This window comes from Nelumbo nucifera, chromosome 8, assembly GCF_055504915.1.
Source record: "Nelumbo nucifera cultivar China Antique chromosome 8, China Antique-T2T, whole genome shotgun sequence".
Lineage (NCBI taxonomy): Eukaryota > Viridiplantae > Streptophyta > Magnoliopsida > Proteales > Nelumbonaceae > Nelumbo > Nelumbo nucifera.
Window position 1 is genome coordinate 26,350,489 of NC_142656.1, and position 72,089 is coordinate 26,422,577.

At 38.6% G+C, this 72,089-nt stretch overlaps 1 protein-coding gene, 1 long non-coding RNA gene and 3 other non-coding genes across 5 annotated transcripts; 2 read left to right on the top strand and 3 right to left on the bottom strand.

Annotated features, from left to right (window-relative positions):
* The first annotated feature begins 6,511 nt into the window (after nt 1-6,511).
* Nucleotides 6,512-9,482, top strand: LOC148789785 (GPI-anchored protein LLG1-like). The gene is made up of 3 exons (XM_088893690.1): nt 6,512-6,719; nt 6,799-6,855; nt 8,938-9,482. Exons 1-3 carry the CDS (start codon nt 6,641-6,643, stop codon nt 9,276-9,278), a joined length of 477 nt encoding a protein of 158 aa, XP_088749816.1. The 5' UTR covers nt 6,512-6,640; the 3' UTR covers nt 9,279-9,482.
* A 2,943-nt stretch (nt 9,483-12,425) lies between these two features.
* Nucleotides 12,426-21,754, top strand: LOC148789786 (uncharacterized). Its single transcript, XR_016079745.1, has 3 exons — nt 12,426-12,894; nt 20,154-20,548; nt 20,630-21,754. It is a non-coding gene; the product is annotated as an uncharacterized LOC148789786 (long non-coding RNA).
* A 2,723-nt stretch (nt 21,755-24,477) lies between these two features.
* Nucleotides 24,478-24,549, bottom strand: TRNAD-GUC (transfer RNA aspartic acid (anticodon GUC)). The gene has a single exon. It is a non-coding gene; the product is annotated as a tRNA-Asp (tRNA).
* An 8,957-nt stretch (nt 24,550-33,506) lies between these two features.
* TRNAD-GUC (transfer RNA aspartic acid (anticodon GUC)) lies at nt 33,507-33,578 on the bottom strand. Its single transcript has one exon. It is a non-coding gene; the product is annotated as a tRNA-Asp (tRNA).
* Nucleotides 33,579-65,095: 31,517 nt separating this feature from the next.
* Nucleotides 65,096-65,167, bottom strand: TRNAD-GUC (transfer RNA aspartic acid (anticodon GUC)). The gene has a single exon. It is a non-coding gene; the product is annotated as a tRNA-Asp (tRNA).
* Nucleotides 65,168-72,089: the final 6,922 nt, after the last annotated feature.

Here is a 72,089-nt window from a genome sequence, read left to right on the forward strand (position 1 = left end):
TGTTATGGTTAGGCAGAAGTTCACATCCCATTCGTTCAATTCCATTGTTCTGATGACCATAGTAGCCGTAGTCCCTTCATACAAGTACTGATGATCCATCTATTGAATCCATTCTTGTTTTTTTGTTTTTAAATTTTGGACATCCCTCTCACTCACCAGAGTGGCAGAACTCACTTCGTTATCACTTTTTGGATAAACAATTAAGGTGATAATTAATCAGAAAACTGGTATCCAGAAAAAACATGTAACCAATCAAATGGTATCATAAAAATAGTAACCAATCAAGTGAGTTTTTATCAAATTGACGGGGGGTTTTTATTGGTCAAAGCCCATCCGATATTATGCCTTTCTAGCAGAAAAAGAATTTTCCTAGTTGAAGAGTACTTTATAGAATTTCATTCTCTTGCTACACTGAAAGTATATTTTTTCATTTTCTTTTAACTTAGTTATGAACTGGTATGGGCTGGTGTAGAAAAATTGCCTGTGTTACATCCAGTTTCTTAACTGAATTAAATAGCCCCATATTTATTTTTTGGTTTTAAAAATTCAAAAAAAAAAAAAAACACAAAATTCTGAAGGGATTGGAAAGCAATTTGAAGAGTCTGATGTCTCAACCATTGCATTTTAGAATCCAGTACTATTCAGGACTCCTGCAAAGCATGAGCTTTTTTAAGAAAAACTAAGGCAAAAGGAGTCTTATGACATTAGGGGTGCCAACTTGGGCATGTGCAATTGGAGTCCAACCCGAGCTTTTGGACTAAGGTTTTGGGTTGTGGGGAAGGGCTTGGATTGAAGTATCGACTAGCCCGAGCCTGACCAAAATGGCGAGCCATCTTTGCTTTCCTTTCATACAGAGTGCCAGAGTGAATTATTTTTTCAAGGTGGGTGATTGTCATAAGATAAAGACAAGGAGACATGTAAGAGAGAAATATTGATGGTTAGTTGTTGTAGGAGAGAGAGAGAATTGTTCTATTCTATGGTTATTAAATTCTAGGTTCTTTTTCTTTCTTTCTTTCTTTTTTTTCTTTTATTCTTTTTTTGAAGGAAGGGTATTGGCAATTTACCAATAGACCCAATTCAATGAATAAAACGGGATACTTACCGAGGGAAGAATGTGTTTGGTTACCAAGAAAGACTCCATAAGAGGTCCTTAAAAAATGGAGCGGTTCCTGAGCAACCCTAAACGTTTCTATCTTAATGTTAATTTTTAAAATTAAAAGAAAAAATAAAAATATACAAATTATCCTAAAAAGACCAGTTGCAACCTTTTAAGAGGAAGAAATTGCAAAAAAAAATTACAAATTTAGAAAAATAACTTATAAGAAAGGAGGGAAATGCTGGCATGACAAGTGCATTTTATTTTGAAGTAAAATGGTTACAAGGCAGTGTGCTTCATAACCGAATACATTAGTTCAACTGCTCAGGATTACAATCATGTAAGATAGTAGAATGTGAAAGAGACGCAAACAGACTAAGTATGCATGTGGTTAATAGTGAGGGCATGTTTGGCTAAAATATTAGTGGCCATATTACTGGTTGATGGAGTTGTTCTGCCTAGAGGAAAATGATCGATCCCTCTCTACTAGATGGATTATTGAAGTAGTTATAACTTGTTGGAAAATCTGGACAGCCTGCAACAATCTCATCTTCAAGGGGATCCAGCCTTGCCCAAGACAAACAGCCCTAAAAGCTTTTCAGTTCTCAACAGAGATTCTTCAGACAGTTCTGACCCTGGCTTCTTCAACAACTTTAGTCCAGTCTGAGTCTTCGTGCTGGAACCCTCCACCAATAGGTTGGGTGAAAATTAATTGTGACGCAGGTTTTAATACGACTTCAGGTAAGGCATCTCCGTCCTGTTTTGCCCAATCTCACTCAGGAGAAATCATCTGGAGTTGTGGAAGCCTATGCCACTAGTCCTCTATCCTATGTGTAGAAACATTGGCTATTCCTTTAGCTTGTGCAGAAATTGCCTTGGCAAACTTCCCTCAGGTTATCATAAAATCTGATTCTAGCCAGGCAATTTCTGCTCTAAACAATGCTGCCTCTATCCCTTTCTCTCCTTTAGGGGCATTGTGGTCTGATATCCAATCTCTAATTTCTTGCACTGCTGTTCGTTTTGTTTATGTTAAGAGATATTGTAATGTTTTAGCCCATAAGCTGGCCGCGATCCTGACCCGGGGTGCGGGTGTTGTCTAATCCCCTATTTTGGGAGTTTTTTAATGAGACCCTCTTACCCACCAAAAAGAAGAGTGGCCATATTACTAGTACGTGCTGTCCAATTTACTGAGCAATGAGAGAATTTTCTTATAATTGAGAAGTTAGCAATATGCAATCAACATCTGAATCCGCCAAGGAGGGTGAGAACCAAACTCCAAGGCAAAGGTTAAAGCGGCATGAGCAGCTTTAGCTTCTATTTCTTCTGGGAAGCTTTAGGAACATTGATAGCTAAATCTGCCATAAATAAAAGCCCCCGAGTGATCACGGATCACCACACCTAATCTCCCATGAGACAAGATAAAAGCACCATCAAAGATAATTTTCAACAGAGGGTAGGTTATGCCAAAATCGAGACGATTCATTCCACCCCGAAATAGTATTACAGGTATTTGGTAGAGAACACCGAATCTGCTAATTGGGGTAGGTATCCAAACCAATTTGTCATCCATCTCTTCACATTAACTGGTAGAGGTAGTATCTTTATAATTTGCATAGTAGAGGGATCAAAAAATTGTAAAAGTTGCTCATATAATCAAGAACCTGTGTGAGGGTCAATAAAATATACAACTTGAAGTACATGCATCCCACTAGGAAGTAAAATATTAATCGGAGTCAAGAGGACTCCTATGCTTTGGCAACCAAAGATCAGCCAAGGCATCTATAGTCCATATATTGCCAATATACCATTGACAACCACATTCTAAATAAGGCCTGCATTTAAGAATACTCCACCAAATGTATGTCCTTTGAGGTTTGGGAAGAAACGGTCCAAAATTTTTTTTGTTGGAAATTGAACACCAAAACCTGTACCCATAGATGTGAGTACTCAATCAAAAATCCCCAATATAATTTAGAGATGAGGGAAATATTGAGACGATGAAAATCTTTAAAACCCAAAACCTCTTAACAATTTGGGTTTAAAAGCATCCCACTTGTGCAAATATAAATGTTTTTTTCTTTTTTTTATCATCAGAAAAACCCCACAAAAAATCAGTGCTCATAGATGTAAGTTGCTGACAATGGGATGATGTGAGAAGTTTAATGCTCATGATGCATGTAGGGAGAGTAGACACTGTACTATTAAGCAAAATTGTCTTACCCACATGAGGAAAACAATGATCTTTCCATCTTTCCAACCTAGATTTTACCTTTTCAATCACCCTTAAACCATCTTCTTTACAACCATCGTTTTCAAAACTGGACCAGACCGGAAAAACCGATAACCATTCACGCCTCCGGTCCCGATTATACTGTAAACCGCTAATTCACCAAAACCCGTTGAAAAAGTCAAAGAACTGCTGACCTGGGTGGTCGAACCACTAAATTGTTCGACTCGGGCAATGGTTCACATGTTTATAATTTTGAATTTTGCTGATTTAAAAAAAACAATAAAAACAAAAAAAAAGACTTCTGTGTCCCCAACCCCAATTCATTTGTGAGATAGGGTTGGAACGAAACTCATTTTTGTTCTAACTCTAACCCTTCTCAGCTCTCAGCCCTCATACCCTGACGACCTGCAGCAGCCACGATTGACAACAATTGATGGCGATCGGCGACAATGATGAGGCTTCATCTACGACGGTTTTGCAGTGCCTGTAGGTGACTAAGCGGTTTCTGCTTTCTACATTGCAGCGGCTACCGAAATTTGTAGTGGCAATCACTGACAACCAAAGGAAAATCCATCGGCAACGATTTTTGTGAGCCCAACACCGTTTTCATCATACCATTTGATTGTTTTCATGTTTTTGTTTCTGGAATCTGGTTTATGTTTTTTTTTTATGATTTATGTTTTTTCCTTGTGAATTCCTATTGATATTTTTGTGAGCCCAACATGTTTTTTCTTTTGAATTCGTATGCATTCATCCAAAAATTTTGGGATTCAATACTATTTTATAGAGATTCTTTATTCCAGTACTCTTTGCTTAATTAATTTTTTTTGCTTAATTCTTTGTTTAATTAGTTACAAAGAGTCACATATTCACATTTGCTTAATTAATCTTGCTTCATTTTTTTTTTCAATTCCTTGATTATTTGCTATGTCAAAGAATGATCATAATGATGATGTTTATAAATGATAAAATCCCTTTTTTATTTCAATTAATTAATCAAATGATGCTTATTTTCTTAAATTAATTGTTTCTTGATTCTTGATTTTTATTTATTAATTTATTAATAATTTGGTTTTTATTAATAAAGTTCAAAAATCAAAATTAATTTAAACTAATATACTTTAAATAGTAAAATTATTTTTATTTATTGTTACTAATTTTTGTTAACTTTATTATTTATTAATTAATTATATTATTTTAATAATTTTTAAATATGATTTAAATAGATTAATTATTTATAGTTATTAGAAGAGCCAAGGTTCAAAATATCATTACGTATCGGTCCATACCGGGGCCTTCCTAATACGCCCCTATAGGGGGTGTATCAAGTCAAGCCATGGTTCAGAGGGTAGCTGGAACTTAAATCGACCCCTCTGAACCGGTTTTGAAAAAAAAATAAAACACAAAAAAAACACTGATACAGGTTGATACGTCCATCGGCCTGTATTTATATTTAGAACCTTTTGAATATTATAAAATTATTTATAATTATAATGAGATTTCATAATAAATTAGTAGCTATTATTACTTTACTTGTATTGTTTATCTTTTTTTTATCTATTGATTTTCTCTAATTATTATTTTATATTTTTTACTAATGTTATTTTAATATTTAATTTTTAACTTAAACATTAATATTTTAATACACTTGATGGAAAGCTAGATGCATGTATTTAAAAGATGGAGAGAGTTAAAAATATATAGTGTTTAAAAGATATGGTACCAAAAGAGCTTTGATCAATCAAAATCCCTTGGTGAATTTTCATAAATGCCACCTGATTGTTTAGCACTTCTATGATACCGAGCTCCAGCTGGTAGCATAGTTGCACCCTTAATTAGAAGTAACATAAGATGGTTTTATTAGGGATGTAAGATAGTTTAGATGATGTTTTAGGAGGAAGTTTTAGGTAGAGGTGCTCATGGTTTGATAACCGAACCATGGGGTGATTTTCTAGACTAAACCGACTTGTTCAATTTTTATATTTAACTGAACCAAAACCAAACCGATGCAACCAGTTAACCGATTGACCAGTTGACCGGTGGACTGGCTAACCACGGTTCATTTTTTTGGTTTTTTTTATGCCCTCAAAATTAAAAAAAAAAAAGGAGCCTTGAGGGAAAGGAAAAAAGACAACACTAACCTCGAGCAAATGTAGCAGAGCCTCTAGGTTGTGGAAGCAGGAGGGATCGCCAATGTCACCGAAGTTGGCCATCCCCAGACAGTCGAAGAATTTGCGACGCATGAACCGGCAGCTGCCATAGTACTTGTGAGAGTGAGGTGAGCCAGTATCTGCTATGCGTCTCTTGGGTCGCATCGTTGTTGTAACCTCCTCTTCCTCCACTTCTTCTTCTTCTTCTTCTTCTTGCAACTTCTCTTGGGCCGCGTTGCTATTGGGTTCCTTCTCTCCATTCCCTTTAGCATTTCCTATCACGAGCAGAAAACAGAGAGTGAGGTGAGACAGTTGGTCGGAGTGTCAGAAGTCGGTGACTCGATCGTCAGAGGTTGTCGGTGATTCGATCGGAGGGCAGAGCGCCGAAGGCCGTCAGTCCATTGGGGAAGAAGAGAACTGGGAGTCTGAGAGAGTAAGAGTCCGAGAGAGAGAGAGAGAAAGGGGAAAGGGAAAGGTGCGACAGGTGTCAGACACTCAGACTTCCTAGTCTGGTAGTGTTTGCCTGTTCACCAGTCTAGCTACCAGTTTGCCAGTCTTTCGAAGAGAAAGGCTGAAACCTGAAAGTCTCAGTTCGGTAATCTGACACTCTCCGAACTTTTTTTTAATATAATATAATATTATATTATATTATATATATATATGTTGATCAATTCGGTTAACCAATTTTTTTACTCAGTTTTGGTCGATTTTTTCGATCGGTTCAATCTTTCATTTTTTTTCTCACCCCTAGTTTTAGGTGGAAAACTTTTTAGGAGAGAGAATTGGTTTTGTGAAGTAAGATAGATAGAAATTATATTTAAAAAATCCAAAAAGAAAGAAAATTTAGATGGGATGAGGAGATCTCCAACATTGCTTTAGTATATAGATATAAATAACACTATGATTGAAAAAAAAAAAAAAACAGTTCTCCTAACTTAATACACAGAATTTTGGAATTGGACTCGGTCGTTGGGGTCTCCTGATTTCACGTCTTTTCTTCTGTTGAAAAAATATTCTCAAAAGTTCACCTCCAAAACTCCTCTACATTTCCCCTCGTTGTCTTGTACCTTCTATTTCCCCTGCCCAAAACGGAGGCATCTTTTCGAGAGCCCTGTCAAAAGGGAGATCAAAAGATCTCTTGAAACAAAAAGAGAACAATTAAAAATGACGCCGAATCGCTGCTTGTCTGCGGTTCTATTCTTCCTTTTGACGGGCTTGGTTTCTTCTTCGAGCTTCATTTCAGGTGACTTCAGATACATATCGATTTTGATCTCCCGTTTCTATCTGTTTTCTGATATTCGATTTCAATACATTCTTTGCAGACGATGTGTTTGAATGCCACGGAGCTACCGGTCGGAACCTCCTTCAGGCGAAAAAAAGTCTGTTTCTTTTCTCTTTTATTGTCAAATTCATTTGTTTTTTTTTTTTTCTCATGAAACTCCAATAAATGCATGCATTATAGATTGTAGGATTTGTTATTTTGAACAACAATTTTCTCTTATGTCATAGACTGCTGGTGCAAAGTATTATGGAATTATTCTTTTTTTTTGTGGCTTTGTTGGACTATTTAATTATAAGGATTATGTTTCTTTTCTAAAGTAGAGTGTAATGATCTTTGGTGGATAATGGTTTTCAAAATCAGACCGGACCTGATAGTTGGACCAGAAAAACCAGGAATTGGTCAGGTGATCGGTTCTGTTTTCTTCCAAAACTGGATTTTCTCCAAAAACCATTGGTTTTGGTTAGTAAACCGCTGAACCAGGCGATTATCGTTTTTTATTTATTTTTTATTTTTTATCAGAACGAACTAATCATTCGATTTGAACAATCGGACCATTCAACCCAATAACCGGACCCCTGACCGATTCAGTCTCTGAGTCGATTTTAAATGCAAGCGTTTTCTTCCAGATTTTGGCATTTTTGTAGTATCATGGTTTTTGCTTAATATATAAATAAGATAACTGTACAGAAACATAAGACCTTTTGATTTGAGTGCTATGGATTATTTAGTAGTCTCCTCACTCTGTTTATTTGATTGCCAACAATCCTGTGTTTTGGTAAATTATTTTTTTATGCATTAAATAACTTTCATACTTGGGGAAGTTGTCAAATATGAATGATATAAAATTATTCTTTCTAATAATTTGAAATTTTATGGATAAAAATATCAATTATTTAATTTATCTGAAAAATATGATAAATGAATTAACAAAAGAGAATATGATTAAGCTTATTGTAACTTATGAGGGAAAATCGATAGCTGTAAGAAAATTTGTGGTGTTCCATGTCATGTCAGCTTGATTAATGGGAGATGAAAATACAGAAATTTTATTAAATAATGTATTGGAACTGTTCCAATACTGTCGAAATTTGTTCTATTGTATGACAATTAATTCTGTTATTTAAGCATAAAACATTGAAAAATTTTGCATGTTTAAGGCTATGTTTGGTTTGAAAGAAAAGGTAGGGAAAGGAAGAAAAAAATAGAAAATTTCATACAAAGTTTATAAAAATTTTTCTTTCTTTTTCTTTCTCTACATTTTACTTCAAACCAAACACAGCTTAAGACTAGCATTAGTTCCAGGTGGAAGTGGAGGAAAAATGATAAAAAGATAAATGTTATTAGAAACTATGCCAAGTTTTATTTATTTTTTCAGTATTAACCAAGAAATTTACGACTTGTGTCTAGGTTTCGTGTTCAAGCCCATTCCGGGCCCAGGCCTACATCAGGCCCTCAATTTTCTGGGTCAACTCTGGGCTCAATACTTTAGGCCTAGCCCGCATACACATACATCTTTATGTTATATATAAATATTATAACATGATGCATGTAATACATATGGTTTATATAACATTTTATATATTTTATACATATATTATATGAGATTATATAAAATATATTATATATTTAATATTTTATACAGAAAAGTTCTATATCAGAATGAGGCCCTGGCCCAAGATATAGCCCTTATCGTAGTTGCAAAGCTCAGTTTGATTTATTTTTCAAGTCTAAAAATGTGCAGCTCTAAACTGGCCCTGGCTATAACCCTTGTCACAATTGCAAAGCTTGGCCTGGCCCATCATCACCTTTACTTGGTAACGGTACACTGTAGTTTTGCAACAATGGCATCATTATTTGGCTATTAAAATCAATGTTTTAAAAACTGATCAGGAATTGTAACCATTTTGGTCATTGGCTTTTGGGTCAGTGGTTCAACCATTTAGGATGGCCCATTCTAATTTAAAAAACAAAAAGGTCAAAAATTGTTATCTGAGTCAAATAGGTCGACAATTCAATTATCCGGATTAACAGATTATTGTTCAAATCAACGATTTTTTACCAAAAATAGGTTAAGGATAAAACAGAACCGATTGTCTGACGATCCGATCATCTTCGAAAACACTGATTAAAATGAATGGCAGTGTAAGTAATAATGGTGCTTCCCCCGGTGGTTTTGCAGGTTGCCCCGTGAACTTCGAGTCCCTGAACTACTCGATAATCACAACCCAGTGCAAAGGGCCCCAGTACCCCCCGAAACTCTGTTGTGGAGCTCTAAAGGAATTCGCATGCCCCTTTGCAGATGATTTGAACGACATGACCAACGACTGTGCATCCACCATGTTCAGCTACATCAACCTCTACGGCAAATATCCTCCTGGCCTCTTCGCCAGTGAGTGTCGCGAAGGCAAGGAAGGACTATCATGCGACGGTGTAAATTCCGGAGCTCGGATTGGGCTCACTGTGTTTCCACTCTTGCTTCTTGTAAGCTCCACCCTCGTGTTTCTGTTCCAAATGTTGTGAAGCCCAGATGTCAATCTCAATCTCAATCTCAATCTCATTCAGATAGTGATTGTTTGTTTCTCCTGTTGGTTGCAATTCAGAGCTTTTGGAGAGAAGTATGGTTTTCCTGAGCTGGGTCATGTTGTACTACTTTCTCTGTATCAATCAGCGTTAAATTCTATGTATAATCTTTAATTTAAATTAGCCCCAAATTATTATTTCTAATATTAACTCTTTTGTTTTCATAGAGCATTACCAATTCTATACATGTAGGATGCATGCAAATTGAAGTCCTTAGAAACCCATGCATGGGCATGGTACATCATTGAGAATGTTGAATCAAATCATATCACAAATATCAAAATGTTAGCTCTATTATTTTAGAAATTCTGTCGAAGTAAAACATAAAAATGAAAACCTAAATGTATATAAGAAGGAATTGTAATATTTAGACACATCTATCATATATATACTTGGGGTCCATTTGGTACGCAAGCAGCCAGATCCAGAATCAGGATCCTCCATAATTAGAATCGGAATGATCTATTCCCATATATAGTTCAAACAGGAATTAGAATCAATTGGAATGGAATCTTATTTCCAAGATAGGGGGAGGGAATGACCATTCCCTCAAATGGGGGAATGAGATTCCATTCCACCAAGGATGAAAATGGGATTCTGATTTCATCCAATCAGATATTTGAAATCAGAATGGGTCATTCTAACTCCAATTCTAGACCCCTATTCCCATAAACCAAATGGGCCTTGATAAAATGGAATTTACTACTTGTGAACTAGAAGTAAAAAACAACATAATCATGGTTTATTTGGAAGTCAATTAACCCACAAATAATGAGTCTCTGACCTACATATAATGAAAAGAAAAAAACTATAAAAAGAAACTTCTAATAAATTTCTATTAAGCAAATCCTGATAATCTAAATAAATCTTATTGCAACAATGATGCAAAATAAAGGGTTCAGCTATGATTCTGGATAGACTTTATACTAGAAAAACTTATAATCAATCAATTGGCATCATAAAAGTGATAACCAATCAGATAATATTTATCAAAATTCGTGAGAGGGTTTTATTGGTCAAAATACCTTCTGCTATCATGTCTTTCTAGCAGCATAAATTCTTTCTAAAATAAAAAGCCTTTTAGAAAACTTAAAAGAATCAAATTATTAACAAGGCAGGGAGTTAGGTTTCCATTGAATTGCCTTAAATCACATGAATCATATAAGCTAAATAAACTGTATAAATAATAAAATTTTTAAACCCATGCCCATTGGTTCCGCATCTTGTTTTTCCCTCTCCAAAGCTCTAATGGTCATTTTTCACTTCTTAAACCATCTCAAATATATCCATAATATGTAGGGAGCTCCCCATAATTCTAGCCCTCCATCTTGGTAACCCGTTATTTTTCTCTAAAGTCGGGCAATTGCACTCTAGCTGATGTGTCTCAACCACCTCAATTAGTCAATTACCATTATACAAGCGTGGATTTATGCGATGTATAGATTTTGTGAAAAGGAAAATTAAATAATAGAAATATATAAGAGTATATAATTATTTTATATTTAAATTTTTAAATAATTAATAATTATTTATATGTTATATATTATTTAATTTTTTTTTGTAATCGATAAAATCAACTAAATCGACCAACCCGATTCAATTAGATTTGAGTTAGTCAACTTTCTAGTATTTCCAATCGGCTTCAGTTCAGCAATTTTCTAACCCAACCAGGTTGGGTTAGTTTTGGTTTCTTAATTTGTAAACCGGCTAAAATTGAACCAACGCACAGATATATTTTAAAATATAATTTTTTAATACAGGAAGGTAGGAAAATTTTCATATTGCTTAGTCTAAAATATTTTGTATTGTAAATTTAAACTTTTCTATTTACTTTTTAATAATATCGTTGTAATTTTTTTAATTTTTAAGTTTATATCTTTTGAGCTAACTGACCAAATTGAAAACTAACCCAAACTGATACCAGTGTTTTTAACCTGACACTGACCGGACCAGTTGAATGGTTCGAATCATCACTTGGCCTTGATTCTGGGTCCGGTCTTGTTGAAACATGTCCTTTGGTCAAAAAACACTAACTTGGACAAAAATCACCTGATCCTGAATGATTCAACTATTGACTTGTTTGACTCGGTCACTAGGTTGCAGTTGCACACATAATATATATGGAAACTTTCGAAGACCATAACTTTGCACTCAGATGTTTGATTGAGATAATTTTTTATTTTGGGTAAATGTTTGAAATTTATGCGTTCCAAGGTGTCATGGGTGCCTTACCACACTATTTTCATGAAAAAAAAACTTATTTGGCCTTCAATCACAATTTTTCATATTTTTATAGATAAAAAAATTTAAAAACATAAATTAAATATATATATATATATATATATGTGTGTGTGTGTGTGTGTGTGTGTGTGTGTGTGCGTGTGTGAAATATATAGAGTGTTGACATGGAACATTCTAACCTATTTGACCTAGATGGTCAAACCGGTGACCCATGACCTAGGGATGGCAACGGGGTGGGTTGGGGAGGATTTTGTAAATTTTAGACCCTACCTGCCTCCGTAAACCTCATAATCCATACTTGCCCCAAAATCTGTAGCGGGTTGGATTTTAAGAATCCAAACCTTCCCCGGACATGAAAATGCAAAACCCTCCCCGACCTTGCCCTCTTTGCATTCAAAGGTAGGGGTGGATTGGATTTAGAACCTATATCTAATTTTCTTTTATTTATTATCAATATAAACAATAAAAAAGTAAAATAACACAAATAAACAACAAAATGTTCTCACCTGGCTAGCCCAGTCCGCTCCACCAATCAACCCAGAATATCCAAAAATGCTACCCTACCAAATTTCAGCCAAAAATACCCCAATTTACCCCTTTATCCGAAAATATTCCATTGTGGTCAATCTCGTGGGTCCACACAAACGAACCCACTCTGTGGTCAAACCGATATCAACCCTCCATATTTTGATCCATAACCACCCACTATTAGATTAGAAACCCGGTTTGAGCCTTCTTAGGACCGGTTTTGACCCAAATTTACAAAATTACAAAATTGCCCCTAAACTTCCCAAAAATTTAAAGTAAACTTTTCAATTCACCATAATACACCGTTCACATACCCTTCCTGTCGACAGCGGCGGTGAACCAATGGCATCCCTCCGGCCATTCTCTCTCTCTCTCTTATTCATTTAGAATCCTCTTAGCGGTACTGTTCATCTTCTTCGAGTTCTCCACACCTGATGTCTTCTTGTTCTTTCCTGTTTTCTCTCCATCAATCTTTTCCACCTCTCCTCTATCTATGCATTCCATTTTCTCCTCTTCCCCTCATTTTCCCTCAATTAAACTCCCTTCCTCTTGGTAATGTTCTCTCACCTCAATTAAACTCCCTCCCGGTTCCTCTGTTACCACAGGCTAAATCCGATCCCGCGTTCTCTACTCCTGATCAATCCTTCTTCGGCGTTTTTGGTCAATCTCTGGTGGAAACGAATGAATCGAGCTCTCACCTGCAGCAACGAATGAATCTAGGCCTAAATCTCTTCAGGGAGCCGACGGAACACCAGCCGGCTTCTATAAATTCCCACCGTCAATCCAGGTTTGTAAACGTTTCTTTGTTGGTTATTTAGAAATTGAACAAGCCTTTCCAGGTTTTAACGATTGTCGTCTTCTCTTTCGTAAAGTGTTACTGTTCAATTTGTTTATTCTTTTTTATTGAAGTTTAAAATCGGTTTGAATAGGAAGGTTAGAAAGTTTCGGTTTCCCTGCATATCATTCTCCTTCTAGCTGGGTTGAAATTTTGTATGTTCATATGTTGTATTAACTGGTACTGGCATCGGAGTTGCTCTAGTGTTAATCCAGTATCATGTAGGCTTTAGTTTTGTGAATTGAGTCAAGTAGCTAATGGGCACGAAAGGAACCGACTACCGAGTTTGGACGAGAGGACAAAGTCATCCAAATAAAAAATAATAATAATAATAAAAGGAGAATAGATAAAATAATAAATAAATTGGATAGAAGGGTGAAATGGAGGGAACTAACTCAGTAGGCACAGACTTGTTTGGCGGAAAGAACAAGCTCTAAATGGGAAGTAATAATAAAAAAAATGATGAAGAGAAATACATATAAACAAAGATATAAAAAGAAAAAAGAAAAAAATTAAAAATATATGTATATAAGATGTAATAATCAAAAAATAAAAAGAGTTTCATGAGAAAAATGATAATAATTAATAAAATAAAAAAGGAAAACAAAAGAAAATATAAAAATGTAAAAGACAAAACAAGAAAATGAAAATAATAAAAAAATAATAATTCCATCAAACAAATAAAGTCAAATTGGGTTTCATAAGAAAAAAAATGTAAAAATATACAAATATATAAATATGAAAGAAATAATAAAATAAAAATATAGTTAGGGAAAGAACCTCCTGTGTTGTTTTATTCTTTACTTGTTTTGCTTTATTATGTTCTTAGTTAATTGAATAATCATGTATTTATGACCATGCTTATTTGAGATGTCATGTGGGCCCCACCTATTGGACTTGGGAGAGGGGTGTCTAACCCCTTCCCTCTCCCATCTGAGTCTTATTTGGACTGGTGTAGTTGGTACCTCCAGCTTTTTGGAGTCACTGTTGAAACAAAATGTGTTTTGATGCAATTCCTAGAGGGTCCCATCACCTTTACTTCCTAATCTAATGGGTGGTGACTCCATTTCTAGCCCAAATGAGTCGTTTTCCGATTCTCACAGACTGGCGACTCCACCGAAGAGTTCTTGGACCATAGGTGGGGCTCACATGGGGCCCGTTTAGCTTGATTGACATTTTTTGTATATATGCATGATTTTGCATTATTTTCACTATAATAATAACTGATCATTTTCCTAATGATTAGACAATTGTTTTATTTTTATTATTGCTTATCTACTTATTCGCACTTTACAAACATCATCTTGCATTAGATTTAGCATCCTATTGTCCTATAAGAGTGTGTCGTACGCTTAAGCCTCAGGACCAAAGTACGTGTACACTATGCTGAAATCCCTCAACCACCCACCAACCTGAGAAGCTCATTTGTCCAATGGGTGGAGGTTTGAAGGTTGGAGATCTTGTTGGAACTTTGAGTCTAGGTGCCTAACTGTTTCCCTTTCCCATTCGAGTCTTATCCAGACTGGTGTACGTAGTACCTTGGGCTTTTTGGAGTCACTATTGAAACAAAATGAGTTTTGGTGCAATTCCCAGAGGTCCCATCACCTCCACTTCCTAATCTGATAGGTGGTGACTCCATTTCTAGTCTAAGTAAGTTATATTCCGATTCTCACAACCATTGAATGGGTTGAACCGGTCAACGGTTCGATAGCCTAGGTCAATAGGTTGTTGACTGATTCAACGATTTTTGGCCAAAGATTGGGTTTGGGGTAAAACAGAACTGGTTGTCTGGATGGTTTTTTGGCCAAATGGTCCAACCATCCAGATCAACGACAATTCAAAAACCATGCTTATTACCCTTCATTGATCTATGCTATAAATTATTTTATATGCACAAGAGATTAGGGGTGCAACTTGGACGAACAAGGCAACTCAAGGATGGCTAAGATGCTTAGTTGGTATGTTAGTTGGTTCCTTTCAGTAGATATGGGGATTCTGAATTTCAAATCCTGTAGATAGGGGCACAAATGGTCCAACCATCCAGATCAACGATAGTTCAAAAACCATGCTTAATACCCTTCATTGATCTATGCAATAAATTATTTTATATGCACAAGAGATTAGGGTTGCAACTTGGGCGGACAAGGCAATTCAAGGATGGCTAAGATGCTTAGTTGGTATGTTAGCTAGTTCCTTTTATTAGATACAGGGATTCCGAATTCAAATCCTGTAGATATTGGGAATGAGTTTACATTTGTGCCCCACTAAGGGCACCCCACAATGCCCCACAATACCCCACAACACATCCTGACCTTGTATCGGGAACATCTCTCAATGATAAGTATGGAGATTATGAGACATCATCGAAAGATATTCTCAATACAAGGTTGGATTGTGCTATGGGGCATTGTGGGGCGCAAATGTGAACTCATTGAGAATGGGGGAGAAGTTACAAGTGTAGTGATGCGCTACTTAAAAAATTGGCCCCTATGGGGGATTCGGATGTATCGGCAAATATCTAAAAAAAACATGGGTGGCCCAATCCTAGCCTGGACTGACCCAACCCATATTTTATACAGGTTGGGTTTAGATTTTTGGTCATCATACTGGTCCTGCACCCAATAGTTTGGGTTTTTCATGTTTTGGGTTAGGCTTAGGTTTAGCCATCTAGCCTTAGCCCTAACCCTGCGGTAGCCCATACCTAGCCAACATAAATTAGCCCTTAATCATTAGATCTCCTAGGGATAAATTTAGATTTTGAGAAATAAATTGTGATTCAGAGAGTTCATATTCTAGTAATGTAGAATTGTAGAAATCATGTGGATAGATGCCACATCATTCTTCCATGTAAGCGAGTCGAGACTACTCGGGTCATAGTAATCGAGTTTGAGGTTCACAATAATATTTATAAATAAATACATGTATAATTGATTTTCAAATTATATTTTTATTTATAATATTTATAATATTAATTTATTTATAATTTATAATATTATTTTATTTATAATCAGCTCGAGTAGCTCTCAAGTATCAACTTGAGTCGAGTTTGAGCCAAATATATGAAACTCGACATAGGTCGAGTTGAGTTTGGAGTTTTGTGTTTTTTGTATCATGCTCAACCTTGAATAGCATCATACTTGGCTTGAATTGACTCGATAACACCTCTAGTTCACCCAAACAAAATGAAAAATGTATCTTCATCTTCACATACACCATTAAAAGAAGGTCTATGCGGATTTGGGTTGAACCCAACCCATTTACTTTTTTTCTTAGAGGTAGGAGAGAATTGCAAGGATATTCAAAAACAAAAGTAGCTTAATAAATACGGTGTTTTAGAAAATATTGGTAAGAAAGTTCTCGGTTGGCTATAAACGAATTATTTAAAGACAAAGATTATAACTCCTTTTTTGGTATATAATAATATTTTTGTAAAGTAGGAATTTGGGGTATAGGGTTGCTTGAGCAATGATTGTTTAATTCCTGTGTACAACAACTTCTTGTACATTCTTTTTGGCTGTATTGTTAATATTATAACTTTACCTTTCTCAAAAAAAAAAGCACTTATTCATATTTTTCCTTACAATATATAGAGTTTCACTTCAGCTGTGGATAACCAAGTTGGATTGTTCTGTTATTTTGCTTTTAACCCCAGCCAATTATGCCACTTTGTGCTGGATGCTTGTAGCTTTGTTAACATTTTTTTTTGTTGATTTCCACAATATCCAACTATCATGTGAGACATAGAAGATAGAAGTCTCCACTCTTTTTAGCTTTAGCTCATACCTAAAATCATGGTTTTTAAAAACCAAACCGGATCGGGCAGTCAGACTGGAAAAACTAGGAATTTGTCACCTAATTGGTTTCATTTTACCCAAAACTGTTTTTTGGTCAAAACCATAGATTTGGTTAGTGAACATTGACCCGGACAACAGTTTTTGGCCATTTTTGCTTTTTTAATTTTTTAATTTTTTTTCTATCAGAGCGAGTTGTCCATTCAAACCAAACAGCCAAACCATTCGACCCGGGAACCAAACCTAGAACGATTCCTTGTCTAGCCAAGTTTTAAAAACCTTACCTAAAATAACTTATATGAGACTATACTTATGTTTAATCAATAAACACCATCCCAACCAATTTTACTAGATAAAATGTAAAATTTATGTAGATAGAACAATAAGTATACATATTTTATATTGTCCGATAGAATACTAGGTGTTCAAGACCAAATAACCCTTAACTTAGATTTGAATTCAAATTTATGTAGCTGTCATTCTTTTTGAAGACATAGCATCCCTATAAAACAATGAGCAAAGCCACTTATATAATCATTATACAAATCTATTACCACAATATTAGGGAGTCAAAGAGGCAAGTTAATTGGTTTTAAGATCTATCAAGCTCCCTGACATGTATATCCACTACCCACAAATAGAGGTGTAAATCGGGTTGTGTCGCCCGCGGTTCGACATGAACTTAGACCGGACCAGCCCGACCTGACACGACGGCCCATGGGCCATGCCAGTCCCGGCATGACCATGCGGGACGTGTTGGGCCTGGGGTTTTAGGTCAACGGTCTGGCATGACACGACACGATCGAGTGGGCTAGCACAACCCAGCCCGTAGCCTAGCCCATATATATTATTTATATATTTTGTATATATTATATATATTTATATAATTTTATTTAAATTATAATTATATAATAATATATAGTATATAATATATTAATATAATAAATAATTTTTTTAATTGTATTATACTAATTTATTTAATTATTGTATAAATAAGCAATTGTATACACAAAATTCATATAAAATTAAATTTTTTTTTGTTAATTTTTTTAAATAAATAGCTTTGGCCCGATCCGGGGACTGACCTGCCCCAAGGCTTGGCCCACAGACCAATCGGCTTGTGGCATGGCACGGCACAACACAGGCCTAGGCTATGGGCTATGTCAGGCCAACCCCTAAAATTTTCACTAGGGAGGATGGCACGGCCCACCGGCCAGCACGACATGGCTCACACTTTGCACATGGCACTGGCTTGGCACGGTCCACTTTACATCTCTACACACAAAATGGTAGATGAAAGACAAAGTATGGATAAGAACAACACATATACACAATTCAGTGGTCTTTTTCCTTTTTTTTTTTTTGATAAATCAGACTTTATAGAGAATTAAACATGAATAAGTCCTAGCCTCGTTTTATTCCTACATATGTATAGAACCTACTTAGAACTCTGATGTAGCGCAGTTTGACTACTCCCAGCTGGAGGGTGATCTGGCTTCCAATCAAGCAACGAGCTGGATCAATCTAAAAGATGATAGATTAGAGAACCCGGGGTGGCTAACCCGGCGAGGTCGCTCCGATGCTTAAGTTAGTATCTGCGAGCTGAATGCTTTTGAGAATTTGGGAGAGCTAAAGAGCTAGAGAGTATAGTGATCACGCGTACCTGGGCCCTAGAGAGGTTGTTGCTCTTATATATCTGAGCTGCCGTGGGTTTCGCGGAACGGTTCCGGGATCTTCGGCCTGAGTGGATGAGATTCGTTTCCGCTTTAGTCCGGGAGTAACGTATCAGTCAATGAAATCTACCGTTTCCGCCCGATCCGGTCGGGGAGAGGATATGGTTTGCCGTTACGCGGCGTGATCCCGTGAGGTCCGGAGTCTGTTAGCTCATCGTGATACCGAGGGGTTCAGGGTCTGGTAGAGAAACTTTTGGAGTCGTTATGTGGCGGTTCGAGTTGTTAGCCCCGAGCTGATACTTTAGTTCTTTAGTTTCGAACTGAATTGGATGCCGAGGTGAGCTTTGGGCCGAAGTGCCCCGACGTCGAGGTGGGTTTTGGGCCGAGGTGGTTGAATACCTGAGCTCAAACGTTGCGAACTAGGCTTGCCAGGCTAAGCTGTCATCCCTTAGTCAAGTCATGTCCACGTGTCCCCTTTTCGCTAGGTTGCGCCAAATCACCCTTCATCAATTGCCCCCCACTCCCCGAACCGAGGGTCTCAACTTAGTGTTGGGAGTTCATGACGAGTCCAGGTGGATTTGGCATGAGGTCTAGGCGGCTTGACGGGCGAATCATTGGTCGGACCTGTTCGGCCACCCGGCTCAACCAGGAATAACCCAGGTCGCATCTAATTTACGCGCGGACGTCACGCCGTTTATAAACTCTATGGATGTCAAAATATGCGCTAAATCAATTTCAACCTCGGGGGTCATGCAACCGGATTTCCTAGGAGTCGTTGGATCGTGGTGATCTCAATCGGATTCCCTTAGCTCTCTCTTTTTCGATTTCGTGTCTTTCCATCATGTCTAGCTTTAGTTTTGATAGCCTCTTAGACGGGAGCAGTGAATCCGCTGGAGCCGAGGTGGGTACCTCGGCTCAGGCTGTAGATCCTCGTTCTACCGAGGAGGTTACTTCGGGTCAGGATGCAGTCCACGGTCCTCCCAAGGGGGACTCACCTCGGGGGGAGCGAGAGGCCTCCATTAACCTGGCTTCCACCTCACATCGAGGTCGGTTGCCAGATAACTTTGGCCCGTCCACAATGACGGCGGACAGACTCCTATCCCTAGTAGCCCGGTACAGACTTCCTAACGACCTCATGTACAATTTCCCTTGGGAGCATGGTCACAACGAGATCGTGATCTTCAAGGAACAGCTCATAGCTGGTCTTCGTCTTCCACTTCACCCCTTCATAGTCAAAATCATAAAGTTGTTCAACATCATCATAAACCAGTTGCACTCAAACTCCATCCGCAACGTCGTAGATACCATTTCTCTTTTCCACGACTATAGTCTTCCTCTTGACCTCGACATTTTTTCTTCTATTCTTTCCATCAAGAAGAACTCATCTTGTGTTCTGCCCGAGTATAGGCGAACTTATTACCTATCACCTCGTCCTGGCTTTAAACTTTTGCACGAGCTCCCGAACGAGGTCCCGACTTGGAAGAGGCACTATTTCATGGCCCGCAACACTAAGGGGTGGCCTTTCCCGACTCATTGGAGTGCAGCCATCCAAGACCCCGGTGTTAGGCTGGACCTGAAGACAAGAGAGGCGCTCCGATTTTGGGCAGAGCTCGGCATGAAATTCAAAGACTTCATGACCGAGAAGAAGCTCGTGTAGGCCAGTTTAAGTCTTGGTAGGTCGCTGTTTGTTATATTTTCTCTTTGCTTTACTTCGGTATGGTATTTGACAACTCATTTTTTGTTGCAGCTATCATAGACATCCCCGCCAACGAACTCTTCAGGAGTATGAAGAAGGGGAAAAAGAAGAGAGCCTCAAAAAGGGCGCGCGCATTGAGTCCCCACCAGCCGTCGTTCCAGAGCCCAAGCAGCCATCAACCACCGAACAGCCTCTAGTGGTAGACCTGATCGAGGAGGACTCGGGCAAGCTCTCCCCGCCCTGTGTGCCCGAGGAGGCTACGCCTTCGGGGCCCGCCTCGGCATCTGCCGCTTCTTCAAGCATCGACGACAAAGCTCGGAGCATTTTGACTCTGAAATTCGGCCTCCTCAAGAGCAAGGGAGCGAGTATTTGCGGAGGAGGTTGTTGGCTGGGCCAAACTGCCGGTTGCCCAGCTCGGAGCCTGAGCGTCTACTCACTGCATGGTGGTAAGTTTTTGGACTTGTCTTCTTCAATTTGTCTTGTACTTGGCTTTTTACATGCTGACGCTTGTTTTCTTTTCTTGGTAGGTGAATTCCACCATTCACGCCTTGGCTTATCAGTCCGAGGTGAAATTGAAGCGGGCCCTCGCAGCCGAGGAGTCTTCCCGTAAAACCCATGCCGAGCTGAACTTAGCCCGCAATGAAAATAACCAGCTAAAGAAGGACGCACGAGCTAAGAAGGAGCTACTCACGTTGCTGATGTCGGAGAAGGAGGAGCTCGAGGAGCGCGAGGCGGCCTTGAAGAGGGAGCTCGAGGAGCAAGAGGTGGCACTGAAGAGGGAGGTGGAGAATCTCGAGGCTCACGTGAAGGAGCAAACTGAGATACTTCTTCAGGCAATGGAGGAGGTCAAGGTTAAGGCCGTTGAGGAGTACACGTCTTCGACGAAGGTACTGGAAAGAGATGGTCAAGGTGGGGACGGCGAGCTACCACAAAGGTTTTAAACTTAGCAGGTGGTTGACTCGACACGAGTTCCCCCATCTCGACCTCAGTGTCATAACCGCTTCGAAGATTACAGAGGTGATGGTTGTCGAAGCTGCTCAAGATCCGGACTCCGAAGTAGAAAGTGACGACGACCTGTTCGATGAGGAGGAGGGGGCCGGTGCTGGCGAGAGCCGCATGGAGACAGATCCTCCAGCCGAAGCCTCCAACAGGGGTGAGGAGCCCCGAAGTGACTAGATGCCTTTTTTCTTGGACCCCCTTCTGTAATACACCGAGCTTGGTGCACTGTAATTTTTTTTTTTTTTTTTTTGTACTCGACATGCCATATCAATGAAATACAAATATTTTTCAGAATCTTTGTGCAAGAATCTCTTTTTTTCTTCTAAGTGTAGACAACTCCCGAACTAGCAAACTAAATCGAATAAGAGTAGATTTTTTCCTAAGTGTCGGTTACCCCAAACTGTCGAGCTAACGAGTTGGACTCTGAGTAGGGATAATTTCGAATCGTTGTACGCCAAGGTGGGCGGACACTATAGGGTATACACCCGACTTGTCTGCACACAGGCTACTTGTTTAGGTGTTGGTTATCCCTTAGTGTCGAGCCATTGGGTTTGACTTCAAATGGGATCAACTTGTTGTTATATGTCGAGGTAGGCTAGACATCGTAGGGTTTATACCCAAACTGTCTATGCCTCAGGCACGAGAACTGGTCTTCCTATGCCGAAGAGGCGACTATGACTTATCGTAGTGCCGAGGTCTTATATCAGCTCGGCATCATGGCCCTTGGGCTTCTGGGAGTGACTCGCAGTCCTCTCTCTAGTTCGGTGATCCTTCTTGACCAGTTCAGCGGTCACGAGAAGTACTTTCTTATGTTGTCGATGTTCCACGCTCGAGGTACTTGCTTCCCTTCCAAAGTCTCGAGCTCGTACATGCCTTCCCCAAACACCCGTCTTACTCAGTACGGACCTTCCCAATTCGGTCCGAGCTTACCAACACCAGGCTCAGGTACCATAACCTTCCGAAGAACTAGGTCGCCGACGCAGAAGTGCATTTTCTGACCCGGGCATTATAGTACCGAGCTACTCTCTTTTGGTAAGTTGCAGTTCGGATGTATGTCAGGTCTCGTACCTCTTCTACCAGGTCTAGTTTGGTACAGAGCTTGTCATCATTCGTCTCCTCATCATAGGCCTCCAAATGTAGTGTGGGCATCTCGATTTCTGTTGGGATCACCGCTTCTGTGCTGTAAGTGAGGTTGAAAAGAGCCTCACCTGTGGCAGTTTTAATGGTAGTTTAGTAGGCCCAAAGGACATTGGGCAGCTCGTCTACCCACAACCCCTTGGCTCGAGTTAAGCGAGCTTTCAGTCCGCGAACTATTGCTCTGTTAGTGACTTCCGCTTACCCGTTTGCCTGGGGGTGTGCCACCCAGGAGAAATTTTGTTGGATTCCTATTTCGGCACACCAATTTTGAAACTTGATATCCTCAAACTACTTTCCATTATCAGAGATGAGTACCCGAGGTAGCCCAAAGCGACATATTATGTTCTTCTAGAAGAAATTTTGTAAGTTGTAGACTGTGATTGTTGCCAATGGTTCGGCTTCCACCCACTTCGTAAAGTAGTCTACTGCTACGACCAGAAACCTCCTTTGCCCTGTCGCTGGCAGGAATGGGCCAAGGATGTCGATTCCCCACTACGCGAAGGGCCATGGGCTAGTGAGGTATTTCAGATCGGCAATAGGTCGATGGTGGATGTTAGTGTGCCTCTGACACCTATCGCACTTCTTGACGAGCTCGAGTGGATCCGCCTTCATCTTGGGCCAGTAATAGCCTTGCCGCAACGCCTTCTGTGCGAGCCTTCATGGGTGTCGCGAAGTACGTACTCAGCCTCTGAGGGTCACAAGCAGCGCAGGTAGGGCAGCGTAAAGGACCTTCTGTACAGTTGTTCATCTATAAGGACATACTTAGTTGACTGACGCTCTACCCTTCGGGTCGCACTGCATTCTGCAGGTAGGGTCCCGTTAAGCAGGTAACTTACGAGTGGGTCAATCCAGCTCGGTTCCACTTGTGCTACGGGAGCGACCTCTCCTGCCCCCCCCCCGGGAATGCTAGGCTGAGGTAAGTCCTCTATATACATGATTTGCATGGTGTTACTGCTTGTGCTGGCTAATCGGGACAAGGCGTCGGCTTCAGCGTTCTCGGACCTCGAAATCTATCTGATGAAGTATGAAATGAAGTCGTGCAGGATCTCTCTAACTTTGGCCAAGTAGGCAGCCATAGTGGGGTCGCGGGCTTCATATTTACTAGTGACTTGGTTGACTACGAGCTGTGAGTTGCTGCATACAATAAGGTGCTTTGCCTTCATTTCCCTTGCTAGGTTTAATCCGGCGACCAATGCTTCATACTCTGCTTCGTTGTTTGATGCCGCAAATCCGAATTGGAGTGCGTATTCCAGCTTCACTTCGCTTGGTCCGAATCAGTCCTGCACCGCTTCCTTGCTGGTTGGACGAGTCGTCAACGTGGAGAATCCAAGGCTCCTCGTCCCAGGTCAGACCTTCTCAGACTGGGACTGGCGCCGCTCTGGTTGAAGCTTTCGTCGTGTGTTCGAGCTCGGCCAACTCAGGATTTGCGGTACTAAATGTGCATTCCGCCACAAAATCGGCCAAGGCTTGGGCTTTGATTGCCGTTTGAGGTTCATATCGGATATCGTACTCGCTTAATTCGATATACCATTTCGTTAGTCTGCCAGATACCTCGGGTTTGAGCATAATCTATCTCAGAGGCTTGTTGGTGAGGACGACGATAGTGTGGGTTTGGAAGTATGGGCGAAATTTGCGAGCTGCTATGATTAGCGCGTACGCTAATTTCTCGATCTCTGGGTACCTAGTTTTTACGTCCTGCAAAACTTTACTAACATAGTAGATGGGTCGTTGGACCCAATCTACTTCTTTGATTAGTATCGAGTTGATACTAAGTACAGTTTTAACACATCCCCTCGTCACTCGCGGAGAGGTACAGTTTTAACACATCCCCTTCCTTGGGCTGAATTAGAACCGGGGTGGTACCTAGGTATCTTTTCAGTTCGCCGAAGGCAAACTGACATTCTGTAGTCCATTCGAAGTCCTTACTCTTTTTTATGGATTTAAAAAAGGGTAGGCAGCGATCTGTTTTGGAATAGTTTTTGAGACTAACGACCGTCCTACTAGCCCCAAATTTAGGATTGATAAATTTGGGACTTACCTATTCTTCGTCAATTTCATATTTGAGTTTTTGATATCTTCTTGTTAAAATTCTCCCGCAAGTTCACTCTCATAGAATAGTCTTGATACTACGTAGCTGCGCATAGTGGGGGCCCATTACTAGAATTCACATTGGCGCCCATTGGATGCTCGTTGGTTAGCTGATATTTTTGGTAATGTAATTATGTAAAAAGATAGATAACGCCGTTGCCGGGGATCGAACCCGGGTCACCCGCGTGACAGGCGGGAATACTCACCACTATACTACAACGACTTATTGGCTACTCATTTAGAAATTTTGTACACATAGTTTCTTACTTTGCATTTAGTACAATTTAAATTTTAGTTTACACGTTTAAATGGAATTTTATATAAAAACGCCAGTACAGACATCACACAAAATTTGTTTGGTTGGTTGAGTAACTATTTGGAGCGGTATTATGTTTGGTATTGTCATTGCTACCTGAAAAATATATGTAATGTTTACATTCGCTTTGCATATGACAATTTTAGATGATGACAAAAAATAGTAATAATAATATATTTTCAAAGTTTTTAAATTTTTTATATTTTTATGCATATAAAATTATTTTTTATTTATTAAATTAATAATGATTCTTATTTATCACACTTTTTATTTAATATGATGAATATATGATATTGGAGATATGTTAAAGTGTTTTCTACATTTTTTTTTTGTAATTTTTATATTTTTATCTTTTTTAATTTTTATTATTTAACTATGGCATCAAGGATTAATGTATTTGACACAAAAAGGTTGAATTATTGGACCACCACCAAATAGGAACGTAGTCCCATTTTTGGTTATTTTTAAGTTTTATATTTTATTTCTGTGGACAATAAAAATAATTCTTTTTAATCACACTTATTTTTCTTTAACATATTTACCTATGGTGGTAGTGATGGTGGTGTGGCTTTGATGTTGAGGAAGAGATAAGAATGGGAGATTAGGGTTGGTTAGGGAAACCTAGGAAACAAGGATGGGCGAATAAGGATGAATGGTGGGAAGATAGAATATATATATATATTAGAGAGAGAGAGAGAGAGAGAGAGAGGAGGGTTCATGCATGCATGGAGTTAAGGGTTCACGAATATTCTTAAGGTGGTTAATTTGAGTGCCCAAGTTGATTTGACAGGGACATGCATTAGACTGGTGGGACCAATTACCAATCTGTGCAGACCAATTACCAATCTGTGCAGACCTAAATTACCTAAATTACTTTCTACTACATTTTTTGTGATATTTATTTTCATTTTAAAAAGTTTTATTATTTAACTATGACCTATTTGACCTAGAAGGTTGAATTATTTATTTGCCACCATGATGGAAGAATAGATTGGTCTTTTGTTTAGTAAAAGAAAACATGTGTTATATTGTTAAAAGTATTGAATATCGATCCATTTGATAAAATTTATTGGTGAAAGAAAGCTTAAATCTAGTATTCAATAACAGAGAATAGGAGTTAATGTCTTAAATACAGAAACTAAGGCTTAGTTTAGAAAGAGTACAAATAGAAATATATGAAGTGCAAAACCTTGTATTTTGTATTATTTTACATGTATTTGTATTGTATATATTTGTATTCGTACTCTTCCCAAACTGAGCCAAAAGAATTGAATGAAGTAAAAAATTGTATGTATATGTGATTTTTTTCTTAACTAAAATGCCCATCATATAAAATGCCAAAGACTCCAAAGTTCTTTCTCGGGATAAAGTCTCTGATACTCAAAGTCAAGCAATCAGGGTACAGAGAGAGAGGCCGAGCTAGTGTATATTACTGGCCCATGGCTTGGTCCAGTGGATAAGGCCGAGCTAGTGTATATTATTGTTAGAATCTTTATTATCAGATTCTGGGCTTTTTGGCCCATGGCTTGGTCCATTGGATAAGGCCGACTTAGTGTATATAAATGTTAGAATCTTTCTTATCCAATTCTGGGCTTGCTGGCCCATGGCTTGGTCCAGTAGATTAGGCCAGGATTAGAGATCACAGATTTGGTTGTTGGACCAATTATATGATCACTATACTCAATGCTCAGCTGTGCCATGACTGCCCAGTTAAACGCTTGTAGCCTGTATTACTTGCAAGTGCCTCCTTTATTTTCTTCCTAAAGACTAACAACTCCTCGCCTTCCCTTGCCCTCCCCCAAAAGCTAAAAAGAGAAAAAATGCAATATTTTTCCCTTACTAAAACGAAAATGCCTAGACTGAGCCAGGTCTGTTTAATAGAAATTAGACCTATTCCTGACCCATGAGCTGAGAATGAAGCCCATATCTGCTTAGATGGGACCCAATCTAAAGCTGGGCTGAGATTAGACTAAACCTGGCCCAGTAAAGAGTGTTATACTGTTATATCTTGTTTTTAATTGATCACGAGTTGCAAAAGATGAACTTCTTTTATTTTAAACTAAGGTATATATGTGTCAATGGACCTGGTCTGTCCATAAGGCCATTTTTTTTTATCAGTAGGTCTATTTTCAATTCTAACACAACATTTTCTAGGACCCTTTCATGTTATCTCTTGTAACCTGTTCTAGTGGAATTATGTTATCTCTTGTAATCCTATCAGGCCTCAAAGTGTGGAGTGAATGCCCAGAGTTCGGTGTCATGGGAGATATGATTGCTTCACAGGATTTGGAAGCAACCTTTTCAGTTTTGATCATTCAACAGCATCGATTAAGATATACTTGCATCCTCTTTATATCATGTCAATTTGCATAAGATTGTTACTTGCAATATGTATCTCAATATAGCTTTCAATACTCTTTTGGGAATAATTTCAATTGATTTAAGGTTCTTGTTTATTTTTCTGTCTTCTTTGGCAGCAAAATATACTGTATTTGGATCATATGCAATGAAAACCCAGTTTGCAAACGAGTAATATTAGACTATATTTGTAGACTAAATGTAAATGCTGTTTTCACCACAAAATCTAGAAACAATCGAATTAATATAAACAAAGTTTATTTTTCATGCCTCTGGTTACTTTGTTGGGTAGATATGTTAGTTAAGACACAGTAATCTGGCTGGACCTAGAATTTTTGGCAATTGATTAAGAATTATCTTATTTAGGTAAATCAAACATAATCTGGAACCAGAGCTAGCAGGGGTTTTTGGGGGTGTGGAATTAGTGTAAAGGAAAAAAGAAATAGTGTATAGTGAGGGCATTTTTAACTCCAAATTCATGTAAAAAAAAGTGAGTTGTCACCAGGGAATGGGTTCATTTCATAGAACCCAACTGACCTTGCTATTGTAAAACCAAAATCATTTAAAACTTGAGATAAAGCTCCCAGAAATATTTCTTCAACACTGTTCTTTGTTTCTCTAGCCAATAGCTTGAAATTTTATCTAGTTACTTAACCATGGATCTGGCATTACATTGCAGAGGTCTTTATTGTTTCTACCATCCCATACTGTTCTAAATTAAATGCAATTCGATTGAAGACCAGCTAACACTTGTTTGACCGGCTTCTTTTAGTTGGCAATTCTTACAGATGAAGTTCCAGAACTTATTCTCAGTGCCTTAATTTAACCTTAGATTGAGGGATGAACCAAAACTAGACTTCCCTTGGACAAGGTCACTCAAGAAAGTGGTAGTCTGTTGTTTCTTGTTAGAACATAACTTGTTGACCTCCTCAGGTATCCTTGATCCCATTTTTGTAGGGACTGCCTTCATGGGTCTTTGCTAGAACTTCCCTAATTTCTTATAGACGGTAACAATTATCAGCTAGTAGTTTGAGAAAGAGATCCACTGGTCAAATAAGTATAAACATGTTTATACATTCACTACATACGCATACATACATGTACAAACACATATATACACAATGCATATATGTATGTATGTATGTATTTGAACTTTGAATAGAATGGAATGGCAGAATGGGAATTGTCAATTGGGCATATATCGGATCGGAATCAACCTGTTAAAATGGGTGGTTAAGATACTGCCTATATTAAAATGGATCGGATATTGTTCCCATTTAAGAGTCCACTCAATTCCCAATCTAGATTTGGGAAGGGGGAAAGGCCCACAGGCAGGCCAGAACTTTTCAGATTTAAACCTAGATTTTTACTGCATTTTACAATTCCTTGATTCTTTTATAAATTTTGTGTTTCTAGTTTATTTTTTAAAAACAGAAAGTATCCAATCTGAAGCTACTTTAATTCACCCACAACCATTTCACTTCTTTTTTATTAGAAAACTAAATCTAGTCATATAAGGCATATTTTGACAGAAATATATAATGATGCCCAAACACTTGTGTCATTTCTACACTTATTGTCTACTACGCTGGTACATTTAATTTCCTCTCCATAGTGTCCATTTTCGATCATGTAATTTTCTTTTATTGCTAGTAAAATATATACTAGAAAATGTCACCTTCTTCAGACGCATCAATTAATTAAATCGACAAAAAAAACACACAGGTGTCAAACTCTTAGAAATGACCCCAAGCAATTTTACCAAGTTATAACCTAGGTTTTCTATTTATTGATGAGGTTTCAGCAAAACCTAAACATTTAAAAACATTTAGGAACTATATTAGGATCAAATGCCAATGTGTGAGAGAGAGATTTACCTGTCGATCTTCCTTTATAGTTCGAGTTTCAGTTTCTTGCTTTTTCTTAAATCAAACAAAGAGAGAGAGATGATGACTGAGGGAGAGAGAATCAACCGGGAAAGGAGAGAGCGGCAAGAAGACAAATCGTGAAGAGGGAGAGGAGTGGAGTGTGTGATTTGTACGGGGGAGATCGGCTTCAGTCAGAGCAAAGTCTGTTATTGTTCGAATAGCCTTTGTAGCCTTGCATCGGGAATATCTTTGTACTTTTATGCTTTATTTTATGGGGAGATATTCCTAATGCAAGGCTATGATGATTATCTGAATGGATTTGTTCTGACTGATATTTAGCGACAGTTTTAAACGACTGTCGTTAAAGACGCCGAACAGCCATATCATAACCTACCGCTAGAAATATAATTTTTTGTAGTGAACCTTCCCCATCATGTCTCTTAAGGAATATAATTAGATTACACTTCTCAACTATCCCACACATTGTTAGTTTCTCCTAAGATAACAAAAATTAATTATTTAAGCAAATGCAGCCTCAAGAACAAAACTAGCTTAATAAACAAAGTGTTTCAGAAAATCTTGGTGAAAAAGTTTTCTTGGTTGGCTGTAAACAAATTATAATTGTAGCTTTGTTAACTTTTTACTGGGTGGTTGTAGCTTTGTTAATCTTTTTCATTGGATAGGTTGCTATAGTACCCAACTGTCATGTGAGACATAGAAGCTAAAAGCCTCCACCCTCTTTAGCTTTAGCTTATACCTAAAATAACTTTTATAAGAAACTTATAAGTCTAACAAATAAACACTATTCAAACCAATTTTACTGATAGATTAAGTGTGAATTTTATGTAAACATGAGTATATATATTTTAATGTTGTCAGATAGAATTCGGGTGTTCAAATCCAACAATTCATGGGTTTCATGCATCCAATAGGAGCTTGGGGTATGCCAGAAATTGCAGTCTCGTATTTGGGGCTATCAGTGGCAGAAAATATAAATTTGATGAACATTTAAATGTGATTTTGTCTTTTCTTGGTTTTTAGTATGGGATTGTTTGGTATTTTGTGTTTTTTGGGTCTATTAGGCATTGTTTCATTGGTTCAAGTGTTTTAATGGGTCAAGAATGGGTTTGACATTAGCCATCACCCTTTTAAGATTTCAGGTTAGGCCAGATGACGTGGTAATTTAATCTAGTACACCGAAATGAGATCTTGTTAGTTTAACGTTCAAATGGATGAATCTAGTCATGAAATTTGACGTGTTGGGGTTCTCTGGGTCTCTGAACTCAGTGGTGATGTTTGATTGGTCAAATGAGGTCGGGATGATTGAGATCTATGGTTGACAAGTTTGGATCAACGAGATTTACTGAAATAGAATATTTGTTTGATGGAAGGTCAAACGGGGAATTTTGGAATGAAGTTTGGTGGGTGGGCACTTTTTAACGTCTTAAAACTAATGGAAGTAGTGGATATTTGATCAGAGGTTTAGATTCACTTATTTGGTTTTGGTCTAGGTTTTAGCTAATTGTTTGTCACCTAACAAAAAGGCTTGAAATGGAATCTCACTTTTTTAATGGTCAAATAAAGGAGTTTGGTCGTAAAATTTGATGTGCTAGGGTTTTTTGGGTTTTTGAACACAGTGGTGAGGTCTAATTGGTTAAGTAAAGTTGGGATGATGGATGGTAAGATCTAATTAATGAGATTTGCTTAAATATGATATATGCTTGATGGGGGGTCAAACGGGTGAATTTTGAGTTACAATTTGGTGGGTAGGCATGGATTAAGGGGTGATTTCAAGTGGATAGTTCTGATCTGAGAAAGATATGGTCAATATTGATAGTCATTTAGGGTTGTTAGAATGGGATCTTGATGTTTTTGCGGTTGATCATTGTAGATTTGTGGTGAGATTCGCTAGTTGATTGTTTCCTAGTGATCTTAGGGTGATGGATATGTTGGACTTGATTTTCGGGAGTTGGAGTTTGAATATCACATGGATTGGGGTCGTTAGCAAGGGGCTAGTATGATGAATGATGGATCTTTGGAGTTTAGCCATGAAAATTGGCATGTAACCAAGTTGTAGTTTTCCAAGTCTAGGAATGGTGTCTGATCGGATGTTGATGTTGATTTCATGGTTGTTATTTGTCTTGTGGATTGTATCAAAGGAGGGTACTTTAGACTTTGGAAAGTCTCAAGTTGATTTGGTTGTGTTTTTGAGTTTTTTGGGGTCTAAGAGGGGGTACAAAGAGGTAGGGCGAAGGGACCGAGCAAATATTGGGTGTTAACACCATGTTTGGGAGTGCTTAAAAATAAGTGCTTATTTGGGTCATTAAGCACTTATTGATATTTGGGAAATAAGCCCGAAATAAGTACTTATTTTAAAAATAAGGGCTTATATTTTAAGCCAAATTTCCAACCTTTTTTAAGTGCTTATACAATAAGCACTTATTCAGTTTGTTTTCTTCCAAAACTATCCCTAATTGAATTTTGTAAAAGTGCTTTCATAAAAGTACTTATACAAAAGTACTTTTGTAAATGTGCTTTCGTAAAAATACTTCTATAAAAGTACTTTCATAAAAATAATTTTATTAAAGTGCTTTCATAAAGTACTTTCATAAAAGTGTTTTTATAATAGTGCTTTCATAAAAGTACCTTCATAAAAATGCTTTCATAAGGGCATATTTTTGAGAATTTGAAAGAAAATAAATGACAAAATAGTCACAAATGCATAGGCCTGTAAATGAAGCAAATTCAAATCGCATCATGTCGCATTCGAATTTGAATTCGATTACAAAACTGATTATTCAAATTCGAATTCGAATTCAAATTCGGCGGATATTAAAAATTAAAAATTGAATCCGAATTTGACTAGATAGTCGAATAATCCAATATTCGATTAATTTGAAATCGATGAATTACTTCCTAATTCTTGAAGTCCAAGAATGAGCCCTCTTGTTCCCTTTGAATGAATTATGGAGAAAGTCTTATCTTGTTTTCTTTGAATGAACAAAGTATATACACTATTTCTATAAATGAAGAAGACGAATGAACATGAGAAAAAATAGAAAAGTAAAATAAGAAACCTAATAAAATCTAGAACAAACAGCGAAGAAGACGAACAAAGAACAAGGAGAAAGCAAGAGAGGGATGGAGGGAGAGACTGCAACATTTTTTTTCGTTTACCATAAAACAAATGGGTGATAGTTGCAACTATGTTATTCATTTAATGTGAAACTCTCTTTTGTTTCATTGATACATGATCTTTACTTTCAATATGTGTTGTTCTTTTTTTCTTTTTGAAATCTCTTCCATGAAAATCAACAAAACCAGATGCTAGGAAGGAAGTCAATGTAGGGGAATGAAAAAATGAGAGATACAAGGGAGGGAAACGGGGGGAGATGAGACGAGCAGGTTGAAGTAATTAATGCATTTTTATCACCTATCAACTAATGAAAATATGTCTGAACCAAATGGTCTTATCATGGCAGAAGCAATTAGTTCTTTTTTTATTTTTCATATTAAAATAAGAGCATATAATAATATAATATAAAAAGTTAAAGATACTTGATCGATGTTCTAACTTTTAAGACAAGTATCTTTCTTTTATATTATATTATTATAATAATCAAATTCGGATAATTATTGAATCGGATTGACATGTATTCGAATTCAATTCGACTATTTAATTGGTACAAAGCATATATTTGAATTCGACTGTTTGCATCATTCAAATTATTCGAATTTGAACCGATTATATCAGATGTCGAATTCGAATTTGGATTTTCGAATACCATTGACACTCCTACAAATGCTTATTGGAGAAAAAGATTACCAAACGCCCAAATAAGTGCTTATTTTTTAAAATAAGCATTTGAAAAAATTGGGTGCCAAATACTAAAAAGTGCTTATTTGAATAGCACTTGTTGCTAAGCATTTATTCAATAAACACTTGTTTTTAACTTGGCACACCCAAAAATGACCTTAATGCCCTAGCCTCATTTTATTTCTGCATACCTAGAGCTACTTAGAACTTGTATTACAAATAACTGTAATACAACATAACAAAGCATGAACTGCTATTAAGAGATTAAGACTGAATTTTGAAGAAGAAAAAAAAAGAAGAAGCCATTAAAAGTTAAGACTAAAATAATAGAATATATAATATTTATTTAAAAATTAAAACAAAAATTTGGAATCACAAGACAGCACAAAAGAGGAAGAAGAGTAAGAAAAGGGTAATGGGACTTACCTGCTCTTCGTCCAAGTTCGCTCTTATGGTCTCATGATTTACCTCTCGTCATTTGATAAAACAAGCTAACCAACGAGACCTAATGGGCTAATTCTAATTCGATATACCACGTCAGCTGAGCATAGTGGTGGCCCATTATTAGGCTGATCTGACGTGTTATTATAGATTGAGTTTACGTGGTTTTTTTTTGGGGGGGAGAATGACCAATCAGCCCAGATCAGAATTTTATAGCCCCAAAGTACAGGGGGGAATGCATCCAAGACCTGTGATTTGATGATGCCAAATTCAGGTTTATAAGGGGGAGAGGGCTAGTAGTAGGGGGCCTGGAATTCAGAATTCTGCATCGTGTGTATCTGTACTTGTACATTAGTTGTTGGTAATGAAAAAATTTGATATGCCGTTGCCGGGGATCAAACCCGGGTCTCCCGCGTGACAGGCGGGAATACTCACCACTATACTACAACGACCTGATATTTTTTAAATATTTTCTTTTGTTGTATTGGTACCATTTACATTTTAGGTTATAACGTTTGAATAGATTTTCATGTAAAAATCCAATAAAGGCATGCACAAATTGAACAAGTATTTTGAGCTGGTACTATGTTTACATTCGATAATGTGTTTTGCACATAGTAATTTTATATGATGACTAAAATAGTAATAATATTTTTCCAAATTTTTTAATATATAATTTTATTTATTAAATTAACAATAATTCTTATTTATCACATTTTTTGTTTAATATGATGAATATATGATATATTGGGGATTCGTCAAAGTGTTTTTCACATTTCTTTTTGTAATTTTTATATTTTCTCTTTTATAATGTTTATTATTTGACGCAAAATGTTGAATTGTTGACTCACCACTAAATAGGGAAGTAGTTCCATTTTTGGATCATTTTTAAGTTTTGTATTTGTATTTTATTTCCATGGGCAATAAAAACAATTTTTCTTTTTACATGCGTAAGGCAGTGTTGGTAGTAGTTTTGGCTTTGAGAGGAAGATGAGAATGGGAGATTAGGATTTGGTTAAGGAAACCTAGAAAACAAGGATGAGTGATTAAGTGGGCGAATAAGGGATTACCTTAAAAAGAAGTGAGCCAATAAGGAATGGATGATGGGATGACAAAAGGCCCCATTCGCTTTTCTGTAAGTTACTTACCTGGATAAATGTAGTTACTTGGGCAAAATTTTCCTCAGAAACTGGGTGGAAAAGTTATTTACCCACCTAAGAGATGGATATTACTTATCCGGAAAGTGATAGCTAGGAAAATAAACTTTCCCTGATCCTCTGAAAAAGGAATATGGGATTCTTGGTCAATGGGAACCAAAATCCCATTGACCAACTTTCCCCCTCTCAAAATCCAAAAAAAGAACATCCCCAAGATGTCTCCTTCTCCATTAGAAGAACCTCTATTTAGTGAGGGAGAGAAGGGCTCATGCATGGATGGACTTAAGGGCTCCCAAATATTCTTAATGTGGTTAACTTGAGTGCCCAAGTTGATTTGATAGAAACATGTATCAGACCACAGTGTGGGACCAATTACCAATTTGTGCAGACCTTAACTACTTTCTTCTATTTTTTTTTGTAATTTTTAGATTTATTTATTTATTTTATTTTAAAACATTTTATTATTTAACTATGACATCATGTCTTGACCTATTTGACCTAGAAGTTTGAGTTATTTATTTGCCACCATCATGGAAGAATGGATTGGTCTTTTGTTTAGTTAAAAAGCATAGGCTTTATATCGTTAAAAGTACTAATTGATGAAAAAATACTTAAATATAAGATTCAATAAGAAAGAATGGAAGTTACTAAACCTAATTAGAGAGAATAGAATGAAGTAAAAGATAAATGTGTGTATGTGAATTTTTTCTTGATTAAAATGTCAATAACAGAAAATGTCAAAGAATCCAAAGTTCTTTCTTAAGGATAAAGTCTCTGATACACAAGTCAAGCAATCAGGGTGCCAGAGAGAGAGAGAGAGATGGGTCGAGCTAGAGTATATAAATGTTAGAATCTTTGTTATCCAATTCTGGGCTTGCTGGCCCATGGCTTGGTCCAGTGGATTAGGCTGGGCTTAGATATCACATATTTGGTTCTTGGGCCAATTATATGATCACAAAGTATATGTTTGGCATTGATTCTGCAGTTGCAGATGTGTGGGTTTTGGAATCGTTGCTGTCAAGTAGGAAGTTTCCTGCAGTAATAGTAACCTTTTCTATTTGGTACGAATACTCCAGGAAACGTTTTCTGCACTTCTATTCATTCTCCAGTGCCACATCACTGCCCTATTGGCAGCAACGAGCTGCAGCTCCAGGAAACGCCAAATTTAGTGTTACTCCAAGTATGCCTTCTCGATTTCCAAGATGTGGCTTGGAACACTATTTTCTATGAAAAAATAGTTTCAAACAGATGACTATTTCCTAAAGCACCATTTTTTCCTACGTAGTGCTGATGTGGTGCTGTTGCTCCAGGAAACAACAACAATGCCAAACAGTCGCTAAAATGCTCAGCTGTGCCATGACTGTGCAGTTAAATGCTGATGTGGCGCTGATGTTGCTTGTATGACTTGCAAGTGCCTCCTTTATTTTCTTCCTGAAGATTAAAAGACTCCTCGCCCTCCCTTTCCCTCCCCCAAAAGCTATAAAGAGAAAAATGCAATTTTTTCCCTTACTAAAATGAAAATGCCTAGGTTGAGCCAGACCTGTTTAATAAAAATTAGACTTAGTCCAGACCCATGAGCTGAGAATGAAGCCCATATCCGCTTAGATGGGACCCAATCTAATGCTGGGCTGAGATTAGATAAACCTGGCCCAGTAAAGAGTGTTATACTGTTATATCTTGCTTTTAGTTGATCACAAGTGGCAAAAAATGAACTTTGTTTATCATAAAACTACTCAAATATAAGAAAACTATTTACAGCTCCAAGAAAAAAAATTCTAAGAAATTGTTAAATCCATCATAAGCTAAGGTATGATAATTACAAATTAAATCAAGGCTGCTTGAGCCTAACAAGCTAACTCCATTGAAGAAGGTTGGCAAACTTGAAGAGGAGATCCGACCTTGCAGCATCATCAATCAAATCCACCTCCACTAAACAATATAATCGCTGATCCAATCAAGAACTTGTTGGTAAGAACTGTGATCTGGATTCCATGAAATGAAAGACAAGACCCATGCCAAACAGCACGGGCAACATTGCATTACCAGAAGAGATATTCATCAAGGTAATTTTAAATATTGATACAGATACTTCAATTTTTTAGTTTCTTTATGCCGATATACTTCAATTTTTTAGTTTCTTTTTCAAACCTGTTCAGGGGAGTTAGTTTAAGGCCTGTAGTGAGCCACTGATAACAACGGTTGAGTCTAATAAGTCTGTAATGGGGCGTCACTGGCTGGTAGACCTGTTCATGGGCCGGGTGGCCCGACGGGCCTGCCCGGCCCGGCCCGACCCCCGGACGGGCTTAGACATTTTTATAGGACCGCGGGCTTAAATTTGGGCCAAAAAGCCCGGCTCGCAATAAATTTGAGTCGGGCTCGGGTTTTGTCAAAATAGCCCGGCCCGAGCCGGCCCGACCCAACCTAATATTAAACTTAAAATTATTTATGTGATTATGTCCATTTGAATAAATTTTTTTGATTTAAGAATGTAAAATTGTGTTTTAAAATATAAAAGAAAGGGAAAAATACCATCTTGTAGGCCTTGTTCATTTAAATAGAAAAAAAAAAAAAACTTATATGAAATTTTAATTCTAATTTGAATAGGGAAAATTGTTTTTTTTTCAATTTGGTCGGGCTTCGGGCTCGGGCTCGGGCTTCGGGCTTTTTACCAGGGCCGGGCTCGGGCCCAAGTTATAGGCCCGTTGGTCGGGCCAGGCTCGGGCTCGGGCCCAAGTTATAGGCCCGTTGGTCGGGCCAGGCTCGGGCTCGGGCCCAAGTTATAGGCCCGTTGGTCGGGCCGGGCTCGGGCTCGGGCCTAGTATATTTTCATTAGTGACAAGTGAAAGCCCGGCCCGGCCCATGAACAGATCTACTGGCTGGTTGGTAAGGTTTCCTGTTGGTTGTAGAAGAGATTTGGGCTGGGGATCTAGGGGATGCATTACCCTTGGTGATACAAGGGTCGCCCCATATCCACAAATTAGAAAGCCTACCCATCCTCAATATATGGCATTCCACCCACTCAATGCCCAATGATAAAAATGAGATAATCTAGAGATGGCAAATTTTAGGTGTTTATTACTTAATTTCTTTTATTTTAGTTAATCATTTATTAATTTGGTATAGATGGTATAGATGTTTTATATTTTCTTTTTTTTTTTTTGTTGAAAGCTAAAAGAACTACATCAATTAGGAACAGGATTAATAAAGTTCATTACATCTGGTATTATAATTATCATAAAAGAGAAAAAGTCCTTAGAGTAGCTCTTGGTCAACTGGGCCACAAAATGGGCCAGGGTATTATATATTCTATTTACATGATAGAAAACCACAGACAAACAAGAAGCTAACTTTTGCTTGGTCGTTGACAAAAGCCCATGGCAAGACCAATGGAGAAAAGCTTTGCTCTGAAGAGCCCCGATCACTTGCTAGGAATTTGAACATATATGGAGGTTTCCTTTCAGCTTATGGATAGCCTGTTGAGCTCCCTGCAACATAGCATATAATTCGGCCTCTTTTATGGAGTTAAAGCTTCACTCTTCCCCCTAAGATTCGAAAGCAGATAATGTGGGGGATAAGCAAATAGCTCCAAAGGAGAGTACAGAATGATTCATGATCCTGCATCAGCAAAAATGGTACAGTCAATACTCTCTTAAACTTTCGGGGTGAATATGCTCCCGAGGACCGATGGGTTTAAGGCTGCTTCCTAATGAAACACTGTTTGCATAAATAAGTTGTTAATACGCGCTATCACCCAAACGAATGGGGATTTGTCTTATCTTTGAAACATTTCTCGTTACAAGCAAATCAAATATAATACAAGGCTAGAGCATACTAGCTTTAACACTTTACTGTCAATTTGTCAGTAGCGATTTCATTAGCTCACACATGCAATCAAGCCATGAAGAATGAAAAATAGCATTCAAATTTATATTCCATGGTCCTGCAAAGAACACCGCTTGAGTCTAAGTAGGAGTGTCAATTGGACTGGTTTTGGCCCAATCCGATCTGGTCAAATGTGAATCTATTATAAATGGATCAGGTCTAATTCAATTTAATGAATGTTTTGGACCAATTTGTATAGGTTCAATTTAATGTTTGGACTATTCAATTTGTTCAAATTCATTTTGATTTAGATTGATTTTAATCCAAATCCGGTCCATTGATAATATATTCTTATCTTGTATCAATGGATCAGATATTGGCTTAATCTAAATTTGTTAAGGATGGACCAAGTCCAATCCAATCCAATAAATATTTTGGACCGAATTGGTCCAATCCAATATCTCTTATTGGTCCATCCAATCCATCCAAATTGATTTTAGACTGGATGAGGTCCAATCCAAAACCAGTCCATTGACACCTTTAAGTCTAAGGACTTTCTAAGAATAGGTGTTTCATTGTTTCCTCTTCGTTGTGACAGATCACTCACCTTGGGTCCTAAGATGAGTCTAAAACCTGACTTTTGACCGGAGTGAAATTTTGAATGATCCTCCATAACTCTTCGTTGTGACAGATCACTCACCTTGGGTCCTAAGACGAGTCTAAAACCTGCCTTTTGACTGGAATGATATTTTGAATGATCCTCCATAAGAACATTTGATAGCAAGGCGATATTGGAAGCTCCCAAATCCATTTGAGACAAAGCTTTGTTTTACTTGAATCTTATTGTAAAAATATGAGAACTGAATTTAGAAAAAAAAAAAGAAAAATTAGTAATTTATTATTTAAAACGTACAATATGAATCTCAATTTATTATTTTGGTAATTTGGTCAAGGGCATTTTAAAAATTTAGAAAGAAGGGGTATATTGGTAAATGGCCCAGGGGTATTTTGGGAATTTTGTGAGGGGGTAATTTGGGAATTTGGTCAGGGGTATTTTGCTAAATGGTCGGAGGGTCATTTTGGGAATTTAGTGTGGGGTAATTTGGGAATTTGGTTAGGGGTATTTTGGGAGATTTGAAAAAGGGTAATTAGGTCACGGGGTATTTTGATAATTTTGGACCACAGGGGTATTTTAGGAATTTTCTGTGGGGGTAATTTGGGAATTTGGTTAGGGGTATTTTGGTAATTTTGGCCCATAGGGTATTTTGGGAATTTGGTGCGAGTGGTAATTTGGGGATTTGGTCGAGTATTTTTGTAATTGGTCCAAGGGGTATTTTAGGAATTTGGTAACTCGACAATGAAGGAATGGTGATTTTGGGGTGTAAGGGTGATGTCTAATATGAGGGTCAAAGTGTAGATTAGGGTTGATTGGGGCCATCGGATTGGTATTAGGCATATTTAATGATAGATCTTAGGGTTCTTGGGGTGAAATTTGAGTTTCTTAGGTTTTTAGGTATTTCAGAGAGGTTGAAAAGGTATGATCGGGTGTTTGGGGTATATTGGGGTTTACACGACAGATTCAACAAAAATTGGGTACTAATAGCTACCCCTCTTTATTGTGAGTTGGGCTGACAGAGGGAGAGAGAGAGAGAGAGAGAGAGAGAGAGAGAGAACTGAGGAAGAAAGGTAAAGAGAAGAGGAGAGGGGTGGTTGAGTTGAGAAAGAGAGAAAAGTGGAGATAGAGGGTTGAGACGATTTGAGAGAGAAAGAGGGTTTGAGCTAGATTGGTAGATGGAGAACGAATAGGAGAGAGAAAAAGAGGGTTTTCCCAACATTGATAAGCCATCCTGCTGGGATAACTTGGGGGGTCTGCTCATCATGGCCCATGGCCTAAACGTGATAGTGTGTATCCCTACTTGTCCGGAATTCCTTGACAAAAGTCAAAAGGAGGATTTTTTTTGTCAAAACAAAAGTCGATAAGGTAACTTCGGGGAAGGTGCCCGAACACTTGGGCCTAAACTACACAGTCCCATGTATTGACACAAAACTATTAAGTAGACGGTAGTATAAATGGCGAATGCTTGGGGCTAGATTAGAATCTGAGGTTGAAGACGGACTAGAACTACAGAAGTACAAATGGCAAGTGTTCCGAAGACAATGCTTGGAGCAAATGTAGCCCTGGCACTAGGGATTGGAGCCATCTATTTCCAGTATCACCCGGAATTCCTAAATCGGCTCATTTTTTTGATGACTTGCATTCTGTCGTTGGCCTTATCATGTAACATCCTCGGGCTTCTCCTACTACACAAAGGCAAGTTATTATTAGCCAATGCGGTGGGGAAACTGGGGGCCATCTTAAGCATGGCCGATGTATTTATTTTGTTGGGTTGCATTTTGCCGTTACCACTTGTTTGGCTTCCGCCTCTCTGTTTCCTCTCCTGTCTAGGCCTACTACTACTGCCCAACTCCTTAACCGGATCTCCTCGTGTCACGGACACAAATCAAACACGCGGATGGGGGCCAAGGCGTGTGATTACCGCTTTTAAGAGAATTCACTGAATGGGACCAAATCACGCACTTACCACCGTATATGTGCGCATTTATAGAGTAGAGGAAAATGATCTTCCCGTGTAAAAACACTGGAATATACGATATGCCTCAGATAAATTTTTCGTTTCTTTTCCCTTTTTGTCTTGTATACTCAATTTAGTGAAATCTTTGGGTTTTGTGTTTTAACTGCTCCCCAGTCGCCCGATTCTCCCGTTAGTTTGGAGGGGAATCATCTTACTTGGCTTTGTAATGTTAAAGTTCTACAATCTATACTCTGTGTATGTTCATCAAATTTCTTTTATTGCCAGAATATCGTGTCTCCCTCATGTTTGTTTTCGTTTTGGTTGCTTAATTTTGGAAAGGAATCATGATTGTTTCATGGATTTGGTTCCTCAGGAAGTAGTTTATGATGTTGGCTGATCTCTGGGCTTGGTAACACTGTCGATGCGTCTGTAAGATTATTGACATATATGCCACCAAATCATGCTATCATGTAATTCAATTTTCTCCTCCTCTGGAAATTACCGTCTTTTTTGTTATGTTTCTTCTACCTGAAAGGGTGAAGGGATGGGACATGAATTTAATAACTTTGATGTTTTCCTCTTTCTTCAAATCTTCCGCTCACTTTGGATATTTGCAAGACCATGATGGTTTAACCGCGTAAGGAAATCCAAGTTAAAGATAATCTGTTTGACCAAAATTGAATGGTCCTTGTTCAATTGTCGCAGGTGAGGCATCTGACAAGGATGCATTAGGTTCGTTTGTTTTGACATAGCGGTGGGTATTGATGTAGCGCGATCTGGTCATTCCTAGTTGGTAGGACCTCACTCCAATATGGCGACGGACAGTACCTGAGAAGGAGAATAAGATGAAGGATTCCCGAGAAGCTCGCCTGGCGGGAACACTCCGATTTTTAAGTTAGAACTCGATGGAGAGCTTAGAGAGAGTTGTAAAGAAAAGAAAGAGCTAAGACTGGAGATGCGCACTTACTTTTTTCCTTGGGGGTCGAGACCCTTATATATTAATGCTTTGTCAAATCGGGTGTAACCGCCTCTGATTCTCTGCTACAGCCATTATTTGCCATGGCTGAGTTGATTGACGCAGGTAACCGTCATAGGGTATGGCCCTGTCAGTTGAGAGACATTTTTTCGAAGCTAGCAGGCATGACGCCGCCTGACGAGAGACATGGCCACAGTCCTCTGGACTAGCATGTGCTGCGCCGCCTGACGAGAGACATGGGCGCAGTCCTCTGGACTAGCAGGTGCTGCGCCGCCAGACAAGAGACGTGAGAGCAGTCTGACGGGCACGGTCTTGTCGGATAAGAAGCTTCCGGAAAACTTCGGGTTGCTCAATAGCGATCACCTTTGTAGTGAGCTGCCCAATAGAGAGCTGCCTTGTAGCGAGTTGTCTTGTAGCATGCTGCCTTGTAGCGAGCTGTTAGGCTGGGTTTCAACAAGCTCATTACGGCGAGTTGTAGCCAGGCTGTCATGCTGAGCTATCATTTACGTTGAGTTATGTCCACGTGTCGCCTGGTTAGGAGGTCGGGTCAAATCACCCTCCATCAATTGCCCCCCACTCGTCGGGCTAAGGTTCTTGCTCTAGCACGGGGAGTTCATGAAGTGACGGGTGGATTTGACCCGCAATTCAAACTACCTTGATCGACTGCATAAGGTACAAACGTGGATGTCACGTGATTTATAGATTCTGTGGGCACCAAAAAACGCGTTAAACTGCCTTCAATCTCAGAGGACATGCAGCCGGTTTTATTGTGAGCCGTTAGATTCGCCTTAATCGGAGCCATTGGTTTTTGGGCACAGTGGCTATAAATAGGAGGGCCCCAGGCCTCATTTTTTTACGCCAACTTGCCTTGCTTCGGTTTTGAGGTCGCGCCTTCACCTTGTTTCCCGGGATGGTAATCAGGACGAGGTCCCCTCGAGCTCGGGGGGAGCTTGGGGGTTCCCCGAGGGGCAGTCTTTGGAGGCTCGGGAAGCCTCTGGTAACTTGGCTTCCACTTCTCGGAGTCGGGAGCCAGATAGCTTCGGCACTTCCTCCATGTCGATGGAGAGACTTCGGGCCCTGGTCTTCCAGTATGATCTCCCCAGGGAGCTCATTTATAGCCTCCCAACTGACAACTATCCCTGAGAGCACGATCACGACAAGATTGTGATCTTTGAGGAGCAGCTCGTGGCTGGTCTCCGACTCCCTTTGCACCCTTTGATAGTGGAGGTCATCACCCATTTCAATGTCACTATAGACCAACTCCACCCGAACTCAATCAGGAATGTGGTCGGGATAATTTCTCTGTTTTTTGAGTACTGTCTTCCTCTTTCCCTCGACACTTTTGCTTCTATTTTGTTAATCAAGAATGCCTCCCCCGGAGCCCCTCCAAACAGGCGCTCTTATTATTTTTCCCCTTGTCCTGGTTTCAAGCTTCTCCACAATTTGCCTAACAGGATCTAGCCTGGAAGCGAGGTTACTTTGTAGTTCGCAACCCCGAGGGGTGGTCCTTTCCGACCCACTGGAGGGCCACCATTCAGGATCCGGGCGTTAGCTTGGACCTAAGGATTCGGGAGACACTGCAGTCCTGGGCGGAGATCGGCTTCCTCTACTCGGACTACTTGGCCGAGGATAAGCTCGTGCAGGTCGGCCTAAGCCCCGGTAGGTTACCTTTAGGTTGCCTTCTCTTCTTTTTTATTTTTTAGGCTGGGCTAACACCTTTTGATTCTTGCAGCCAAAATGTCGGGTGTGGATGCACGTCGTCTGTTATCGAGCTCCCAGAAGCGCAGGGCAAAGAGGTCTCGCCCAGACCATGCGTCCACATCTAGGGCCGCCGAGATCGAGGCTGCGGACCCATCTTTTGCTCTGCCGCCGGATGTCCCATCTGTGTCGTACGAGGGAGTAGCCACGGAAGAAGGTGAAGAAGAAGAGGTCCCACCTCAGGGGTAGTACCCTCCGGCTGCGCGGTCCAACCCCTCTGTCTTCCCGACGTTCCCTACCGAGGGAAGGGAGGAGAGTATTACCAACTTCCTCCTGGCCTTGCGGAAGAGCCGAGAGTCGGTCTATCACGAGGAGATCGCGGAATGGTCTCGGATTCATCCTAGGCGGCTCTTTAAGATGGCCTCGTCTCACTGCATGGTGGTAAGCGCCTGCTTTTTCCCTTCTCTTTCTGTTTTTTTTTTTTTTGCTTACCCCGGCTTTCTATTGGTAGCTGAACTCCGCTATCCATGCTATGGCCTGTCAGATGGCCATTCACTCCCAAGATGCCACCAATCAGAGGTCGGAAGTGCGGAGGCTCCAACGCGAGCTCGACCGGGCCCGGGGTGAGGTCCTCCAAGCTCAGAAGGGGAGCGAGGCCCAGGAGTTGCTTGTTCGGGACCAGGAAGCGCGGATCACCCGGTTGACTGAGGAGAGCGCCTTCGTTAGCAGGTCCAAAGTTTGGAGGCCATGCTCCACGAACGGACCCGAACCTTCGATGCCGCTGTGGAGGAAGAGCGGGCCAAGGCGGTGGAGCATTTCAAGGAGTCCCAGCAGTTCCACGACCTCCAGGTTGAATATGGCATGAAGTCCTACTAATCGGGGTTCAAGCTTTGCCGGTACCTGGTCCGGAAGCAGTTCTCCGGCCTTAATCTTGACGACATAACAATGAAGGGCTTGACCTCGGAGATGGTGGACACTGCTGAGGAGGAGGATCCCGACTCCATGGAGGAGACTGACGAGGACATGGAGGTGGTGGACCCCTGATGCTGGTTGTTCTTTTTCTTCTTCTGAATCTTTGGAGTGCTTGTTCCCGAGTGGCTGAGCCCGGTTTTCTCTTCTTTTTTCTTTCTCCTGATGTATTCTCCCGGGCCGTTAAGCCTGGTTTTCTTTGTAAGAACCTTAGTAATGAAATGTTCATTTTTGCTTAGAATGGTTCCTTTTCCATCCAAGTCTTATGTATATAGGTTACCTGAGCTATCGAGCTGCCGAGCTGGTAACATGCAAGGGTGACTGAAGAATCGATTCGAATTACGCGAGCTACCCTGAATCATCAGGGTACCGAGCTCAGTTTGCCCACGCTGTAGAAGCAACTAGGACTTAGATTGCCGAGGTCTTTCGTTAGCTTGGCGTTTTAGCCCTTAGGCTGGGGGAGTGACTCGTAGTCCACTCTCCTAGAGTTCGCCCATGCCGTGGAGGCGACTGGGTCTTAAAGCGCCGAGGTCCTTCGTTAGTTCGGCGTTTTAGCCCTTGGGCTAGGGGAGTGACTTATAGTCCACTCTCCTAGGGTTCGCCCATGCCGTAGAGGCGACTAGGTCATAAAGTACCGAGGTCTTTCACTAGCTCGGCGTATTGGCCCTTAGGCTCTGGGAGCGACTACGGTCCACCCCCTTCTGGAGTACGCCCATGCCGAAGACGCGACTGGGTCTTAAAGCGTCGAGGTCCTTCGGTAACTCGGCGTATTGGCCCTTAGGCTCTAGGAGCGACTTGTAGTCCACTCAGCTCGGTAATTTACAGGTAATATTGTCTTAAGTTAACAATATTTCATGCTTGAGGTACTTGTTTCCCTTCTTAAGGTTTCGAACTCATACGTTCCTTCCCCGAGCACCCGCTTTACTCGGTAGGGTCCTTCCCAATTTGACCTGAGCTTACCAACACCGGTTTCAGGTGCCATAACTTTACGAAGAACCAGGTCTCCGACGTGGAGGTTCTGCTTCTTGACCCTGGGGTTATAGTATCGAGCTACTCTCTGCTGGTAGACCATGGTCCTAATGTATGCGAGGTCCCATACCTCATCAAGTAGGTCGAGGTTGGTGCATAGCTTTTCTTCATTTCTTTGTCATCGTACACTTCCAAACGTAGCGTGGAAACCTCGATCTCGGCTGGGATGACTGCCTCAGTTCCGTACGTGAGGTTCAAGGGGGTCTCGCTTGTTGCAGTCTTCACCGTCGTCCGATAAGCCCATAATACACTAGGCCGCTCGTCTAACCACAGTCCCTTAGCTCGGTCGAGGCATGCCTTCAGTCCACGGAGAATGGCTCTATTTGTGACCTCCGCTTGGCCATTCGCTTGAGGGTGTGCCACCGAGGTGAAGTTTTGTTGTATTCTCATATCTTTGCACCAGTTCTAGAATTTAATGTCCTCGAACTGCTTGTCGTTGTTAGAAATAAGTACTCGAGGTAGCCCGAAACGGCAAACTATATTCTTCCAGAAGAAGTTCTGCACATTCCGCAGTGTAATCGTTGCGAGAGGCTCAGCTTCTACCCACTTAGTGAAATAATCCACTGCCACCACTAAGAACCTCCTCTGCCCTGTCGCTGGAAGAAATGGTCCGAGTATGTCGATCCCCCACTATGCGAAGGGCCACGGGCTGGTGAGATACTTCAGGTCGGCGGCAGGCTGGTGGTGGATGTTATCATGCTTCTTACAATTGTCACATCTTCTGACGAGCTTGATCGCATCTACCTTCATCGTTGGCCAGTAGTATCCCTGTCGTACTGCTTTCTAGGTGAGAGCCCTGCCCCCAAGTGTCCACCACACAGGCCCTCATGAGTGTCGTGGAGCATGAGCTCGGCCTCGGAAGGTCGCAAGCAGTGCAGGTAGGGGAGCGTGTAAGATCTTCGGTACAACCGTTCGTCTATTATGACGTATTTGGTTGCCTAACGCTCTACCCTTCTAGCAGCGTTACGATCTGCAGGGAGTGTCCCATGCAGCAGAAAGCTCACAAGCAGATCAATCCAGCTCGGCTCTGCTTGAACGACAGGACCGACCTCCTCTGCCCCCCCCCCCCCCCCCCGAGAATGCTAGGCCGAGGCAAGTTTTCTATATACACGATTCACATGGTATTATCACTCGTGCTGGCTAACCGGGACAGGGCGTCGGCCTCAGCATTCTCAGATCTCGGCATTTGCTTGATGAAGTGAGACTGGAAGTTGAGCAGAGCCTCTCTTAATTTGGCTAAGTAGGCGATCATGGTTGGTTTGCGAGCTTCATATTCACTTGTAACTTGGTTGACCACGAGATGAGAATCACTACAGATGACGATGTGCTTGGCTTTCACTTCGTTTGCTAGAGCCAGCCCGGCTATTAACGCCTTGTACTCCGCTTCATTGTTGGATGCCGCGAAGTCGAAGCCTAGCGCGTACTCCAGTTTCACACCACTTGGCCCATACAGAACGATTCCAGCCCCACTGCCCTACTGATTTGATGAGCCATCCACATGGAGGACCCAGGGCTCCTCATCCCAGTTTGGGTTTGATCTAACTAGGAGAGAGGTCGCGCTGGTTGTCCCCTCACGGCGCTTGGGCTCGTCCGGCCTGGGAACCTCGGGCTCGTCCGGCCTGGGGGCCTCGGGCTCGACCGACCTGGGGGCCTCGGTGCTGAAAGTGCATTCTGCGACAAAGTCGGCCAAGGCTTGGGCCTTGATGGCAGTCCGCGGTTTGTTCTGGAGGTTGTACTCGCTGAGTTCAATGGCCCACTTCGTTAACCTACCGGAGACCTCAGGCTTGAGCAAGACTTGCCTTAGAGGTTTATTGGTGAGGACAACGATAGTATGAGCTTGAAAGTACGGGCGAAGCTTCCATTCTGCAACAACTAGAGCATACGCCAACTTTTCGATCTCTGAATATTTCGTATCTGCTCCCTGCAACACTTTGCTAATGTAGTAGATAGGTCGTTGGATCCGATCTACTTCTCTTATTAGTACCGAGCTGACCACCTTGTCACTTGCAGAGAGGTACAGCTCCAAAATGTCACCCTCCTCAGGTCGGGTTAAGACTAGGATACTGGCGAGGTACCTTTTGAGCTCGTCGAAGGCGAACCGGCACTCATCGGTCCATTCAAAGCCTTTGCTTTTAATTGTCTTAAAGAAAGGCAGCAGCGATGTGCCAATTTGGACATGAAGCGGCTCAGAGCGGATATGCGGCCATTCAACCTCTGGACCTCCTTCAATTTTCGGGGTGGTCTCATATCTAGGATAGCCTTAATTTTATCCGAGTTGGCCTCAATGCCACGCCGGTTAACGATATACCCTAGGAATTTACCCGAGGTGACACCGAAGACACACTTGTTCAAGTTTAATTTCATGTTAAATTTAGCAAAATTTCAAAAACATAATGCAAATCTTTTATTGAATCACTTGAAAACTGAGTTTTGACGACCATGTCGTCTACATAACATTCTACTTTCTTGCCGATCAACAGCTCAAACAACTTTTTTACAAGTCTTTGAAACGTAGCCCCGGCATTTTTCAGTCCAAAGGGCATGACCTTGTAATAGTACAGGCCTAGTTTAGTTATAAAGGCTGTTTTTTCCTCGTCGGCAGGGTCCATTCTGATCTGATTATAGCCCGAATAGGCGTCCAAGAAACTCAGCAACTTGTGCCCTGAGGTCGTGTCCACCAGGCGGTCAATCTTGGGGAGTGGGAAGCAGTCCTTCGGGCAAGTGCAGTTCAGGTCGGTATAATCGATGCACATGCGCCATTTACCGTTGGCCTTTTTTACCAGGACTAGGTTGGCTACCCAGCACGGGTAATGGACCTCTCTGATAAAGTCGGCTGCGAGGAGCTTCCCGACCTCCTCGTCAACTGCTCTCTAGCGCTTCGGGGCTAAGTTGCGTTTCTTCTGTCTAACAGGCCTAACTACAGGATCAGTGTTTAGTTTGTGAGTGATGATGCTAGGGTCTATGTCGGGCATCTCTGTCGCGGACCATGCGAAAACATCTAAATTTTCAAGTAAAATACTTACGAGTTGAGATCGCAGGGGCACCTCAACCGAAGCGCCATCTGGAGGGTCCGAGCTGGGTCTTCTGTTGAAGTTGGCACGGGAACAGTCTCCTCCGTAGGTGCAGCTCGTTCTTCAAAAAGCTCCGTCGGTCGCTCCAGTTTGAGGTCGTCTGCCACCTTGGCTTTCCCTTTGAGGGTGGTGACGTAGCACTTGCGAGACTTGAGTTGATCGCCTCGCGCTACCCCAACTCCAAAGTCTGTGGGGAACTTCATCGCCAAATAATAGGTGGAGACCACCGCACGTAGAGCATGGATGATGGGCCAACCTATTATGGCGTTGTACGGGGAGGGAGTTGCAACCACCAAGAAGTCATGGTTGAGCCTCACTATGCTAGGCCAGGTGCCGACTTCCACAGGTACTATGATTCTCCCCAGGGACCTAACTTCCTCTCCGCTGAAGCCCACCAAGGAGTACTTGCGGGCTTGAGGTCGTTCTCTTGGAGTTGAAGCTTGTTGAATGCAACCTTGAAAAGAATGTCTGCCGAACTGTCGGAGTCAACGAGGACGCACTTCACTTCGAAGTCATTAATCCTTATCTTCACGACGAGCGCGTCATCATGGGAGTAGTGGACCCCGCACGCGTCGTCCTCAGTGAAGAAGATTGGTTCTTTTATCCTTGGCCGCTTCGGGGGGTTCTGCTTTTCCCTTCTGACCTCTCACGCTGAAGTCCGAGCTGCAGCCGAGGTGCAACCCGCGATGATCGATCCTCCGATGATCACATGTATGGTCCCCCGAACTGGCCTCTCTTCAGGGGGCTACCACTACGGCTGCTCAGCTTGCCTGCTACTGGACTCGGGAGCATCTCTACTTTGCTCCCCCTGCTGACCTACTTTATTATTATTTTGTACAAAATTTCTTAAGTATCCGCGACGGATGAGCTCTTCTATCTCGTCGTGGAGATTCTTACAACTTTCGGTACTATGACCGTGATCTTTATGAAAATTACAATACAAATTTTTATTCCTAACATTAGGGTCCCCTCTCAGCCGGGGTGGCCACTTCACGTACGGGGCATCCTTGATCGCCATGAGGAACTCGGCCCGTTTTGCATTCAGGGGTGTATAGTCAGTCCTTTCTACTGGAGGAGCTCGCAAAGGCTGACCTGGCCTCCCTCCCCTAGTTGGGTCTTTCTTCTTCTTGTTGTCCCCTTGGGTCGACGACTCACCTTCTCTTTTCCTTTTCTCGGGCAAGCTTTCATTTTTCTGGTTGATCTCCTCCTCCATCCCTATGAACTGGTCTGTGAGCTTGAGGAACTCGGTTACAGCCTTCGACTGATTGACAACCACATGCCACTTGAGCTCCATGTGTGTTATGCCTCTCTTGGCTGCCGCGGGGTCCAAGTCGGGTATCTATAGACAAGCGTCATTGAACCGCTTGTTGTAGCTGCGGATGGACTCCCCTTCCCTCTAGACTATGCCGAGGAGGCTCTCTTGGGTTCTCGGGCACCGCTTGCTGGTGACGAAATGGGAGGTGAAAACCTGCACGAACTGCACCCAGCTCTTTATTGATCCGGGCGTGATGTTTCTGTACCACGTCTAGGCCACTCCTTTGAAGGTGGTGGAGGAGGCCACGCACATGCAGGACTCACTTGCCCTTGCCAAGTGCATCTGCGACTGAAAAGCGTCTACGTGATCATTCGGGTCGAACAATCCATCATACTTGTCCAAGGGGGGGTACCTTGAAGTTATTAGGCATAGGGACGGCTAGAAGTTCTAGAGACAGGGGGGACGACACTGAGAGGAGCGGAGTGGCTTTCACTTCGCCCGAGCTTACCTCTTCCTTGCCCTTGAGCTCGGGCAGGTTGTGGGTGGCAGTTCAACGAGCTCGGCGGCGTCTCCGCTGTTGCTTCGCTGGCTCGACATTAGTACTGCTTGCTTCTGTGTCGCCGAGCACGGTTGGACCAGGGAGGGGCTCGGACTACTGCCGATGGCTGTGAACTGAAGGGCCTTGTCTATAGCCCGTGGCCAGAACCTCGAACTGGTTCTCGACGAGCGGGATCTCGAACTGTGAAGGCCGAGACGATGTGGGTCTGATTGGCTGAGAGTCCCCCGACCTGACTACAGGTTGCGAGGTGGGGGGAGTGACTTGTCTTTCCCTCTTACCGTGGGATGAGACCTGACTCCCGAGAGGGTTTTGAGTTTAGGAGGTCTCTCCTCGGCGGGGGAGACGCTCGCTGTGACGGTAGGGCTGGGCCTGGTGTGTAGTGGGGTATCGAGGTGGAACTTGTTGCTGAGGCTGAGGTAGTGGTGGAAACTGCTGCTGGTACTGCTGTTGGTAGGTGGAGCATTTGCTGCTGGTACAGCTGAAACTGGTGGACCTGCTGCATTTGAGCTTGCATAGCTCGCACGCAGTGTACCAGGTTTTCCAACTGGTTCTGTCCGGCCACCAGGAGAACGGACGGTTCTACAAAGGTCGCCTCTACCGTCGAGGGAAGTGGAGCATTTACTGGCGCCATGATCTGAGGCGCGCTTAGGGTAGGGACTCCGTCCACAGAGAGGGGTACAGTGAACTAGCCAATGTAGACCGTTGGGAGCTGAGGTCGTTCCCCAGAAGTGTTCTGGTCGACATTGCGTCTAGCGTTGCTGGAGGAAGCCATGGAAGTCTTACTGAAGTTGCTTGGTGAGAGGCTTTTTGAAGCGGATTCCCACAGATGGCGCCAAATGATGTAGCGCGATCTGGTCACTCCTAGCTGGCAGGGGCCTCACTCCTAACTGGCGACGGACAACACCTGAGAAGGAGAAGAAGATGAATGATTCCCGGGGAGCTCACCCGGTGGGAACACTCCGATGCTTAAGTTAGAACTCGGTGGAGAGGTTAGAGAGAGTTGTAAAGAAAAGAAAGAGCTAAGAGTGGAAATGCGCATTTACTTTTTTCCTTGGGGGTCGGGACCCTTATATATTAATGCTCTGTCAAATCGGGTGTAACCGCCTTTGATTCTCTGCTACAGCCGTTATTTGCCAGGGCTGAGTTGATTGGCACAGGTAAGCGTCGCAGGGTACGGCCCTATCAGTTGAGAGACGTTTTTTCAGAGCTGCCAGGCACGATACCGCCTGACGAGAGACGTGGGCACAGTCCTCTGAACTGGCAGGTGCTGCGCTGCCAGACAAGAGACGTGGGAGCAGTCTGACGAGCACGGTCTTGTCGGATAAGAAGCTTCCCGAAAACTCCGGGTTGCTCAATAGCGAGCTCCTTTGTAGCGAACTGCCTTGTAGCGAGCTACCCAATAGCGAGCTGCCTTGTAGCGAGCTGTCTTGTAGCATGCTGCCTTGTAGCGAGCTGCCCAATAGCGAGCTGCCTTGTAGCAAGCTGTTAGGCTGGGTTTCAACGAGCTCATTTACGTTGAGTTATGTCCATGCTGAGCTGTCATTTACGTTGAGTTATGTCCATGTGTCGCCTGGTTAGGAGGTCGGGTCAAATCACCCTCCATCAAGTATGAACTTGATTAAGTTTTTTCCCCTTTTTTTTTGTTAAATTGGTATATATTTGATGTATATTGTTGCAATATTAATGAATGTTTTATGTGCTGCAGTAAGTAACTTCAATTGCGGTATAACCTCAGTAGAGATGCAGAAGATCACAGAAGGGTTCCTTAATGTCCTAGTTACAAAGATATTGTTGTGAATTTGAACTCTGTTTGGATGATAAGATGATCTCGATTATAATTATGTCCCCGATTGTTCATCTTCAATCTTCACCATACCAGAGCATCATGTTGCCATTAATATTTCAGGTTTGGTTGGTGTAATTCTCCAAGGTTCTAATTCCTCTCTCCACACACATACATACACACATACACACATATGATGCACACACATAGATACACACATATGATACACACACATACACCCATATGATGCACTTTGTTGGTGATTTCTACTTTTCTTTGACTTGTATAAGATGACTGTATAGACAGAAATGCTCTGTTGCAGCAGTCTTGGGCAATCAAAGAGGTATCTGTCCATGAGACCAGAGCGTAATAGAGGTGAGCATGCTCAGATGGATGCATGACAAGACCAGAAAAGATAGAATTAGAAACATGTGCATGTTTCAAAATTTAGAAGTATATCCAAAAGATGAAAATTTGAGGAAAAATAAACAAAGAAGGTTAGGGAATCTGCATGATAGACCCACTATTTCAAGGGATGATTTGATACAAGTTGAGTGTTCTAGAAAGCCCAAGGGAAGGCTGAAAAGTAAATCCCTGCATGGATTTGGCTATTGAAAAAACATCTGAGAATTCACAGTAGAACCGAGGATATGCCCTTGATAGAATGGAATTTAGCTCACTTCAGATTGTTGATGCTTGTTTCTGCTTATTTGTCCTTAATTCTTAATTGGGTTATTATAATTAATATGAGGCTTATAAGTTAGGTAGTTAAGACCCCAGGTTTCTATTCATTTCCATCTACCTTGGATGGATTATCAGCAAACTTGGAGAAATTGTGCTTTTGTTGATTTTGTAGTTATGAACAGGTATAACAACATGTTGCTTTACACTTTCTTTTCCTTTTTCCTTGCTCAGAGAATATAAAATCCTCAATTGATTTCTACATGATTGACATTTGACAAAACTATTTGCCCTTTGGTGCTGTTTTTGACGTCTTAAAATTCTCATAATGGATTTTGAGTTATTAGGTTGTCATACCCCCGATTCCAAGTTTACAACCCTCTTCCTCCTCTCTCGTCACTCTCTCCTTCACGCCCTTCAACAGTTCAGTGGCTGAACTCTAAAGATCCAATCTGAACTACGTCAGGTAAGTGATCATGCATCTCTCTCCTTTTGGGAAATGAAAAAGTATTGCTTCTGTTTCATGTCTCGAGTCAAGCTTGGAATTGAGCTTTTATGGCGACGACGGCAGGAGGGTATGAAGGAGGAGCAAGTGGGAAATTTCGGAAGAAGCCATTACGTTGAGTTGCATCGATGCCTTACGATAGGCCGACAAGCGTTGTCTAGAACCCCATAGACACGGGAGAAGAGGGTGGCTGTCGAAGCTTGTCGATCCAGCTTCAAGGATTATCACAAAAAAGTGTGCAGTTATTGTTCTCGTCTGTGTTCTCCAAGGGTCTTCTTGCTTCGCCGCCCATTTTTGGTTCGATTCGTCCCACATTTCTTTGATCACTTGTTTGTTCTCATTTGTTTCTGATGTTTCTGCACAACTCAGTGGTTTCATACTTGTCATTCGATAGTGTTTAGAGGTGTAAATCGGGTTTGCCGCTGGTGGTCCAACATGGCCCAGCCTGACATGACGGTACACGGGCCGTGCCAAGCTTAGAACTATGGTCCATGTCATGCTACACCTGGGGTCTTAGGTCTATGGGTCGGGCCGACCAGCACGGAATGACCGAGCGGGTTGTGCTGCCCTCGTAGCACGGCTCAACACAACCCATATATATAAAATATATAAATATTATATAAATTATAATTATATAATAATATATAATATTTTACGTTTAAATTTTTTATATCTTGATAAAATTCTCCGGCGAAGTTCACTCTCAATCTCAAAATAGTCTCATATTTACCTCTAATGGGATATTTGATATTTTTTTATACCACTTCAGCCGCGCATAGTGGGGCCCATTATTAGAATTCACATTGGCGCCCATTATAGGTTCGTTGGTTGGCTGATGTTTTTTTTCCTTTTTGGTAATGTAAAACGATACAAAATATGCCGTTGCTGGGGATCGAACCCGGGTCGCCCGCGTGACAGGCGGGAATACTCACTACTATACTATAACGACTGCCGGTGGTCCAATATGGCCCAGCCTGACATGACGGCACACGGGCCATGCCAAGCTTGGAACTATGGTCCATGTTGTGATATGCTTGGGGTTTTAGGTCCATGGGCCGGGCCGATCGGCACGGAATGTACGAATGGGTTGTGCTGCCCTCGTAGCATGCCCAACACAACCCATATATATAAAATATATAAATATTATATAAATTATAATTATATAATAATATATAATATTTTACGTTTAAATTTTTTGCTGTCTTGATAAAATTCTCCGGCGAAGTTCACTGTCAATCTCAGAATAGTCTCATGATTTACCTTTAATTGGATATTTGATTTTTTTTTTATACCACTTCAGCCGTGCATAGTGGGGCCCATTATTAGAATTCACATTGGGGCCCATTATAGGTTCGTTGGTTGGCTGATGTTTTTTTTTCCTTATTGGTAATGTAAAACGATACAACACACGCCGTTGCTGGGGATCGGGTCGCCCGCGTGACAGGCGGAAATACTCACCACCATACTACAACGGCTCGATTATTAGTTAATTAACAATTTTGTTAACATAGTTTCATATTAGTACAATTTTAATTTTAGGTTAACATGTTTAAATGGAATTTCATGTAAAATCGCCAATTCAGACATCACACAAAATTTGTTTGGTTGGTTAAGTATTTGGAGTGGATTTATATTTGCTATTGTCATGCTACTATAGATGAAATGTTTACATTCGCTTTCAATTTTGAAAGATGATAAAAAATAGTAATAATATCTTTCTTAAGTTTTTTAAAATTTTTATATTTTATGTATATAAAAACATTTTTATTTATTAAATTAATAGTGATTCTTATTTATCACATTTTTTGTTTAATATGATGAATACATGATATAGGAGATATGCTAAAGTGTTTTCTAATTTTTTTTTTGTAATTTTTATATTTTTTATCTTTTTCAATTTTTATTATTTAGCCATGGTATCAATGATTAATATATTTGATTTAAGAAGGTTGAATTGTTAGACCACCACACAAAAAGGTTAATTTTTATTATGAATTTAGGGGATGCCACTACCCTTGGGCCTTACGTGTGAGGGTGAAAAACCTGGTATATATCGTGAATCCAAGGGTAAAAGCCTAACCATCCTTTATATATGGCACTAGCAGGGACCCATGTGATGCACGGGAAAATATGAAAGATTTAATAATTTTATTTTTCATTTAATGTTGATTTATAAAATATAATTATTGTTAATTGAATATGAACAAATATTTTTTAATAAATTTAGTTTTATTAATAATTATCTTAGCGGGGACTCATGCAATGCACGGGATTTATTCAGCAAAAGATAAATAATAGAATAGGTCATTTACTAAAATGCCCTTATAGTTTCATGGATTTACTAAAAATCTACCATATAGTTAGAATTTTACTAAAACACCACTTATAATTTGCAACGGACTTAATCAATCATCCATTAGATGATAGTGGAAAATGATAGTGTTGACCCCAATGATCATTTAAATAAATTTAATAAAAAGAAAATAGAAATAAAAAAATACCCTTTTGCCCTTAATAAGACACGATCAACCACTCTATTGGCTATAATTGGTCAATTCTGTTTTTTTGTATAAAAAAGTGTTAAGGGTATTTTCGGAATAGAAAATCATGGTTCTAATGGCAAAACAAACTCTCCTTAATGAAAGGTTGATTAAGTAAATAAATTGTAAAATATATGGGAGTTTTTAGTAAAATGAAAACTATAAGGTAGGTTTAAGTAAACATATAAAACTATAAAGTGTGTTTTAGTAAATGACCCTAATATAAAGACATAAGAGTATACAATTGTTTTATATTTTCAACTTTTTAAATAATTAATAATTTTTCATATTTTATATACTACTTTTAGTAAATTTTTATAATACAAAAATAACAATAATTAATTTCAATTAGGTTTATTCATCAAACTTATGAAACCGACCAACCTGATCAACTCGACCCAAGTTGGTTGGTTTTCTAGTATTTTATGTCGACTTTGGTTCAAAAAAATTCCAATTCAACCAAGTTGGATGAATTTCACTTTGGTCATTTGTAAACCGACCAAAATTGAACGACCTAACCATAGATATATATTAATATTTTATATTTTGAAAGTAAATTTTAATATGAAAAAGTGAGAAATTTCCCATATTTTTTAGTCTAAAATGTTTCATTTCATAAATCTAATTTTTAAATTTAATTTTTAATAATCGTTGTGACTGAAGTGGTTAGGCTACATACGGGAGTCTCCTTAAAGGACAAAAGAAAGCTGAGTGTAGGAGGTAGGCTATAGATTAGGGCAAATAAGGTGATAGAACCATTATATCGTTATAAATTGGACCCCTATTTATAGGGAGGGATCCCAAGGTCCTGAAAAGAAGGAGCCAAAAGTATTTGATTCCCATTAGGAAAGAAAATCTTGGATTTAGTGTCAGTTGTTGGGGAACATTGTTAGGGTTTTTCCACATGTCTTATGAGATATCTTAAGGGCAAACTTTACTTTCGTTTGAAGATTCTCATAATACACATGTGCTACTTCCTTTCGTGACCATTTCAAAAAAATGTGTATGGGTGACATCACTATTTAGCTTGCGCACTCTTATTAGGCTCATAGGGTGTCTCGTCATGCACGTTATTTAATGATGCACGTGTTTCTATTATTTGTTTCTAGTCCGCGGTGAGTTTGCACTCATCACGATTATGTGATGACTTTAAATTCATCGCAAATTCGTGTGGGTCCAGAGTCCATCGTCGTTCTGTGATGGATTTAAACTCATTGCAAGTCTACGTGGGTCCAAAGTTTATTGCGACCTATTTTGGTTATGAGTTCATCACAGATGTGTGATGTGTTATGAGCTCATCGCTGATGTGTGATGAGTTATGGACTCATTATAGGCATTCGCATAGTATTAGTTTGACACCTCCTCTGTTTTGATGGCTTAAGTGACCACCATGTACCTATAATTGCACTGTAATTTTTAAAATTAAATTTAAGTTTTAAGTTTAAATCTTTTGAACCGATGGACCTTTTGTGAAACCGACCCAAACCGATACAACTTGAGTGAGTCAATTTTCACAAAAGGTCAGTTGACTTTAGTTGACCAACTCCCCAACCTGACCATGTTAATTTGTTGGCCAAATAACTTACGACCGGTCCGAACCAACTCATGAATTCTCATAATTTTAGCAAAATTAATAGTTTTATCTCCGACAAATAACAATAGTTTAATCTCTAATAATTATTGAAAATTTATAGTGAAAACACACAATTATTGAAAATATACTGATAATGAAAAAATACAATAATTACAATAATTACAAAAAAACAATAAGTACTAAAAATATATTAACTTAGTCAATAAATAGTATAATCTCAAGTAATAGATTAATCTATAATAAATATTAATTAACCAATAAGTTATAATAAAAATATAATAAATACAATAAGTACAATTAATTAAATTTAAAAAAAATCAATAATAGTAGTTTAATCTCCAATAATTATTGAAAGTTTTCTGTTAAATAACAAAACAAAATAAATTTATACATAATCATTGAAAATACATTTATCACAAAAAACAATAAATAATTACTGAAATACAAAAATATTAATTTTAGTATATATAATTATATAATAAATACAGATTAAGAGTTTAAAAATTTTATTAATAAATATTAATGTTTTTGAATGTTATCTTCTCGAATTATTACTTGATATAAGTGAAATTAGTTACTTACAATATTATATGAAAATATTCGATTATTATTAATTTCAATATTATGTTATAGTTACTTTTATAGTTTTCGGATTTTTTTAAATTTATTACATAATTTATTTATTTTAATTATTTAAAATCTATTTATGTTAATTAATTATTGAATTTAGTTATCCATAAAATCATAATTTATACTATTATTACATAATTTTATATTAATTTTATAATAGATTAAATTATTAGTAATTTCAATATTATGTTATAATTATTTTTCTAGTTTGAAGAAACTTTTAAATTTATTTCATAATTCTGTTATTTGAACTATTTAAAATCTAGTTAAGATAAATATTTAAATATTGTATAAAATATTTAAAATTTTTTGTTGTTTAATTTTATTTATTTAATGCTATTACATATTATTAAATATTTGAAAAGCATTTAAATTGAGAATCCGGAAAAGTATAATTTAAATTGTTAGTACATAATTTCGTGATATATTTTGTAAAAATATAAAATCATTTTCTGCCTTTTAATAAATATATTAAATTATTATATGATTTTGTTAGAATATTTAAATAATTCTTATATTTTTTTAATCCAAATTTTATTTAGATAGATATAGATAAAAAGTTTGGGAGATGATAAATAGGAATTAGAGTTAATTTAAAGATAAATAGGAATTAGTGATAATTTTGGAGATAAATAGGAATTAGAGATAATTTAAAGATGAATAGGAATTAGTGATAATTTTGGAGAAAGTAGGGGAGGTAGTTTATGAGAAATTTTAGGAGAAGATATTATTTAGGTTTTGGGAAAGTGCATCTCATTAGTTGTTTAATCTAATCAAGATAAAGAATGATTATTGTTTTATATTTTTAAAACAAAAAAATACAAAAAATAGAGAAAATAGATAAATAACTTCTCTCAAAAGAAAAATGTACTAACATAAATGGACGAATGATAAAAATGAGATAATGCAAATTTTAGAACAACTAAAATAATAGCAAATAGCAAAAACTATTGTCAATTGTCAATCATGTCAAGAGGAAAAGAGAGAATGTAAAATAATGTCCCAATCTACACACACCGCTACAAAATAAAATAAAATAAAATAAGTTTTTTATTTGATAGATACAATCTATCCAAGTTTACTGATAAGAAAAACCTACCCAGGGGCCTGTATAAGCCTGAGTTTAGGCTTATATTTGATGCACAGAATTTGGGTCGGGCCCACAACCGGGCTAAGAGCCCTTGACATAAGTAATTAGGAATTAAGGGTGGCCCATCCCGACCATGATCACCATTACCTAAAGCCTACTTGATAGTTTGGCTTCTCTGTGGAACGCTGGAACCTACTATTATATTCTATTTACCACGTGGCCTGATTACACCAACTCAATGGAAACTAATAAAGATGAGGAGATCCAAATTTGGGATTTGGGACAGTGATCTGAGATTTTGGGTAAATCCAATTTTTATCATATAGGGGCAAAGTGGCACACAATTCGGTTCTAAAACGCAAAACCACAATTGATTCCACTTATTATCATTTTTTTTACAAGCGGGGTTTTCTTCGTCTTTTCATGGATGTCCAATCCATATTCTGAAATGAAGAGTTTCCATTGTCATTATATTTGATTTAAGCATTGGAAACCAGAAAAAAATACGGTTTACATATATATATATATATATATATATATATATATTATCCAATCACATGAGACAATGAAAAGTAGAAATATCTCCTTAAATAGGAAATGTTTAAATAGTGTTTCTTATAGTTTGGGCAGGCCCAATTTGAGCCCAAACCGGTCTAATTCAAAATTTAACACGGTTAGATTTGAATTTTTGGTCCTTGGGCTTAAAAAGTAGGGCTTTTTTTATTTTTATGGTCTGGCCCTTAGGTAACATGGGCCCAGCCTAAGTCTAGGACAACTAGACCTGTTCATGGGCCGGGCTCGGGCCGGGCTTTGACTCTTTATTAACAGAAAACTGTTAGGCCCGAGCCCGAGCCCGGCCCGACCAACAGGCCTACAACTTGGGCCCGAGCCCGACCCTGATGAAAAGCTCGAAGACCGAGCCCGAGCCCGAAGCCCGACCTAATAAAAGAAATTCAAAATTTTCTGACATTTTCTATTTTAATTTAAATGTTTTTTTCCCCTATTTAAATGAACAATGGGTCTACAAGTGAATCAATGACCTCAAATCAAAACATTTATTCAAATAGACATCACATAGGGTTTTTACTTAGGTTTAACTATAGGTCGGGCCGGGTTTACTTAAGTTTAACTATAAGTCGGGTCGGGCCGGGCTCGGGCCGGGCTATTTTGGCAAAGCCCGAGCCCGGCTCGAATTTTATGCGGGCTGGGCTTTTTGGCCCGAGGTTAAGCCCGTGGGCCAAAAATTCTGTTCAAGCCCATCCGGGGGTCGGGCCGGGCCGGGTCGGCCCGTCGGGCCACCCGGCCCATGAACAGGTCTAAGCACAACTATATATATTTATCTATCTATCTATCTATCTATCTATCTATATATATATAGGTATAGGTGTATAGAGTGACTCAGTCCATGTGTCATTCTACTCTCTTTCAAAACTCCTCCAAAATCCTCATTGCAATTTTCTGGATTTTTTGAATATTCTTAATTTTTATATCCACCTAACTGGGGGGTTCAACCAATGGTCCAATATTTGAGGAAGTTTAAAACCATGTTACTAAACTTTCTCCCAGTATCTTCTCTCTCACATACTAAATAGAAAATTATATCCCACCTTTTTCTCCTCACATCTCATATCCTTTTCAGTCTTTTCAGTCTCTTTGCAATAAACCTTCGCCATCATGTCTCTTAAGGAAGATAAATAGAAAATTAATTATGTTAACAAAACGCAGCTCAAGAACAAAATTAGCTTTATAAACACAGTGTTTCAAAAAATCTTGGTAAAGAAGTTTTATTGGTTAACTGTAAACAAATTATTTAAAGACTGAAATTATAGCTCTTTTTTGTATATAATAATCTTTTTGTAAAGTGGGGCTGTAGCTTTGTTAACTTTGTACTGGGTGGTTGTAACTTTGTTAACTTTTTTATTGATGGGTTGCTACAATACCCAACTGCCATGTGAGACATAGAAGCTAGAAGCCTCCCCTCTCTTTAGCTTTAGTTTATACCTAAAATAACTTCTATAAGAAACTTATAAGTCTAATAAATAAACAGTATTCAAACCAATTTTACTGATAGATTAAGTGTAAATTTTATGTAACTATAAGTATACATATTTTAATATCGTCAGATAGAATACGGGTGTTCAAGTAAATTTTATGTAATTATAAATATACATAGCATCCCTATATGAAACAATGAGCAAAACCACTTATACAATTATTCTACAAATCTACTACCACCATATTAGGGGGTCAAGGAGCCAATTTAATTGATTTTAAGATCTATCAAGCTCCCTGATATGTATGGATAATAACAACAAAGATACACAATTCAGTGACCTAGACCTTCAGGCACGAGGTTCTATTTTCTTAACAAGTTGGTCTTTTTTTCTTTGATGAGTCAAGCTTTACGAGAAAGCTTCTAGCCAAAGGATAAGTAAAGAGAAGTCTTGTTGAAAATTGTTGACTTTGAACCAATTGTGATGAAGATTCAAAAGAAAATTGAAGGGTGGAAAGCAAAACTTTTAACTTCGGGTGGCCAATTGATTCTCATTAGACATGTTCTTCAATTTATGTCAATTTATATTCTTAGTGTTGTTTCTCCTCCTAAAGTTGTCATTAACAAAATTCGTACTCTTTTTGCCAATTTTCTGTGGGGAGCTTCTGATCATGGCAACATGTTGCATTGGATTGGTTGGCCTAAAATATTCAAGCCTAGTAAAGAGGGAGGTGTTGGCACTCGTTCTCTATTTGATGTGTCTAAGGCTTTTATCCTTAAAGCTTGGTTCAGACTCGTTCAAAGAAACAATATTTGGGCTGAATTCACATGCTCCAAGTATGTAAGAACTACTCCCTTTGTCATTCTCTCTATTCCAAGATGTAGTTCAAAATTTTGGAAATGCATGATTGAGCATAGTGGGTATGTTCGATTGTTTGGATTTGGACCAATTCCATCAAAAGTTTGAGGCAAAAAAGGAGAAAATAATAGATTGAAAATGGAGAATGAAAAGTTACCCAAGCAATTAGATGAGGAAAAAGAAAAAAGAGAGTAATTGAAGACACAACAAGACCAAATGCAATTGGTCATAACTTCATTATTGGCTAAGCTTACTCAAAATGGAACTATTGACTTGTTAAATATCTCTCGTGGATCAACTTTAGTATCGCAAGTAATTTTTTTAGTTAGATTTATTTAAATTTAAATTAAATAGCTTTTTCTTTAATATTGTGATTGATAAAATTATTTATACATTATTTTTTGCAAGAGAATAATAATGAGGATGTTAGTGCTTCTGAAAATCAAACACTAGAAGAACAAATTTGATGAGAATAATAATTAGGGTGTTACTTTTTTGTGTATAAACTTTTCGAATCTTAATATATGATGGTTTGAATATGTTATCTTTTAGAAACCAATGAATTTATATTCATGTGATGGATGGATTTAATGGATTTAAGATTGTCCATTAATTGAATTGAATGAACAAATGAATGACCATAATAAATTATATATAAAATATGTTATATGGATGTAACATAATGAAGTTAACATTGATAATAGTTCCAATTATGTGATCATTGACAACAATAGTATTACTTTAAGTACGTGCAAAATTTTTATTAACCACAATTTGTAAATTATTTACAACAATTAAAGATATTAATATCAACAACTAAATAAATATTGGCAACCATTTTGAATTGTAACTAAATGCAATGAAGAATAATTAGTGAAATCGGTAACAATTATTCACTTGTTGCTAATTTAATAATAGTCTATAATTAATGTTACTAAAATTATTATAGATAATAATTGCAGAACTGTTGTTAATTATTTCGCAACAATTAATTAGAATTGTTGCCTATGTGTTAGCAACAATTAATGTGAAAAAAAAAATAGTTTTTAGCTAATTGTTCCAAATAATGAATATTGGGCCATTGTTGCGTTTCATTGTTGCAAAAAAGGCAATGTTAGCAACAATTAATAGGTGGTTGATGCAATTAAGTCTAAATTATGCTACACTATCTTCATATGAGAATTCTTTCATGCTTGATGTTTTAAATATTCTCATCAAGCAAATCAAGAGAACAACTATTTACTGGCCACTCCCTATAGAGCTTCCTTTCAAATTGAATGTAGATGGGGCAAGTTGGGGAAACCCAGGTGAGAGCGGAGGAGGTGGTATCGTGAGAAATAGTTTTGGAGCTTTTTGTTTTGGATTTCATAATTGTTATGGTAACAACTCTTCTATCATTGTTGAATTTTTAGCTCTTAGGGATGGCATTACACTATGCTTCAATCATGGAATATTGGAGGTTCAAATTAAAAGTCATAACAAGTGCTTAGTTAATATTTGTCTTGCTAAGTTCATAGTTCCTTGTAAATTTACTTATATCTAGCGGGAAATTAAGAGAGTAAATTCTACTACGCAAATAAAATTTTCTCATATTCTTAGAAAGGGAAATCGATGTGCAGACTTCTTGGACAATAAAAGAATTGATCAGAAAAACTTTCTTGAATACAACTCAATGCAAAACATTCTTGGTTCCTATTGACCAAGAATCCCATATTCTTTTTTCATATTTATATGGGGACCAGGAAAAGTTTATTTCTTTGGTTATCACTTACTCAAGTAAATGATATCCATCTCTTAGGTGGATAAAGAACTTTTCCACCTAGGGAAAAAAGTTACCAATACTTAAATGAAAAAAAAAATGGCTTTTTTTAATAATGGATTTTTATGGCTAAAATGGACATTACATTATTTACATGAGAAATATAAAAACATGGGTAAATGCACTTACCCGGATAAGTGTTTATCCGTATAAGTAACTTGCCAAAAAGCGAAGGGGGCCTTAATGAAAACTATTAAAGACTTCTTGTTATTCGTATTAAGTAATGGTCGTTTTGCTTTATTTTATTTATGATGTATTGTTTTTCTTTTTATTGCTTTTTGGACTGGGTTGAGATGGTGAGATTATGTGATTTGTATTTCAGTTTTAGGGCAAGGTGGGTTACGTCCTCCCCTTTGTCTATCTTTACACCTTTTGATAATGGTTAATTAATAAATTTAAGGTGGCCGCCCCTGAGTAAATTTAGGGGTCCTAAAATAAATAAATAAAAAAAATCAGACTTTAAAGGGGAATAAACCATTAAACACCAATAAAGCTCCATTGCATTCTCAAACTTGGGCAACGCCTTAATTGAGTGGGTCGACATAGGTATCGCTGCTCAATCCATGGACCAGACAAGATAGCAAGTACTCGCCTATCCTTGGAGAGAAAGATGACTTTCCCTTTACCAGGAAAACTGATGATAGAGAATTAAAGATGAATAAGCCATAGCCTTATCTTATTTCTGCATACCTAGAGCCACTTAGAACTCGTATTCCAAATAACTGTAATCCAATTACATAACAGAGCATAGACATGCTAAGAGATAAAGATCGAATTCGAAGAAGGTAAAAACAGAAGAAGCCATTAAGAGTTAAGACTAATGAAAATGTGTATAGTATATATGTAAAATAATACAAAATATAAGGCTTTGTAGTCTACATATTTACATTTGTACTCCTTCCAAACTAAACCTAAAACAAAAAGTTCAAACCACAAAAGAGAAAGAAGAAAAAGAAGAGTAATTGGACTAACCTGTTCTCTCCATCCAAGTGATCTACCTTCGGCCAAGTTTACTCTTATAGCATATGTTTGGTATGGATGCTGCAGATGCAGCACTGAAAATGGTGCTGCTGATGTGTGGGTTGAAAATACTTTTCCCAATTCTCAAGGCATGATTTAAAACACCATTTTTTTCATACATGGCGCTGATGTGGCGCCATTTTGGAGAGCAGCATGCCATAATCTGATGATTTGCCTCTCATTATTTAGTAAAACCAGCTAACCAACGAGCCCTAATGGGCTGATTCTAATTCGAAATACCACGTCAGCTGCGCAGAGTGGGGACTCATTATTAGGCTGTGATCTGACGTGTTATTATAGATTGAGTTTACGTGGTTATTTCTCTGGTAATGAAAAAAGATTGTTGCGCCGTTGCCGGGGATCGAACCCGGGTCACCCGCGTGACAGGCGGGAATACTCACCACTATACTACAACGACCCGATGACAATTTATTAAATATTAACTATTTTATATTGGCACAATTTCCATTTTAGGTTAAAACGTTCGAATAGATTTTCAAGTAAAAACTCAATACAGGCATCGCACAAATTGAACAAGTATTTTGAGCGGTATTATATTTGGTATTGTCGTTGCTATCTGAAACGTTTAGATGAAATGTTTACATTGTTTTGTAGATGGTACTTTTAGATGATGACAAAAATAATAATAATAATATCTTTTCAAATTTTTTAAAGTTTTTATATTTTTATGTATATAAAAATAATTTTTATTTATTAAATTAATAATAATTCTTATTTATCACACATTTATTTAATATGATGAATATATGATATATTGGAGATTTGTCAAAGTGTTTTTTACAATTCTTTTTATAATTTTTACATTTTCTATCTTTTATAATGTTTATTATTTGACGCAATGGTTGAATTGTTGAACGACCTCCAAATAGGAAAGTAGTCCCATTTTTTGGTCATTTTTAAGTTTTATATTTATATTTTATTTTCGTGGGCAATAAAAATAACCCCTCTTTATTACAATTATTTTTCTTTAACATGCCTAAGGCAATATTGATGGTAGTCTTGGCTTTGAAGTTGAGGAAGAGATGAGAATGGGAGATTAGGATTTGGTTAGAGAAATCTGGGAAACAAGGATGGGTGATTAAGGAGCGAATAAGGGATCATCACCCAAAAAGAAAAGTCAGCAAATAAGGAATGGATGATGGGATGACAAAATGTCTCCTTTTCCATTAGAAGAACCTCTATTTATAGAGGGAGAGGAGTGCTCATGCATGCATGGAGTTAAGGGTTCCAGAATATTCTTAAGGTGGTTAACTTGAGTGCCCAAGTTGATTCGATAGAGGCATGTATCAGACCACAGGGTGGGGAACAATTACCAATCTGTGCAGACCTTAATTACGTTCTTTTAATTTTTTTTCTGTAATTTTTGTATTTATTTTTATTTTAAAAAAGTTTTATTATTTAGTCATGAGATCGTGGCTTGACATATTTGACCTAGAAGGTTGAGTTTTCTTATTTGTCACCATGATGGAAGAATGGATTGGCCTTTTGTTTAGTTAAAAAGCAACATTGATTTTATATTGTTAAAAGTTTTGAATATAGATCTAATTGATAGAATTTATTGATGAAAAAAATTTAAATATATGATTCAATAAGAGAGAATAGGGGTTAATGTTTTAAATACACATTAACCTAATGAGAGGGAATTGAAAGAAGTAAAAAGTAATACATATGTGTGTATGTAAATTTTTTTCTTTGTCAATCACAGAAAATGTCACTCCAAGGCTGTGTTTGGAAACAATTGCAAATATGTAGGGTGTAAAATGGTTCATATAACTTGCAAAATTGGGTTAGTTTTGCACTGACAAATTTATCTTCTACCAAACAGAATTTTAGCTATAATGGATGAAAACATGAATTTTAATAAAGTATATGCTTTTTTTAATCAAAAGCCAACTTGAATGCAAATTTACTTCTTTTTTATTGATATAATTTTACATCTTATTATCAATGTAATTATGCATCGGTCTATCATTTGTCAATGCATAAATGTAATATTGTCAAATACAGGCAAAAATGAACCAGAGTGCAAATTTACCCTGAGCTGGGATTTACACTCCATTTGCATTGTTTCCAAACTCAGCCCAAAGTTCTTTCTTCAGGATAAAGACTCTGATACTCAAGTCATGCAATCTGGGTACCGAGAGAGAGAGGCCGAGTTAGAATCTTTCTTGTCAAATTCTGGGCTTGGTGGCCCATGTCTTGGTCCAGTGGATTACGCCGGCCATAGAGATCACAGATTTGCTTCTTGGACCAATTATATGATCACTATACTTAATTCTCAGCCGTGCCATGACTGCCCAGTTACACGCTGTAGGCTGTAGCCTGTATTACTTGCAGGTTCCTCCTTTAAAGACTAAACAACTCCTCGCCCTCCCTTGCCCTCCCCAAAAGCTAAAAAGAGAAAAAAAATGCAATCCTTTTACTAAAATGAAAATGTCTAGACTGAGCCAGGCCTGTTTAATAGAAATTAGACCTACTCCAGACCCATTAGCTGAGAATGAAGCCCATATCTGCTTAGATGGGACCCAATCTAAAGCTGGGCTGAGATTACACTAAACCTGGCCCAGTAAAGAGTGTTATACTGTTGTATCTTGTTTTTAGTTGATCATAAGTGGCAAAAAATGAACTTTATTAATTATAAAACTATTCAAATATAAGAAAATTATTTACAACTCCAAGAAAAGAAATTCTAAGGCATTGCTAATTAAAGCCATCATAAGCTAAGGGGCTATCGGAAGTTTCTAAATTCATTTGAGACAAAGCTATGTTTTACTTGATTCTTATTGTAAAAGTATGAGAACTGAAATTGGAAAAAAAGGAAAGTTAGTAATTTATTACTTAAAATGTACAATTTATATGAATCTCAATTTATTATTTTGGTAATCTGGTCACGTGGATTTTGGAAATTTGGAAAGAAGGGGTATATTGGTAATTTGGTTAGGGGGATTTTAGTAATTTGGTGCGAGGGGGTAAATTGGTAATTTTGGCCCATAGGTATTTTGGGAAATTTGTGTGAGGGGGTAATTTGGGAATTTGGTCAGGGATATTTTGGTAATTGGTCCAAGGGGCATTTTGGGAATTTAGTGTGGGGTAATTTGGAAATTTGGTCAAGGGGTATTTTGGGAGATTTGAAAAAAGGGGTAATTAGGTCATGGCGTATTTTGGTAATTTTGGCCTATGGGGTATTTTAGGAATTTGATGTGGGGTGATTTGGGAATTTGGTCAAGGTTATTTTGGTAATTGGTCCAAGGGGTATTTTGATAATTGGTCCAAGGGGGCTATTTTAGGAATTTTGTAACTCGACAATGAGGGAAGGGTAATTTTAGGGTCTAAGGGTAATGTCTGATATGAGGGTCAAAGCATAGACCGAGGTTGATTAGGGCCATCGGATTGGTATCGGGCAGATTTAACGATGGATCTGAGGGCTCTTGGGGTGAAATTTGGGTCTCTTGGGTTTTTAGGTGTTTCAAAGAGGTCGGAAGGGTTTGGTCGTGTTTGGGATGAGTTGGGGTTCAGGTGGCGGACTAAGCAAAAATTGGGTGTTGATAATTGCCCCTCTTTTTTGTGAGTTGGGTTGAGTGAGGGAGATTGAAGGAGACATAGAGGGAGAGGGAGAGAGAGAGAGAGAGAGAGAGAGAACTAAGGAAGAAAGGAAGGTAGAGATAAGAGGAGATAGGTGGTCAAGTTGAGAAAGGGACAAAAGTGGAGATAGAGGGTAGAGATGATTTGAGAGAGAAAGAGGGTTTGAGCTAGAGAGGGAGATGGAGAACGAGTAGGAGAGAGAGAGAGAAAGAGGGTTTTCCTAGTATTCACATGACCGTCCGGGCCATGCCTCCCTCCCCTAGGATAACTTGGGGGCTTGGCCTGGCACGACCCATGCGGGCTCGTGTCGTGCTGCATTCCAGGCTGGTCCATGGGCCAAGCCTTGGCCCAAGTTGGGTCGTGGACCGAACCGAAGCTATTTTTGCATATTTATTTAAAAAATGAAAAAAAAACCTTAAAATTTTAATTTTATATTAATTTTGATGTATACAATTGTTTATATATACAATAGTTAAATAAATTAGTATAATAAAATTGAAAATAACTATTTATTTTATTAAGCAGTTGTGCTGGCCCACAGACCAAAAACCCTAGGCCCAGCACGACACGGACCATTGTGTCGGGTCTGGCACGGCTCGCGCGCCGTGCCGGTCCAAAGTCGGGTCGAGCCATGCCGAACTGTAGGTGACACAACCTGATTTACACCTCTAGGACTAAGTACAACCAGTCTTGAACCAATTATTTAACTAGGATCAAATCATAAACTTGATTATAATTAAAATAATATTAATTTATTTTTATGTTAATAAGTTAAAGATTTTTAACTAATATTATCTTATTTATTATTTATCAATTTACTATTTCAAACATGAAACATGATAAAAATTACAAGAAAGATAAAATTTATATATTTCATAAAATATTTGGTTCTGGACCTAAATTAATTTTGGATAGGTAAGAACGAGAATCAATCCAATAATTAATCAAGGTAAAATCATGGAACCAAAACCATTATAATTATGTTCAGTCAATTTATCTCCATCAGGATAGACCTAATCCATTGGTTCAATCTAATTTTTCTTAAATAAATGAATGTTTATATAATAATTTATTAAATTCAATAAACTAATAAATACATAAATAAAAGTTTATTGGGATGGGATTGGTATAATGGCTATCTCGAACCAAACCCGACCCATTGATAGCCCTAAATATTGGGCTCAAGGGGAGAGAATAATTATTTTTGAATAAATAAATAATATAAATATTTATTAAAATCTCTCTCTCAATGTCACATCTCTTTTATTTTACTGGTTTATTTTATTAGAACAAATAATTATTTAATTTTATTAAATAAATAAATGTTTAGATAAGAATAATAATAAAATAAATAAATGAATAAATAAAATCTGAGATAAAAATAAGAGAAGAGAGAGGAAGAGAATAGAGAAAGAAGAGGGTTGGCATTTTATTTATAGGATGACAAAATCATAAATAATTGTACGTGGCATGCTATAGAGAAGGCCCATTTGTCTTATATTATGGTATTTTTGTAATTTTCAAATATTATGGAGTCAATTATATAAGGATGTTTGTTTTATTTGTGGCAGTCTTGTAAATTTCAAAAACTAGAATAAAGAAAGGTGTGAGAGAAGAGAGTAAAGGTGAGAAGGGAGTGTGCCAAGCTTGGCACTTTCTTGTGCTTTGATTAATTTGACAAGGCAATTTCTTGCACTTTGGTTATTTGGAGCAATCACTTTGTTGTGAATTGGGATCTGCTCCTCACACCAGGCGCCTCACACCAACCTCACAGGCACATCTCACCATGCATTGGGAACATCTCCCGTGCATAATAATGTATGAGTATGGGAGATGTTCCTAATGCATGTGGGATGTGTTTATGAGGTCGATCAGTGTGAGGAGCAGATCCGGTCTCCTTTGTTGCATTCTCATTTTCTTGAATTTTTAGTTTTCCATAAAATAGATAATTATGTTATAATTAAAATCAATTCGTCAACTAGCTGTGAAAATGTTGTTTTCAAGTGCTAATATTTTGTTATCAAAATTGTGATTTGTTCCTCACACCGGTAACCTCACACCAACCTCACAGGTGCATCTCATCATATATTGGGAACACTTCCTATAAATAATAACGTGTAAATATGGGAGATGTTTTCAATGCATAGTGGAATGTGCCTGTGAGATCGGTGTGAGGTGCCATGTGTGAGGAGCAGATCCAGTCTCTTGTTATCCCATGCATAGCTCTCTTTTCCATGTTAATACATTAATGTTTCTTTAACTTTTTGGGATGTTACATGGCTACATGTATTGGTGGGTGTTTGAAGAAACAAAAATGAAAATTATATCCTTCTTGTTGCACCCTCCCTCAAACCTTGGGTTGTTTCCTATTTATTGTTATGGTACCTGTTGCAATGTTTTAAAAACCGACCCATAACCAGGATCGATTAGGTCATTGGTTCAACCATCTGGTTTAAATAGATCTAACTTGTGATGTTTTAAAAATTAAATAAAAAATTGGCTTAGAAACCATTGCCTCCCTCAAATAGGCTAATAGTTTGACCACTTGGCTCAACAGGTTGGTTACCAGTTCAATTTTTTTTTTTTTTTTTTTTTTTTGGGAAAATAGCAGTTTCGGGTGAAACAAAACCGGTAATCTAACTGGTCTCCAAGCCAAGCAGTACAACTGTCCAAGACAACAATGGTTTGAAAATTCAAAAATGAACTTAAATGGAGATGGTATTGTGCCTTTTGGTTTATTTTGTCAATGGCGTTTTGACATATCATTTGTCCATCACCCAGTGTATATTTGGATAAAGCTAGTTCCATGACCCAAGTTATTCACAGAAAAAGGAAAAAGAATGACCCAAGTCATTTAAAAAATGTTAGAAATAGAGCAAAGCCGACTTAGACCTCTTGATGGTGTTTTACCCTAATTCAATGGTTATAACTTATAAGAGCCATTGTATGCCATTCCGTTCTGGGTTAGTTTAATTTAGACCTATTTGAGAACTAAAATTAAATAATATTAGTTATTGATTAATAGTAATAATAATAATAATAATAGATGTGAATATAGATTATTATTTAAACAATTTAAACTTAGGAAAATTAATATAATTAATAACTACATATAAGTTAGTTAACATTTAGTTGTTAGTATTCGCACTCAATTAAATGTTAAAATGTCAGTAACTCAAAATTAATTATTGTTTATCTAAAATCAATTTAAATACCATAATAATTACATTCAATTTAAATTTTAAAATTAAAAATATTTTAAATTAATCATAGATAAATAAGTCACCTAAAAATAATATTTGAATACAATAGGAACCAACTCTATCCAAATGAGAATGCAATAAGACTTTATGTTTCAATTTCGTTTAACAAACCACCCGTGCATCTCATAGGTCCCAAGCGAGGATAGTTTCATGGTACGCCTTGTGAGCTCATTGCAGGGTTAATGGTGTGTTGCGGGTTCATGATAGCATGGGGATTGACTATAGGTTGTTAGTGTTAATCTTGGTATTTGATGTTTTATGAGAGTCTAAAGGAGCACTATGTACCTACATTTTGAACATGGTGCTTGTCAATTGATATATCAAGATATAGATATCATAAAGGAAACAATATGAAAAGTCTAGTGAGATTTAATTAAAATCAACCCTATGACATTCTTGATTGAGTTAAGCCCATGTAAATCAAACTTACGCATTATTTTTTTGGGGGGTGTTTTGAATATCGTGCAATGCATG

What these genes read in the sequence shown, in the direction of transcription:
- LOC148789785 (XM_088893690.1), top strand. Translation starts at nt 6,641, where the DNA reads ATGACGCCGAATCGCTGCTTGTCTGCGGTTCTATTCTTCCTTTTGACG. An exon ending in TTCTTCGAGCTTCATTTCAG is followed by an intron (nt 6,720 to 6,798) that starts GTGACTTCAGAT and finishes CATTCTTTGCAG; the next exon opens with ACGATGTGTTTGAATGCCAC. An exon ending in CCTCCTTCAGGCGAAAAAAA is followed by an intron (nt 6,856 to 8,937) that starts GTCTGTTTCTTT and finishes GTGGTTTTGCAG; the next exon opens with GTTGCCCCGTGAACTTCGAG.